We start from the raw sequence: 71,761 nt of genomic DNA on the forward strand, positions 1-71,761 counted from the left end.
GCGTCTACACGGAGCTGCAAACATCTTTATCTTTGCAAGCATGGGGAAAGCTCGATTCAGTGCGTGACATCCAGTGAAGTTGGTCACAAAACAATGACTTTAGTTAATAATGAATTCAAAAAAATAAAACTGACTTGCAGAGCACTTTCACTATTTTTAGTGAGTATGAGTTTTTAAACTATTAATTGAAGATGCTTTGAGAAAGTATCTATTTTAGGGGCGCCTGGGTGGCTCCGTCAGTTAAGCGTCTGACTTTGGCTCAGGTCATGATCTCGCGGTCTGTGAGTTCGAGTCCCGTGTCCAGCTCTGTGCTGACAGCTCAGATTCTCTGTCTCCCTCTCTCTCTGCCCTTCCCCACTCATTCTCTCTCTCTCTCTCTCTCTCTCTCTCTCTCTCTCTCTCTCTCAAAAATAAATATTTAACAAAAATTTTTTTAAAGAAAGTATCCATTTTAAAGCTCCAGACGAAGTTGCTGCTGTATTTGGGCCAATTCCTTCTTGGAATTTATAGTCTAGTGTCCATGTGTATGTCAGAGCCCAGTTAAGAGGCCATTATGCCTCTTGGAATCACTCGGAGAGCTTTAACAGCCATTGCTGCCTGGGTACCACCTCCAGGAATCTGAGACAATCCCCGAGAATCAGGGTTTTTTTCCAAGTTTCCCCAGTGCTTCTAACATACAGTTGACCTTTGACAATCTGGGCTTAAACTGTGTTATGTCCACTTATACACGATGTTTCACAGCCCAGGACTGTAAATGTCTTTTCTCTTCCTTATGACTCTCTTAATATTTTCTTTTCTGTGCTTATTGTAAGAATGCAGTATATAATACATACAACATACAAAGCATGTGTTAATCGAGTATTTATGTTATCGGCAAGGCTTCCTTCCAGTCAACAGTAGGCTATTAGTAGTTAAGGTTTGGGGGGAGTCAAAGCTATACACAGATTTTCAACTGCCCCAAAGGTTGGCACCCTTAATCCCCGAGTTGTTCAAGGATCACCTGTATAACCGAGTCTGAGAACCAATGCTATAAGATAACGAGCTTGGTATTTTTAAAACGAGCAGAGCTTCAAATTAGACATCCTTCTTGAAATTGGTCAACTACATCAAATGAGCCAAACCCGACTTCCTACATCACTTCACTAATCAAGTTGGTAATTGGACAAATATGCCTCATGCCTTCATGGACAAGTAAATTGCTTACATGATGAATTATCTTTACCCTCTTTAAAATCTGTGTGCAGGGGCGCCTGGGTGGCGCAGTCGGTTAAGCGTCCGACTTCAGCCAGGTCACGATCTCGCGGTCCGGGAGTTCGAGCCCCGCGTCAGGCTCTGGGCTGATGGCTCAGAGCCTGGAGCCTGTTTCCGATTCTGTGTCTCCCTCTCTCTGCCCCTCCCCCGTTCATGCTCTGTCTCTCTCTGTCCCAAAAAAAAATAAATGTTGAAAAAAAAATTAAAAAAAAAAAAAACCTGTGTGCAAATCAACAATTCTAGCTACGAGCCCTACTTTTGCACCATAGAGTGTTTCCAACTGGTCGGGCAGCTCACCTACATCAGTTTAACTTCATGCATCACTTGACAGGGATTCGTTGTGCCAAACAATTGTCACTTGTTTTCTGCTCCTTTTTTCTACTCACCACCTCTGCCCCTCACCCTTCACCCATCCACCCACCCACCCATCCTTCCATCCATTCAACCCTTCAATAGGCACTCATGTTACAATAATGAATGACACAATTCCTGTCTTCAAGGAGCTCACCATCCATTGTGCAAAGTAGACAAGTTAGCAGAAATCACCAGAAAGGGTGAGAAATGCTATAGGAGAGGTAAGTCAAGGGTGCCATGAGAACACAGAAGAGGGGCACCTGACACCATGCTGGGGGAGGGTGGATAGCTAGTCCAAATCACAGGAAATGCACTGTTATTTCTGTAAAGTCATATTTTGTATCGCTGAATTCTTAAATTCTTGGCTATCATGTGTAGGACACAGGCACAGAGAGAGGTGCGCAATTTGCAGGTGTAACTACATCTCTCTATATCCTCCTTCAGTCTTCCCTTGGAACTAAATAATATGTTCAACAATTAGGACAGTAGTGAAAATACGAAATATCAGAATTTACACATCTTCCAATATAGATATTCCTACTTGTTTGGGGAATAACATATGTACTAAATACGCTGTTTTGATCTTGCTGGTACCATGGTTTTGAAAAGTGCAAAACTTACATCCAAGGACAGATGTCCGCATGAAGAAGGCTGCATACTTAATGACTGTCACTGGGGTCAAGAATGCTGTGATCGTCCTGGGGCTCCCTTTTTAAACCTCGTCGACATTGGGGATTTCTTCACATTAGTAGGTCAGCACATGATTAAGCATGTGCCTATTTTAAGACCAAATGCAGGATACCAGAGAACCAAGGACCAGTGCAAACACCAAGAATTCCTAGGCAGCCACCTGGGAGAAAAGCCACACAACGAGAGGCTGCCTCAGAAGTAAGCACAAAATAGGGTAGAAATGAAAAGACTATGAGTTGGTTGATAATATGAGTAACGGGGGGAAAGGAAGTCCATGTGGTGTCTTCCTTTCCCCATCTGAAATGAATTTAATATCTGATTTTAATTTTATGATCTTATAAAATTGGGACTCCGAGGGATATCAGAGATAATTCACCCAACGTGAATTTATAAATAAAAAAATAGAGGGGTGCCTGGGTGGCTCAGTCCGTTAAGTGTCCAACTTCGGCTCAGGTCATGGTCTCATGGTTCATGAGTTCGAGCCCAACACTGGGCTCCGTGCTGTCAGCTCAGAGCCTGGAGACTGCTCCGAATTCTGTCTCCCTCTCTCTCTCTGCCCCCCTCTCTCTTTCACAAAAATAAATACAACACTTAAAAAAAAAATAAAGGTCCAGAATAATGAATCAATGGTCAAAGCCATGCTTTGAGTAAAGGTCAAGGTCAGAACCAAACACCAGGCTTTCAAACTCCCATGACCCTTCTCCTATGACCCTGCAGCACTGTCACTAAAGGTGTGTCTAAAACCGTACCGTGACCAAGAACTCTAATTACCAGCACCTCTATGAGAGCAAATTCGTCACTAGCCAATGCAAGCAATGGCTGCAAATCTTGGCTTTCAGATTTGAGTGCACAAGAAACAACAGTTTGTTTAGTTTTGTGATGCCTACAATTAACTTTAGGGTCTCATTTCCTCCTGTACCGGGTCACATCAAAGCCCTGAAGTGCCTCGTGCCCAGACAGTGAGGCGGGATGGAAACATTAGTGTGAGGATACGGCCCTTGGTCGCCGCCATCTATTAGCGGATACGTTTTTGGGGTTTACCAAAACGTTCCCTTCCATCTGGTTTCCCGGTGGCAGTTCATGACCTACATCTTCCTTGTCCCAGCTGTGGGCCCTCTGCAGGTACAGTGGCCCCTGGGCCTCTCTGGCCACAAAGTCAACATTCTGAGCTGTTGCCTGTTCTGCACGCAGGGAGAGTCAGCACAAGGTCAGGGAGCCCGTGCCGAGGCCCCTCAGACTTGTCTGCCTAAATCCCTGGGGAAAACATTCACCTTCCCGTCTAGGGTGACTCTGGGTTAAAGCTACTTTCCCGGATCCCCCAGGGAATTTCAGGGGCGACAGGAGAGCCGCGGGGCGTCTCCAGCATATCTGGAGTCTCTGTAGGGACCCTCCACGACCCCTCCCACCCGGGACTCGCAGCTGGACACCCACTCGGAGCCCTTCTTCCCTTCCCCAGTCTCTAGAACCTTTTTTTTAATCTCCGGGAGGCATGGAACAAAAACTTGCCCCAAGCTACTATTCTGCCAAGTGTATTGTTCACACCCTGAGTTCTTCGGAAACTCAAGCCTGAGTTCCCCCTCTTCCGTTGCACTACATCTGCCCTAAGGCAACAAGCGTGCAGCTTTCCAAACTGGGAGACGCGCATGGAACAGCAGCAAAGAGCAGTAAGTCTGCCTCCCCAACCGAGGTCAAGGTGGCGGACAGCTGGAGTCCTCACACGGTCCTCTGTCGGGCCTCGCTGCTCGTCCGCTGTCCCTCTCTCGCCCCACGCCCAGTCACGTTCAAAACGCCAGCCACAGAGGAGGCCACGTGGAACAAGAGGCGGTGGAGAATCAGCACATCGTCGCCCCTCCCAGGGGTAGAACACAACCCGCTGGCGATGTGTCAGCAGCCCTTCCTTTCGCTCTGAAATCCACCCTAAGATGAACAACGTCCTCGCTCAGCTTCACTGTCCTTATCTGTCCGACGCAGACGGCACGCTGCCTGTGAAGATTGCAGATGTGATCTGGGGGTGTAAGCCCTTAGCCAGCGCATGCATATAGCTGTTGCACAATAAACAGCAGCCAGTAGCTGGCCCTCTCTCTTCTGTATCGTCATTAATCTCTTTTTTAAGATGGTGACACTTCCACCTGGCATCCTCCTGAGTTTCCCAGCTGGCTCAGGGAGTGACGACTTCCCAGGTCATAATTCTGGTCACTCCGCAGGCCGCGTGGAGGAGGTGTGTTTGAGAAGAGCCTACGTGCATATAAGATTATCTAGGAAATGTGAACGATTGCTAACAAAAGCGATTTGGCCAGGGTGTGAATGACTCAGGGCAAGCCTGTTTCCATTTCTAGAAAAACAACTCAAACCACTTTGTCTTAGTGAGACTGAGTCTGTGGCACAATTGCTCTGAGTTATGGCCCATTCTGTACATGGTGCAAACCAGGGGTTTCCACTGTGCTCCCTGACTCAGTACTCAGTACTTGCTCCAGGGATTATCACCCGGGTGTCGCAAACCCAGGCTTCCGGGGGCGCCTGGGTGGCTCGCTCCATTAAGCCTCCGACTTCAGCTCAGGTCATGATCTCATGGTTGGCTGGTGAGTTCGAGCCCCATGTCAGGCTCCCCGCTGTCAGCACAGGATCTGCTTCGGATCTTCTACCCCTCTCTGTCCCTCCCCTGCTTGTACATGCTTTCTCTCTCTCTCTCTCTCTCTCTCTCTCTCTCTCTCTCTCTCTCAAAAATAAATAAACATAAAAATTTTTTTTAAATAAGAACAACAAATGCAGGCTCCCAAGCACACTCCCAGAGCTCTCCATTGGGAATCATTGCCATAAAGAGCTTCCCAGAAGAGGAAGAATTTCAGGACACAGAACCCATCGGCAGGCACTGCGCCCGAGAATTCTCCCGAAGGTGGGTGGACATTCCGAGCAACCACAGGCGCAGCCACACAAGGCTCTCGTGCACATCCTGCTCAATGTGTCCCAGCCTGACATGCTGCCCAGCCTCACACTGGTCAGAAATAGACAGCAAACCTCTGCCCAGCCCGCGGCTCCATCTGGGTTTTCCAGAGATTTCCCTCTGACGGGGCATGCCTGCGACCTTCAGATACTGGTGCCGAGTGACCAGACTGACACAATCACCATACTTTCTTCATTTTTCACATTCATAAGACTAGGGGCTGTTTTGACCAACAGCCTCCTAAAACGGCATTTTATATAAACTTGGAGCTAGCACTGACTCTGCCCAGACCTGCACCTCCTGGAATAGGTCCCCCTTCGTGGAGCCCTCGCCAGGGTAAACAGTGCATGGCACCAGTGTTCTTCCAGAACTCCACTCAAGCCTCACCACTCCAAACTGTCTGAAGACCTAGAAACTCACATGAAATTAACCCGGTTATTCCCACATGAATCTACTAAGTAAATGATAACCCCAGGATGTACGTTAGCACATTAGCAAATGGTTTCCATTAGGTCAAATAGTGAAATAGGTCAAATAGGTTTCTCTCTCTCTCTCTTTCTCTGTCACTCCCTCTCTCTCTAAACAAGAAAATTCGACGTCACACACCAAGACTAAAGATCAGTGGCTTAGCCAAATAACACAAGACTAAAGTAACAGCTCAGAGCCCTCGAGTCCATCATGCTGCATTCAGAAGCTTCGCCTACATTAACTCAGTCAACCCTGTGAAGTTCATACTGCTATTTTCCCCCAACTGACAAATGAGGACACTGAGGCACAAAGACACTTAGGCCACACAACTAATAATTGGCCACCAGATTCCAACCTGGATTCCAACGCAGGTGGTCTACCTCCTGAGTCTACACTTTGTGACACGGAGGTTTCAGAAGTGGAGCAGGGACGGCTCTGGATGCGGAGCTGAAGACAAAAAAGTTTTAAAGCAAAGGAAGAGGACTCCGGGAAGCACAAGAGTCGTTATAGAAATTTAAAACAACCCCTAAAGGCCACAACCCTTTCTAAGGCCGCAGCATCCAACCATCCCCTCACGTCACCCCAGCCACCCGGGTGTACTCATTAGATCTTTCCTCCATTCAATATGGCGCTTCACGTGCCCACACTCAAGACACCCAGTATGATAATGCATCATCACGGCGAGCAATCGGGGCTGACGGGGGAAGAAAGGTACTTCCTTTGTGGAGATCAGGGATGGCAATGGCTCCTGCGTCACTCTTGGGGCCATCTGGGGGCGAGGGCTCCCAGGAGTCCAGCGCCACCTTACGGGAGTTCCTCTGATGGCACCCCATCGAGCCCAGGCATCCTGTCTGTAGAGGCCATTCCTCATCAGGCCAGAGCATGAAAACACAGGCCAGTGGCTGGATTCCGGACCTAGCTGCTTAGTCCCTTCCCTCCACCACATTCCACGGAAACCATTACTAGAGAAAGCAGAGCCTCAGGCCCACACCCCCAGCCCCACCCCACTCCACCCTCAGGGAACCATGTTCACACAGGCCGGCAGGGGGGAGAAACATCAGGTGGGGAGAAGGCACAGCCCCTAAGCCCCCTCCAGGTTGGAATCACACAAAGACGGATTACCAGGACAGACCCAGAGACAGCACCACCCAAGACCAGAGCAGACACGGCCGTGACAAATGGGAGACCAGGGGACATCGTAAGCTCTGTGGGAATTTCCCCCAGATCTGGCCATCAGCACCCGTTTCACATGTTCCCTGAACACCAAGAAAGTATGTCCTCACAGATGACTCATAAGGAACCTTTGAACAGAAAACCAGTTTTTTTCCATCTTGACCCAGATACCAAATACGGCATCACTGACAGGTCAGTGGACGTTCTCTCGGCGCTGGCCGTGGCGGGGAGGTGCCTACTCACAAAGACGTGCTCAGATCTGAAAGTCAGAGGGCAACCGACCAAGAGAGGCATGTAGGCAACAGCACCTGTCTGATCTGAGGAGGGCACTTGGGCTATTTGTCCTGGGTTCCTTTAAACAAGGTCGGGTTCTCCCTGACAAGTACGATGGCGCAGGGAGGGGATCGTGATGTCCCACAGATGGCACGAGGCCTGAGACAGGCCTCCCATTTCACCCGCTCTCCGGCCCACAGTGGGGCAGAGATGCATCCACCCATCCACCTTCCCTCGGCCTGACAGGGCACCGGGCCACAGCACAGACTCAAAACCCATGCCTTCAGAGAGCACAACACACAATCAGCAAAAAATACATCTATATGGTTCAAAGGTTTCTGGGCAGGAAATGTCAAAGCATGAGGTATCTTGATGAAGGCCACCAAGGAAATGAAAGCTGTCTGGTCCCTGGAACTCAGCCTCCCTGCTCCCCAAAAACGCCCTTCAAAGGCTCTCAGTGCAGGCGGTCCCCCCTTAACGCAAAGCCCCATCTGCCAGCAGCCTTCCTCCGGCCCCCCTCCCCCCTCCCCCAGGTCTGCAGCCTCACTCACAGACAAAGCAAACGGGGGGGGGGGGGGGAGCAGGTAGGGAAGGCTGGCTTTGTGGGTAAAGTAGCAGATCTTTGAGATTCTGTGATGTCCCAAAGCCACCGACTCCGGCAGGTTGGGGGGGGGCGGGGGCTCCTCTGAGGAAGCCTCCACCAGGAGGTCCACGGACCCCACTGAGCGCTGTCAGCCGAGGCTGTATGTTGGGTGGGGGCTCTTCTGTTGCTCGTCTTGGGATGGGCAACGGGCAAGTTGGCTGTCCCGGCCAAGGGGCAATGGGGCCCCTAAAATCTTGCATCCCAGGAGGTGGCTTCGTGGCTTGGTTAGAGCCCCTCAGGGAGGATGCAGAGGGCAGGGCAGCCCGAGCACTGGGGCACCTGGGCGGGCACTGGGGGTGGGGGTGCAGGATCCCCAGCCGGGCCTCAGCTCGCAGCCTCATCCACCGGGAGTTGGGGGCGCTGTCCCCGCCACCCCCCCCACCCCACCCCCCCCCTCCCGGGATTGCACTGCCTCAGACACCTTCGGAGGGGAAACTGAGTCTCCGTGGCCGGAGAGGTGTTGGAGAACTCAGTTCCACCTGGCAGTCTTTTCTGACTCAGGACCGATAAGGATGCTTAGCCCCGAGCCGGCTGCATCACCTGCCAGGCTAGAGGCTGCTCCCCCTGCTCCCTGCTCGGGTCCCCAGGACAGCCCTGGGGGACGCACCTGCTCCCCACCCCCCCCCCCCGGAGGTCGCTGGTGGGAGCGGGGTGGGGGCGCGAGGGATGGAGGGGCGTGGGGGGGGCAGGAATGGAGGGGGAACGGGAAGCCAACGGTGGGGGAGTGCGGGGGAGGGGGTGCCGTGGCGGCGCCTGTCTCCAGGCTGCACCCACGCCCTGCCCCGGGTGACTGCACCTGCGAGGAAGCTGGGCGCGCTCGCTCCCCTGTCTCCCCTCCCCCCCTTGGAGCCTGTGGCACCGCGCTCCTGCCTACCCGCACCCTTGCACCCTTGAGCCGGGCGGGAAAGCTGGGTCTCTGAGCCCCACGCAGGGAGGGGCGGGGTGGAGTTACTCGGCCAGCTTTGCAGGTCTGTGCAACAGAGAGACGCTGTCAAGAAGCCCTTCTTTCTTTCTAACTTTACTGAGTATGGATGTATATACGCACACAGTTCTTGCAGAAAGAAGTGTGGAGAAATGACTCAGGGCTCATTTATGTATTTACGCGTATTCAATAAAAAAATGGAAAATAAGCAACCACGTATCCCAAGCCCGGGTTTCAAAGGCCTTCTTCCCCATGGCGGGTAAATCCATAAGACGAAATCATCGGAAAAGCCAGAGCCTTGTGGAAGGGGATGCACAGAAACCACTGCGAACAGAATCTTCCTACAGGAACAGTCTCCTTCCTCAGCTGGAGGTGTGGAAAAACGGGAAACCAGTGACAGCTTATCTTAAAAGATAAGAAAAACCAGGGCAGGCCACCTGGTATTTACCTTCTAGGCTTTTACCTGCTAGAAATATTTATCCTCTGTTACCTGCTGTACGATATTTAGGGTCTCACTGGATTCCTGGACCTTTTCTGGCTTGTTTTGTTTTTCTTGGTACCTTCCTTGTTTGATGTAAGCAAGCAGTTTTAATTCCACTTAAGGCCTGTGAACGTTCCCTTCCCCACCCCATCCTACAGTGTACCCTCTCTGAACAGTAAAGTCAATTTTCCAGATGTGAAATAACATTGAATCGTAACTATATAATCAGCATAAAAAACTAAGTGCTGGGTTACACCACAGGAAAATACCTTGCATTTTCTGCCTGGTTTCTGTATTATTTCTTCGAGCTCCCAGGGTAGCCCCCACTGTTGCCATATTTACTTACTGATGTTTAGTGCCTTACTAGAAAATCCTAATTTCCAACTGAGGGAGTGAATGCATTCTAAACGTGGCATGCAAGCAAGCTGATGGGATAGAGAGAAGACATGAGTGTTGTTGGGTTTTTTTTTTTTTTTCCTTTCTACAGATCCGTTACTCCAGGTGGGAACCGGGGGACCTGCCATGCTGTAGACTGACTTCATCTATCTGCCCGTCTGCTCCTCTGGTCTCATAGGTTAGTTTCGTGTCTGTGGCATATTTCATACTGAAATGAGAATTATTACCTTGCTCAAATCATAACTAAATTACACCGTGGAGCAGAGGAAGGACATAAACCTAGAATGCTCGTGTTCACACAAATGCCCAGCCGAAAGCAGGCAGCATGTCACCTGGGCACCACACCCTGCGTGACTCATCAGCCCCTACTCCAGTGTCAGTCCGTGACCAGACCTGCTTCCTCCCTAAGTTGGCATACTTGAGTTCTGACTCTGAAATGATGTCAGGAGTCCAACTCACGTCTCCAGGCGTTAAGTGTCTGGGCATTAAATCCCACCCACCTTACCACCTGAGCCACAACTGCTAACCATACTGACGTGACCAGGTACAAGTTTGCAGTGAGGTGCATAATATTTGGATCAGTGGCATAAACCACACCGGGCCTCCAAATGGCATTTTCAAAAACCAATGAGTCCCTGAACTTCTGGCTCTTGCATGGGTCCCTTCCACCCCAGAAACGTCATGCCCCCCCGTCCCAAGTCATGCAGGCATCTTTCCACTACACTCCATGCATGCACACCTATGCATCGACACACTAAATTCACCCCAGTGTTTTTCTCAACTACTGACTCCCTGAAACAATCAGAAGATACAGGGACTTCTGATCACTTTGTGATTTCGTTTGATCTTTTTTTTTTAATTATTTTTTAATATTTATTTATTTTTGAGAGAGACAGAGAGAGAAAGCAAGAGCTGGGGAGGGACAGAGAGAGAGGGAGACACAGAATCCAAAGCAGGCTCCAGGCTCTGAGCTGTCACCACAGAGCCCGACACGGGGCTCGAACCCACAAACCATGAGATCATGACCTGAGCCAAAGTTGGACGCTCAACCGACTGAGCCACGCAGGCGCCCCCCATTTCATCTTTAAAACCCTACTTAGGTTGGGGAAATCAACATCGTTATTCAGTAACCTAGGACTTATCTGGCACAACATGTGGCTTACGCTCAGTAAACATTCCTTGTTGGACCCACAATTGCTAGAAGAACCTGCCATGTTTACACTTTTTCAGTTTGAATTTTTTTTTCAACGTTTATCCATTTTTGGGACAGAGAGAGACAGAGCATGAACGGGGGAGGGGCAGAGAGAGAGGGAGACACAGAATCGGAAACAGGCTCCAGGCTCCGAGCCATCAGCCCAGAACCTGACGCGGGGCTCGAACTCACGGACCGCGAGATCGTGACCTGGCTGAAGCCGGACGCTTAACCGACTGCGCCACCCAGGCGCCCCAGTTTGAATGTCCCCTAAGGTACGTGTGTTTGGCTCCCTGATTTTCTTCAGCCCTTTACTCTTCCTGTACCCCCAAGGCGCCCTCCCCTGTGAGAGCTGGCCTGGTCACCTTAAATGAGTCTGCAGGGGGACCCCACAAAGCCAGCACGCATGCAGCACAGGACCGTTTTCCCCCCTCATCTCCTCAAAAGTCTGCAGTGGCTCAGATTAAACAAAAACCGTGGGCTCCAGGGCCAGTAATAAATATTCCCTGAGTGCATGAGCAAACAAATCAAAGGATTAAAAAGGCTACGACCAGTTGTCCTTCCTCACTGTCCCCTTCTCCCTGTGTTCTGAGATCAGCGGCTCCCGGACTTTCAGATTTCATTGATTTAAAAAATTATATTAATTTCAGCTTTTCATTTAACTTCGATTCACTGAATTTGCCATGGAATTAAAACACACACACACACACACACACACACACACACACACACAAAACCGACACAGCAAAAGAACCAACGCTTCAAATCTAGTCACTGTCCAAATGAGATTCCTCATACCTGATGTAATAGGCCAATGTATTTTAAAGTCTGAACAAATATCAAGTCACTTTTGGCAGTGGTGGAGGCTCCCTAGCATGAAGTCAGAGTGCCCAACACAAACAACACCACAGAGATGCTCTGTCTCTGAGACATGAAGGCAGTGTTTGGGGATATTTGTTGCCCTGGCCTAAAGTGCCCTCTGCCCTCCTCCAAATCCTGCTCGTCTTTCCGAACTGAAATGAGGTCCCACCTTCTCCACGAAGTCTTTCCAGGCTGCTCCAGCTCTCCCAAATCTCTCCCACCCCTGAATGCAGCATCACTTCCCGCCCTTCAAATGGGCATTTAATTATAAGGCTGTCCTGTCGTGTTCACCGTGGTTTCACGTGGGATGTTCTGGTCTCCCTATGTGTATCTTCGTGGGCAGGGCCCATGTCTTCGTCGTTTTCTTTTTCTGGGTCCTGCCCAAAAGGAGCAAGTGTAGTTTAGTCTAGAAGGAGCTCAAATATCCTTGCCAACCGGTTGATTAGTTCTTCCCACTGATGGAGTCTTCATGGCTGTCCCTTTGTGACCACACAGGAATCTGCCGTCGGTGCTGGGGAACAGATCCTACCCTGACCTCACACTCCAGTCACTGCACTACCTTCTCATAGGATTCTAGTTGAGGAGTTCAAGGCCGGCTTGGGGAAGGGCACCTGGGTGGCTCAGCCAGCTGAACATCGGACTCTTGACTTCCGCTCGGGTCATGATCTCATGATTCACGAGTTTGAGCCCCGCAGAGGGCTCCACACTTACAGTGCAAAGCCTGCTTGCGATTCTGTGTCCCTCCCTTTTTCTCTGCCCCTCCCCTGCTCACGCACGCTCCCTCTCTCAAAATAAATAAATAAACTTAAAAAAGGAATTCAAGGGGGAAAAAGTGAGCGGTGGTTCCTTGCAATACGTTGTACCTCCTACCCAAACAAGTAGAATACAATATGGAACACAGGCAAGTGCAAAAGAAAAGGCTGGTGGGACTCAGAGAAAAATGGAGTTTTCATCAAGGTGACGGGGCAGGGTTGACGGAAGGCACCCAGTTGTGGAATCCACCAGAGCGGGACTCCGCTGGTGTGTCGGTCATCTGCTAATTGTAGGACTTTAGGCACTGCCCTGCTTTCTACCCACCATGTGGTCAGCCTACACTGAGGTCTGTCCAGAAATCCACTTGGTTCACACATGCAGAGTCATATCCTCCGTCAGGAATAAAGATGCTTCCTTCGTTACTCACCGTCTCCGTTCTTAATATGCTCGGAAGCCAAGCAGGGAAGAGGGGTGCCCATTTTGGGGAGAATGACATCTGCAGTACCCAGGATAGACTGGAGAGGGCTGAGATGGAGGGGAGAGAACTGACTTTGAAGTCTCTGCAAAGGACGAGGGATGTGCTGCCGAGGGGCAAGTAGACAAACAGAAAGAAGGGGTAGATGAGAGAGGAAGTGGCAAGTCCTCCCCCCCACCCCCCACCGGGGACTGGCTCTTGTAAGATCCAGGCAGGATCCAGGGGCTGTGATACAGGGAAGGATGGGACTTGGGTTTCGGTTTTAGGACTGAGAACTTGTCTTGATGGGAAAAGCCAGTGGAAAATAGAAATGTGGGGCTGAGCCTCAGGAGATGGGAGAAGGGTATCGCATAGAAACAAAAACTGGCACGGAGTCGTGGATAAAACCCAGGGGGAGAAAACGTGGAGGGTGAAGGGAAGTCGGTTAAGGACGGAACCAAAGAGAAGGTGCGTGTCTAGGAGGCTGGAGTAGAGCAAGGGGGCGGCTAAGGACAGCAGACCCATGGTGAGAGAGGTCAGGCAATGAGGAACATAGAGACCATCGTGGGGGAGCAGTTTGAAGTAAGAGGAGCCCCTAAAAGTGTTCTAAATAAATTTTAAAAAGCTGCAGGTGAGGGTCAAGGGAGAAGGCACGGGTTGGCCCCTGAAGGCAGTTCAGAAGCCAGGTGGAAGAACCCAACCACCCAGCTGGCTCCCGGAGGCCCACCCACCACCCTCCCCAGCAGCCAGTGTGGACCCTGAGTAAGGATAGCCAGACAGAGCCCGGTCAAGGCCGTGGGCAGGACACGCTGTCAGATGGGGACATAGGAGCTCTGTCTCCATCCCAGCCTGGCCTGGATTCCTGCTTCCTTGCTGGATGTGGTTCCAAGGATCTGCTGGGACGGACCCTAGAGACATGACTATTTTCTCAAAGTCGTGCCTTGTAAAGCACTTAGTGAGGGAAAAGCAAAGGGGAAGAAAAAAAAAAAAGCTACATAAAAGGAACCACAGAGACTCAAAAAAAAAAAAAAATCCTCTGATAAGCTGCATTGAAATCACCTACTTAAGAAAGAAATTAATGTTAACTGCTAAGGTCAAAGAATGAAACTAAAGACATGGCTCTGAATTTTTAACCCCAATTTGTCATTCTGGTCACACGCTATGACTTCTCTGTGGATTTGACATTGATTCCACCGTTTAAAGCAGCCATGCGGTGTCCTGGCCCTCGGGCCCTCGGGCGGGCTGGCCGGCTGCCCACCCAAGTCAGGCTATGCCGGGGCCCCCCCGGTGCATGGATCCTGCCACTGACACAGGCCAGACACTGCCCCTTATTCTGTTGGTCCCCACCTACCGTTTGCCTCCTCTCTGCCAGGTGACATCCACAGAGGAAAATCCCTCTCGGGGGAATCAAGAGTCCAAATCCCACGAAACCATTTCTCCTAGGGCTGGGTTATTTTCTAAATGGGAGGTCGACAGACATGAAAGAAACATGTTACACAAAGTGCTTTAAAATAAAACTAAACGATACTCTTCTCTTCTGCCGTCCATCACTCCCCACTGGTTAGACTAAAGCAAAGATTTGTGGCGTTCTTTAATAAGGCTTTTGTAGCATTGAGAATATTGTCAAAGGCTCTGCAAGGCCAATTTAAGAAACTATTTTCCCAAAAGCATTTCAAGAGGAAGGAAGTGTTCTACCAATGTGATTTTTCTAATACGCTTGGGCTGAACACTTAGACATTCTAATTTCAATTGAGAACCAATCTTATTGTTCAGCCTGACAGACATAATGAAAAAAGGACTCAACTTTCAGTGAACGGAAAAGAAAGCCCCTAATGCATCCATATTGCCTTGTTATTCAGCTCACGTGCTGTTATTACTATGTGCTCAATAAATACACATTAAACCTTTCACCAGCCCTAATTACTCAGATGAAAGCAAATTTTTGCATAAAGCCCATATTATTAAAATATTATCACACTCTTCCACACTAAGCTAATTGGGCACTATTTTCAGATTTTCAGCATTAAATTGAATATATTCTCAGTCATTACTTGGAGGCCAAGCAAACACATTTCTGAAGCCGTCAACACTTGGAAATCTGCCGCCTGGATCTCAGCTGCTAAGGTAATGATTGTTAAACTCCTTCTTCTGCACAGAAATGAGGAGCAAGGGCTTTTATTAAAGGCACTGAGGGTTTTCCTGATGCTTCAGCGCTCGGTGGAGACGGTGTCCGGACTATTCTGCTGGACCAGAAGTGAGACAGTCGTGCGTTCACCGCCAGGGTGGTGGCCAGCATCTTGCTATGCTCATGAGGGCAAAATCAAATAATTTAGTTTAAAGAGGAAAACTACTGCTTTCTCTTCCCTTTGTGCACACACGCGTGCACACATGTACCTCTCCCAGCAACACTGTCTTGTCTCTTACGTCCTTAACAGTCAGCTCCCCCTTGCCCATGTCAGGAAAAGAATCACATCAACAAAAGAGAAGCTGCCATGCTTTCTTTCTTTCCGCCACTTACCATGAAAGCCCAACATCTCTGCTCAGCCTAGCAGGGGCACACACCCCAGCCTACTTTATCAAGTTGCCTGAAAGTAATAAAGTTGTTTTCATTTTTAAGAAAGGGGTATAGATAGCCTTGTGATGAGCATTACTTCATTTAATTAAAAATACTCACACTATTGAGAGAGGTTGTGGTTGCCCACATGGTTAAGAAGTATCTTCCAAGAATGAATGGATAAAGAAATCATGGTATATAAATATACACCTACAGATAGGTAGGTAGGTAGGTAGGTAGGTAGATAGATAGGTGATAGATAGATAGATAGATAGATAGATAATAGATGATTGATAGATAGATAGACAATAAAATATTATTCAGCCTAAAAAAAGAAGGAAATCCCGCCATTAGCAAAAACATGGCGGAACGTGGAGGACATTATAGTAAGTGAAATAAGGCAAACACAGAAAGAAGAAAACTGCATGAGCTTACTTATATGTGGAGTCTATAAAAACCAACTACAGAGAAGCAGCAAGTAGGACAGTGGTTACCAAGGGTGGAGACGTGGTAGAAAGGGGAGGTGTTGGTCAAAGGGGACAAAGTTGCAGTTATGTAGGACGAGGAAATCGAGAGATCTAAAGTACTGCAATGATGACTATAGTTAATAATATTGTATTGAGCACCAGAAAGTTGCTAAGAGAGTAGACTCCGGATTTGTCTCATCACAAGAGAAATATGGCAACTCTGAGGGGGGATGTTAATTAGCCTGACTCTCTGCATCGATTTCCTGTGCATCGAATCATCACGTTGTACACCTTCAATATAAATTATTTTTCTTTTTAAAAATTAAAAATAGAAGTGTCTTCCATAAGACCAAATGAGCCTACTAAGGTGGCCCCGTGGCATGTAGGTTTGCATTTCAATCTAGAAAAACAAGCAGAAGGTGACTATCTTTAGACATAGCTTTGTTATCGAGCTGGCAGAGCCATTGAGGTTTCGACACCTTCATCTCTGTAAAACCCCAATCAGTTCTTCAGGTTCAAGTCAGCATTTCCTATCTGAGTATGTCAAGGTAGCAGTTCACCCACTAGGCAATCACTTATGCCAGGTACTAGGGCAGGCACAAAAAAAGCTTAGTAGGACTCGGGACGTGCCCTCATGCTGCTCCCGCTGGGGGTGACTGAGAAGTGTTTGCTCTTTGACTCATGGCACAGAGTGAGTCTAGATCCTAAAAATGGCTTACTTACCCCCTGGTCTAGGAGACCTGCTGGTTAGGTTACCATTAAATGAAATGCGGGGAAGCCTCTACTTTCCAAAATAATGTACACGACTTCGATTATATAACAGTGTCTTTAAAATATTTTTTGAACTGTGTAATATTTCAAATACACAGAAAATTATGCAAATAATACAACACCCATAGAAATACATTTGGGATTTAATAATTCCTAACATTTTGACAAATTTCCTTCAGGGCTTTCATTTGAGAGGGGAACAGGTGATTTTTTAATGTTTATTTATTTTTGAGAAAGAGAGCGAGAGGGCACGCGTGAGCAGGGGAAGTGCAGAGTGGGAGGGGCGGGGGATCGGAAGCGGGCTCTGCACTGACAGCAGGGAGCCCGATGAGGGGCTCGTAGCCACGTGATCTCAGATGAGATCATGACTTGAGTCAAAGTCAGATGCTCGACCAGTTGGACCACCCGGGCACCCCAAAGGAAAAAGGTATTTTGAAAAAACAATACAGATAAGGAAGCTACCCATAGTGTTCATCTATAGACGAATGGATAAAGAAGCGATACGTATACGTGCAACGGATTATTACTCAGCCATAAAAAATGAAATCTTGCCATTTACAGCAGTGTGGATGGATCTAAATGGTACACTAAGTGAAATAAGTTAGAAAAAGACCAATACCATATGATTTCACTCATATGTGGAATTTAAGAAACAAACGAGCAAAGGGAAAAAAGAAAGGGACAAACCAAGGAAGAGACTCTTAACTATAGAGAACAAGTGGGTGGTCACCAGAGGGGATGGGGGGGGGGGTGGGTAAAGTAGGTGGAGGGGACTGAGAGAACACTTGGTGTCATTAGAACTGAGCAAAGGACAGAAGTGTCGAATCACTGCATTGCACACCTGAAACTAATAGAACACTGTACATTAATTGTACTGGAATTTAACATTTTTAATTAAAAATTAAAAAAATAAAAGAGAAAAGAACAACGCGGATGTCTTATAGCCCTTTTTATAAGTAATATGAATATTGTATTGCCGGTTTATAAACATTATATAAATGGCACGTGCTACTTATCTTTAATAGCTATTTTTTTTCACTTCATGCTTTGTTTGGAAACCTCATCGACATTAACACAGCCCACGTAGGGTACATTTTCCCTGCCGTATAGTATTCTACTGTTTGAACACATGACAATTTGTTCATCTCTTAGCTCGGGATACACATTCAGGTGTTTCCAAGTTCTCTGCCTTCAACACAGTGGCACGTGATGGTCCCCACTGTTTCACATCTTCCCCAACACCGGGCATTCTTAATGCCCAGTCTTTCAGACTTGAATTTTTGCTCATCTGAGAGTGTAAGACATAATCTCATTGTCGCTCTCACGGGCGTGTCTCTGGGGTTGAACTTGGCCTCATATATTTGCTGTCCTTTCAAGTCTCCTGAGAATTGTCTAATCACATTTTTTTTTTTTTTATTGCCCGCTTTGCTCCTTGTTGCTTGCCTTTACTTTAAAGGAGTTATTTGTATATTTTTTTTTTTTTTTACTTTTTTGGTGACATCTTCATTAAAAGATAATTCACATACCATACAGTTCACTCATTTGAAGTGCACAATCCAGTGGCTTCTAGGATACTCACAGAGTTGGGTGTCCATCACTAAATCAATCCTAGAAGCAATTTCTAGAATTCCAGAAAATTTTCATTAGTCCCCAGAAATACTCTGTGCACTTTAGCCCCTACCTCCAGTCTCCTCATTTCCCCAGGCAACCACGAATCTTTTTTCTATCCCCCTGGATTTGCCTATTCTGGACATTTCATACAAATGGAATCCTACAACGTATGGTCTTTTGTAACTGTCCTCTTTCATGTAGTATATTGTCAAGGTTTGTCCTTGTGACATGTAACCACACTTGATTTATTTTTTTATCGTAGTAAAGTGTACATAACATAAAAGGTACCATTGGAACCATCTTGAAGTGTACAAATTCTGTGCCATTAAGTACATCGTGATGCCACCATCACCAACATCCATCTCCAGAAAATTTCCATCTTCCCAAGCCAAAACTCTATATCCACTCAACAAAAACTCCCCACCATCCCTCTTCCCTCCAGCCCCTGGCAACTGCCACCCTACTTTCTGTCTCTATGAGTTTGGCTAACTCTAAGTACATCATATAAGTGAAATTAGCCAGTATCTGTCCATTTGTGGCTGGCTTACTTCTCTTAGCCTGATGTCTTCAAGGTCCCGTCCGTTGTTGTGACTTGTGCCAGAATTTCCTTATTTTTTAAGCCTAAATAAGATTCCATTGTGTGTATAGACCACATTTTGTTGATTCATTCATTCATTCATTCATTCATTCACGGACACTCAGGCTGTTTCCACCTTTTGGATATTATGCTGCTATGAACATTGGTGTGCAAATATATATTTAAGTCCTCACTATCAATTATTCTGGATATATATCCAGCAAGGGAATTACTGGATCATGTGACTATTCTATGTTTAATGCTTTGAGGAGCTGTCACACTGTTGTCACTTTTATATGTTCCTAATATTTATATTTTATTGATTATATTTGTGGCAATTATCTTCCCCCCCATGATTGTCTTCATCTTTATTGTACAAAATTTTCATTTGAATATAAAATTTATGAGTGTTTCATGATGACTTTTGTTTCTTGTATCTTATTTAAAATGCTTTCCCACCTGCAATGTTAGAAGATATTCTCCTCTATTTCCACATTTCCCATGTAAATCTTTAACTTACTGGAATTGGCCTCTTTGTATGTTATGAGGTAAAGATCTAATGTGACATTTTTTCCCCATATAGATGGTCAAATGTCTCAATCAGAGGTTCCCCCAGTAATTTGTAAATATACCTCTGTCCTAGATCAACTTTCCGTATGGCTCAATTTCTGGGTTTTCTGGCCTGCCCAGTTGATTGACTTCCTATTGTAACTTCAGTGTACTGTCTTAATTACAACAGCTTTTTATTTTTAATAAATCCTATTATTTAGAAAACAAGTCCCACATCACATTCTTTTCCTTTAAAATTAGCTTGGTTCTTGGGGCGCCTGGGTGGCGCAGTCGGTTAAGCGTCCGACTTCAGCCAGGTCACGATCTCGCGGTCCGTGAGTTCGAGCCCCGCGTCGGGCTCTGGGCTGATGGCTCGGAGCCTGGAGCCTGTTTCCGATTCTGTGTCTCCCTCTCTCTCTGCCCCTTCCCCGTTCATGCTCTGTCTCTCTCTGTCCCAAAAATAAATAAAAAAACGTTGAAAAAAAAATTAAAAAAAAAAAAAAAAAAAATTAGCTTGGTTCTTTACTTTTGCACATGAACTTTAGAATTCTCTATTCAAGTTTCATGAATTGCATGGAATTTGTAGATTAGTATTAAGTCTGTACTGAAGCCTTTGTGATGTTGTCCCTTCCCACCCATGATACCGAGGTCCCAACTCCAACGACTTTGTTTTACCAATAAGGACCCCATTGACATTCCCACAACGGTGCAGAGAACCAAAGGAAGAACCAGCCTAGAGCCCCAGTCCCCATGTCTAAAGCTCCCACCACTAACTTCAAATAGGGACGCCCTCCAAATGACAGAGTTTTGCCTTCCATCATCTTTCTGCATAAATCCAAGCATTCATTCCTTCGTTAGCATTTTTGAGTGTTGCCAGGCCTTTCGGCTCAGGTTGTGGGCACAGATCCTCCTACAATAGGATGGGGTTATGGGGGCTGAGCGACAGCCCACAGCCCTCCCTTGGAATTAAAATTGGCTCAGAACGCTTGGTGGTCAGCGAAGAGGGACAGCGGCAGCGGCCGGGAGGAAAGAGAATGACACGTTGTTGTGGAAGGACACAGCACTGGGGTCCGAGGCTGTGCATGTGGGCCATGCTGACTCCTGTTCACCAACCCACAGGGGAACAGAGTGCAGACACCAGAGTGGGTCAACGTATTAAAACAAAGTATGACCACCGAGGGCACAGCACTCACTTCCTATGGCCAAACATTTGCTCCGTGGAGGCAAATTACACGGAAACCAAATTACAATCAGAAGTTTGTTCAGTAACCTCAGAGCGAGAGCGTGGAGAACTGGCTATGATTTGAATGTGTCCTGATGTCAAGTGAGCCTGTTTTCATAGCAGGGCCCTGTTAGCACTGGAGGTGGGCGGTCCCAGGCTGGGCACCGTCCCAGGGTCTGCCCCCTGAGTGTTCCCCTCCAGGACTGTCGCTCCCCTTTGCAAATACACACTCTTTCCTTGGGCGTGCTCATATTGTGACCTGATTGGAGCCAGGTTCTTTTTCTCCTCTCATTTGAATTAGAGTTTAAATCTTAAAGTGGGTTGTTTCCAATTACTTGTCCGGAAGAAGCCCCATTAGGCCAGCAGGGAAACCGAGGATGGAAGAAAGTAAGAGATTCACTTATTCAAGGCTGCCCAGTCAGTGATGGCCTGCACTGCATTTCAAGCCAGGTTTGTTTTTTGTTTTTTTTTTAAAACGTTTATTTATTTTTGAGACAGAGAGAGACAGAGCATGAACGGGGGAGGGGCAGAGAGAGAGGGAGACACAGAATCAGAAGCAGGCTCCAGGCTCTGAGCCATCAGCCCAGAGCCTGACGCAGGGCTCGAACTCACGGACCGCGAGATCATGACCCGGGCCGAAGTCGGACGCTTAACCGACTGAGCCACCCAGGCGCCCCTCAAGCCAGGTTTTAATCCAACAGGGGAAATGTCTGAAAATACGAAATCCCAAAGGTTAAGGGGCTAATTTGGCACCTAATCACATCAGCCTCTGAGGTTAGGAAACTTGGAAGGGAGACCCCCCAACTCCCACCCTGTATGACTTCCCATGGCGCCTCCAAAATGTGCTCACGCAAGTGCCTCACACTTGCCAGTAGCCGGGCTCTGCCCCCACCCCAGATGGTCCCAAACACACAAGAGGCATAAGACACCAAGCCACATTGTTTCACTTTTGCTGTCAAGTCACCTGTCAATCTACACAGGGTCTACTTCAGGGAGCACTGAGAGTCCTCTCCTCTAGGACCCACAGCCCTCCTGTCCCTGCCCCACATGCCAGAACTTTCTGGCCCCTTAGGACATCACCCCACCCCAGAGCTGCCACCCACAGTCCTTGGGCTGGTGATGACCATTATTTCTGGCCCCATCCCCAGGGCAGAGGTAGGTCTTACCTATATATCCTGGACCAGCACACCTTTCTCTGACCGTGGCCATGGCCCTCATCAGGAGCATGGAGTCTCTTGGCTAGCAAAGCCTCTGTGCCTTCCCTCTGTGACCAAAGATGCCCTCCTTTCCAGAACACTGGAGCAGAAGGAAGGAGGGAGTAAGGCCAGAAGAAAATTCCATCTGGCCAAACATTTAACAGGTAGGCACTGAATGCCTGGAGGACAGACATGTTGCAAGGAAATGAGCCCTAAAAGAAGTCGGGACACTAGGGCCCTCGTCCCTCCTCTACGAACTCAACCAGTAGCCTGAAGATTGTCAGTGTAACCTCTCTTTGCCTCAATTTCCCCTTCTGCAAAGGAGGAAGATTTGGGCTGGATGATCTCTGAGCTCCCTTTCGTCTTTGGTAGCTCATGAGTCTCTGGCATGAGCATTTTCAAGTATTGTCTAAAAGTGACATAAAATAAACAAGTTTAATAAAACATATGCAAATAACTATATTCCAATGAGATGCAAGTCCTCTTAAGATTACTTCAAGATCAGCAGGGGCGCCTGGGTGGCTTCGTCAGCTAAGCGTCCGACTTGGGCTCAGGTCATGATCTCTCGGTTCGTGGGTTTGAGCCCCGCGTCGGGCTCTGTGCAGACAGCTTTGGAACCGGCTTTGGATTCTGTGTCTCCCTCTCTCTGCCCCTCCCCCTGCTCACATTCCCTCTCTCTCTCTCTCTCTCTCTCTCTCTCTCTCTGTCTCAAAAATAAACATTAAAAAAATTACTTCAACAATATTGCAAGACGATTCTGGATAACTTCATGGAAGTCACCCCTACATGACTTGTAAGAATGGATGGTCACCCAAAGCAGAAAATATTTGTGTAGGAAGGGAAAAGGAAATGGATCCTATGGTGTAGGCATCCCACTGTAGTGTTTTAAGTTATTTTAGGTTTTGGCCCCACGGCGGGAGAAAAGAGCTACCTGTACCATGTTCAAATGGGTTGTCCATTTTCCCATGTACATTGCACACATGAAGGACATTTATCCTGTGAGGTAATACAACCATGTTTATTTAGATGGTTAAGTGCCAGGCAACAAATTCAGAATGTATACGTTGTATTGACAATTCAATTTTTAAATCTGTTTCTGTTGAAGTTTCTTTCTTTTCTAACTTCTCCGGGCTACCTTCTCCTTACCTCAGGAGTTCCTGAACTGGGTCCGTGGACAGTAAGAGGCTTATGGATCACTTCAGAGAGTCCTTGACCCCTAAAGTTGTAGAGGATGTTTACTTTCGCATATTAGCTTTCATCTGATTTTCAAAGGGGTCCTTGACCCAAAATATGGCCTCTGATGATGCTCCCTGTTCTTATACACGGGAGAAAATGTTTCAGGCAAGATCTGTATGTGAACAGGCGGCTTGGCAGAAAGAGTCTCGATTCTGGCATCAGAGAGACCTGGTTGAAATCGCGTTGCCAGCTGAACTCTACTTTTGGACAAGATACCCAGGTACTGTGACTCTCAGCTGCCTCATCTCTGTAAAATGTGGGTAATAGCATTTGCCCACTCCGTGGTGTTATTGTGCGGATAAAATTCTTCAATATCTGTAAACCCTCAGCACCTGGTTGGTGCTCAGCGGGCGGTACACCTTATGAAGTCCCTCATTGTCAAGGCAAACCAGAGCTGCCTCCCGAGAGGAACCAGCATGCCCCACAGGACCTCACGTTGCCTCGGAACTAAAACACCAGCACAGGCCAGTCAACCAAACCTCTTTGAGCTCAGTGTTTCTTTGCCTTCAGGAGTGAAATTTCTCCTCCAGTGACTTCCATGAGGGCTGACGGAGGATTTCCGTTGACCAAATGTCTAACCCCGGGCTTCCAACGCCAGCCCTCGCGCACACATTATAAGAGGAGAAAATGGCTTCCACACCCACCTCCACGCTCAGCCTAGATACTGTTTTCTCCTTCCACCTTTGCCAACAAAGCCACTTCCTTGTCCTCGAGGCACCTACGGATCCTACTTCTACTTCCTCCTTGACTTTCATTTCTCATACCTTGTCTGCGCTAGAAACAGCTCCCACTTCCTGCTAGCCCCGCACTCTCTGAGCACTTCCTCCACGGCTGTCCTCTTTATCAGGAGCTTCCGCCCGTATCTCTAGGGGTGCTTCTAAGCCATGCCGCCTGCCTTGACTGGAAAGCCAGCAAGTTGGTAAGCTCCTACCAAATACGCTGTGTGCCAGAGGCCCAGTTGGGGACAGCGGAGACCTGCTAGTCCCCACCTCTATGCAAAATCAATAGAAATTGAGTTTCAAGAGCTTGCTGCCTCATGCTCCCTATCCCCCTGGAATGAGGACCAGGATGAGTGTTCATACTCAGCTCCACCACCAACTGTGAGCTTCAATCTAAGAGTCAGATGAGACACAGCCTGTATTTGAATGTAATGACAAGCTGGTCACTCAACAGATCTCTCGGCCAGACCAGCCAAGAACTGCAGGAGGGAGAGAACGGTGGGATCCTTTCTGGGAACAATGTTGCTAAGCCCCTCCAACTCCCATGAGCGTAGAAAGACCTTGAAAACTTGAGGTTCGTATGATAAGATTGTTATATGATGACAACAACAACAACCTGTTATGGTTGTTACCAGGTGCTTAACCTGCATTATTTTTTATCCTTGCAATGGGGACATTATTCTTCTCATTTTTGCAGGTATGGAGTGTGAGGTTCAGAGATAAATGACCTCCCCCTCATGGTCCCGGTAGAGCCAGGTCTGTCTGGTGCCACTGCCACCGCCACACCCCCTCTCCCAGTGTTGTTGCTTACGGCTCTAGAAGAGTTCCCACAAGCCACAGGGGTCGTTAGATATTGTAATATGATGATGAACCAGGAAGACTTCGACTTTTCCTTTCCTGTTCTTCTAAGGCAGTCCTTCTTTAGGGACATGGTCGAAGAGGCATAAACAGACACCATAGCCAGGGAAAGGGTTACCCGGACCCCAGCTAGTCCCACCTGTCCATAGAGTCTGGAGTCTTCCCCATGAGAAAAGGAGCCCATGTCAAGAAACCCAAGTCTAACGAGGAAGTGACAGCATCATGGTGGTCTAAGTCACTTCCCCAGGAGAGCCGTCCATACCCCAAGTCATCACAGAACCCTCACCCTCAGTCAGTAGCAGTGCTTGAGTTTCTAGACTGACAAATCTGTTGAGTGTCCACGAGAACAACCAAAGTGCAGTTCCTTTCACGGGGGGTTCTGTTGGAAGCCATTTTGCAAAGTTGGAAACCCACGTTCAGTTGATCAGACTGACGGACTTGGCCCTCGGCAGGACCCAGGGTGGCCAATGGCTGAGGCCCCCCCTTAACCCCACCAAGTGTTAGCAGGTGACAGTCCTGACTGGCCCCTCTCAAGGAAGGGCGTGCATCAAACTGATGAACGCTGCAGAGAACTGAAACAAGGCCATCCCTAGGGGCCGTTGGATTTGCTGATGAAGCAGTTCCCCCGAGTGACTGCCTGTTAGCAATGCCACAGAGGGCGTGCCTTCATCAAATCCCCCGAGACAACACCGCAGTGGACGAACACGAAGTTCACCGTCAGCGGGTGTGAAGGCTCTGTTCTGGCAGTTATTAGCTCGTGGCCTCAAAGAGGTTATTTCCACCTTTTGGACCTCTGCTTCCTCCTCTGCAAAAGACAGTTAACAAGACCTCCTTGCAAAGTTTTTGTAAGAACTAATGGGACGGTGTGGGCAATGCCTTGGCACCCGGGAGGTCCTCGATACGGGACAGCTGACCTTACCGCCCCTTAGCTGAACACCCGACACTGGAGCGACCAATTACTAGGCTTCCGAACAGAAAACTCGAGAAGAGGATTCCTCTTTGTAGCCAGGGAATTCTACAGCCGCCAAGTTGTGCACAGGCCCCAAGAGGGGACTTACGGTAAAGAGCACCCCCCACCCCGCATGCACACACATACAACAAAATTAGCATCAGGCTCTGAGGGCCTCAAAAGAATCACAAGGCCCCGGATGCACAAATCAGATGCATTTCTTAAGAGAAGTTAAGAGGTATCTTAACTTCTCCTAATTTCCAGAAGCAGGTGCCCCAAATAACGCTCCCCCTGCGAAGGCTTGAGTCTGAGAGCTACATTAGGTGCTAACAAATTGCCGAAAGGCAGATGATTGTCTCGTAGTTTCTCACCCCCACCCCCTCCCAGCAGGTTTCGGCAACCGATTGATAGTCTCCATGGCAACTGCCAAAGCCCCGCTCAGCTGAAATCCCTGCCCCCTGCCCAGCTAGTAGGATGGTCCTCACTGCTGAGTTACTGGGCTCTTTCAGATCCCTGAACAAAGGTTATTTTGAAATGGCTTACCCGGCTGGGAGCTGAGCACTTTGTCCCTGAAACCAGGTGCCCAGATGACGAGGACTTCCCTTGAACGGTTGGAGCCTTACCAAACAGGGAATCATGGGTCTGATGATTAGAATAATCAGACGGATTGAAACAAGGAAGAACCGTAACCGGGCCATCAACCCGTGAGCACTTTTGGAGACATGTGAGCCCGACAAGTTCTACTGGGCTCCACAAGCAGCCATTGTTTAGAAGGTTTATACAATAGCACCACCTGGGAAAACCCACTTGCTGTCAGGGCTTCACAAAAGCACTTTGCTGAAATCAGCCCAGCACCGCCAGCATAAGGGCAGACCCCTGCCCGCTGCTGGGACTATGCGGCCGCCCCTTGCCATATTCAAGAAGGTTATTTCAAGTACATTTAAGCAGGACAAAAACAACAACAACAACAAAGAGAGGAAAATCACAAACTATGTCTGGCTACAGGGAGTTCGGGGAAGCAGAGAAACCAGGCTTCCCCAACCTGCATAGTTCCCTGCCAGACCGATGACAATGACGGGGATTAAAATTAAAAGAGAAGGGACACAATGACCTTTTTCATTTAACTTCAAGGGCAAGCTCTTTTGGTTTGCAGCCACAGCGGCCAGCCCCTCACCTAAGAGTCTCCCCGGGGATCCAGGAGACATTTCAAGCCTCTCAAAAGAGCCCACCAAATGGCTTTAGAAATAGGACTAACCTTTTGCAAGGTGAGAAGTCTGGCTTCATTATTTATCTTCAGGAGAAAGGGGACAAGGACAAGAAGCAAGATGAGAAATATACCACGAAGAACACCACCAACAAAGTGAGGTAATAGCTTTGAACGCCAAAGAATAATAAATCTGCTCTTCATGCATTCAACAGGGTTTGTTAACTATTACCTCCCAGACACCGTGGGAGTGACCAGGATGTCAAGGAAAATAATCTAGGCCTGTGTCCTTGAGGCGCCCACATGGGAAACACAGACACTAAGCAAACAACGATATTAACGGGGACCGCGGACCAGTACCATACCAGGGGTAGGAGCAGGTGATATGGCAACCAACCCCTCCACTCTGAGGTTTAAGGACAGGGTGATTTTGCTGGAAGGACACGTGTGGAGATAGGATGAGAAAGAATGGTGTTGGAAGCCCAGAAACTGTTGAGTTCCAGCCACATCTTGGGACATAACTTCTACTTCCTTAGTACATTTTCTGAATGCCTGCCACCTGATAGGACAGAACAGTGCAAAGATTAAAAGAAGATGTGAGAGGGGCACCTGGGCGGCTCAGTCAGTTAAGTCTCTGACTCCGGCTCAGGTCAAGATCTCACAATTTGTGGGTTCGAGCCCCGGTGTCGGGCTCTGTGCTGACAGCTCGGAGCCTGGCGCCTGCTTCGGATTCTGTGTTTCCCCCTCTCTCTGTGTCTCTCCCCTCTTTGTGCTCTCTAATGTTTAATAAATAAACATTAAAAAAAAAAAACTTTTTTAATTAAAAAAAAACGATGTTGGAAACCATCCTAAGAATTTTTAGAGGAGATCCTAAAATCCTAACACTTGAGAGCTATTTTATAATGGGCAGACTTGATGTCCTACTTCATCTGGCCACCATTTTTTGTTACCGATTAAAATTAACTGCTATTTTTTTTTAGGTCTACCTGCTTCCTTAAAGATTTTCAAATGTATCTCTGTGTTGTAATCAATTGAGGAGTATTCACCGAACACCTCCCATGTGCCATATCCTGTTTGACATCTATAAATAAGTCTTAAAAAGTGCAACTAAGCAAGAGTATATCAGTGGTATAAATCTCCTGGTTTCCCCGTTCATTTCTATTCATTTGGTACTCACCAAGTAAGTGCAACTTTTTTTCTCTTCAAGAAAAGATTTAGCCACTCATGCTTCACTGCGTTTTTATTTTCTGTGCAAAGAGACTAACTTACAGTAGAAAGAAGGACAATGGCATTTGGCCAGAGGAGTAAATGTTGTATGTGGGGGCTGGGGTTTTACCATCCTCTGAACATGGATTTCCAAGGTAAAACCCAAAAGTTGACATTTCTGGTATTTCCACCAGGGACAGATTTGAGAGAACCAGTTGGTCAGAAGAACCAATGAAAAGAAAGCAATTCACTGGGTGGCCCAGGCTCAAACATACAACAGAAAGTGCACCTTCCTCTACGCATGCGTCCATCACTGGCCCTCCCGCGAACCTTCGCAGAAGGGGTAAGTGGCCTTCCGAGGGACTCCATGACAATGCACTGACTCAATTTCCTCCCCCTCTCTTGTCTGGGTTATATCTGGGCACTGTTTTTTTTTTTTTTTCTTCAAGGGGACAGAAAAGAATGCCAAGATTACTGGTGCATGAAATGATTGAGAAATGTTTGCCATTTAAAGCCATTTCACTTCCTGCCTGATACCACAAAGAAGCTTTTTAATAAAGTTAGCCTTTCCTTTTCTTAATGTCACTATGCATGTGGCTTGTTTTGCCCTTTTTTTTTTGTTTTGTTTTCAAAACTGGGTATGATAAGGAAACACTTGTTTCCACTGCTTAAAACAACCATATTTCAAGACAGTCAATTTCGACAAAACACGTCAGTGGGCATCGTGAGGAGGGCAAGGAGGAGGGGTAAGGCATGTGAGGTTGGCCCGGTGGGAGCAGAAGACGGCAGGCATAGGGACCCGGGTCCTCACCCCGCTCTGAAAGGGCCTGACTACCACCAAGTTCCCAGGGGAAGCTGAACCCTCAGGCCGTGGACAGACAATGAACAGTTAGCAGCTCCCAGGGCAAGGGCCACCCCCCTTTGGCATTTGCCCATACTTATCAAGCCCCATGGATGGCATGTGACTTTTGGCAGCTCCGGCCAAAAAGAAAAACAATTAGAAGAATCGCTTTAAGATTTCCCCAGGATAATTCCTAAAGCAGGGAGAAACCACACCTTACATCGGCACTGCTCCGGCCAAGCCACACTGCTGCCACGAAAACCCGAGCTGTCCATGTGACTCGCAGAACATCTAGTTTAAAATAACTACAGCTACTGCCTCTCCCGTCTTTCCTATGTACCAAGTACTACATACACATTTTGTGTACATCTTCCCATTTGATCTTCTTCACAGCTCGCAAGATAGATGTGGCTGACTCTCTACAGATGAGGAAACGCGGCCATAAAGAGGCTGAATGGGTTGATCTGGCCCACCTGATTATAACGCCACACCTAGGGCTGGGTATGCGAGTCCGTGGTCTTGACTGCCACCCACACTGCTCCAAGACTTCCTGGTCTACCTCTCCAATATCAATGTTTGAGCGAGACCCATTCCCAACAGTGTGGCCACACGTGTTCTTTGAGCACTTACTAAGGGCCTACTGTTGAGATGAAGAGAACTGTGCGTGTCCTCTATGACTGCACTCTAACACGGTAGCTACTAGCCACGTGCAGCTACTGATCACTTGAAACGTGGCTAGTCTGCACCGACACGTGTAAAGTGTGAGCTACAAACCAGACTTCAAAGACGTGGGCTGGAAGAGAGTGAGACATAGCACACTAACAATTTTTCTATGATTGGGTATTGAACCAACATTTGTATTATACGGGGCCCACTAAAATACAGTCTGTAATTTATTTCCACGGGTTTCTTTTTTACTTTTTGAAACACAGCTTCTAGACAGTTTGAAGTTAGGGGTGCGGCTCACCTGGGACTTCTGTTGGGCGGCGCTGCTCCCCAGGCTCAGACCTGGTGAGGACGGCGAGGGGACAGAGCTCCACAGAGCTCCTGTGACCCAGGGAGGCAGAGACAGTGAAGCAAGGCCCACAAGGAAGGCCACGGGGATGCCCGTGAAATGCTACACTCGGGCCTAAAGAGTTCAAATATGAAGGTCAAGCCCTGCTCACCAGCAGTCTAGCTGACTGGACAGGCCATCTGCCACGCTCACGGCCTGTCCTAGAGAGACTCGATGACACCCGAGAAAGATAACAGGGATGGGGTTAACAGTAGGACAAACGCTAACAGCAAGAATGTTAGATTCCGTGCTGGACATCAGCATCAGCTCAGATTCCAGCTGTGCTCCAGTTTTCACCTTGATCTCGGCTTTGCTTGTATCAAGAAGTATTCCAGACCTAGACCCTCCCACCCCCTGGGCAGGCGATGTTTTTTTTAAACCTCACTTGCCTTGTTTTTATAAACCTCTCCCCGGACGTCTTTGCAGACCGTGACATACACGATTTGCTGCCTAGTCGATGTCCATTGCTTCCTCGTTTCTTGCTAGAAGGATCCCACTTCGGTTCAGAGCAGCTGTAGGGTAGGCCTGGGTGACGGCCGTGATTGGTCTAAGCCAGTCTTAACCACATGCTCCTCGCTCTCCGGCCTCCCTGGTAGCAGGGAGCAGGGGGTGTCACCCCGTTCTGGCCAGGGGACCAAAGCAGAGAGTCATTCGTCCGACGGCTTAGGCAACTCCACAGGAACTCAATCACCGCGACCCCACCCTGGGCCCAGTGGCCTATTTTAACTAACTCCCAGGGAGCTCTGTGCAGTCTTTGTCCCTGTGTGGCACTGTGACCATTCGAGGTGGGAAAATGGAGGGCTTACGCTAAAAGTTATTGTTGGAGAGCCACACGGAACGTTCTTGTTTTCAGAGAAATGTCACGGTCATGGGGCAGGTTTCTCTTCCCCAGTGCAACATGTATCATTTTTTCACCTCCCTCCCCCAGTTCATGAGAACTTACACAGGATGATTTGTTACTCAAAAAAATAAATAGGGGCACCTGGGGGGCTCAGCTGGTTAAGTGTCTGACTCTTGATTTCGGCTCAGGTCATGATCTCATGGTTTGTGAGTTTGAGCCCCGTGTAGGGCTGTGTGCTGACATTGTGGAGCCTGCTTGAGATTCTCCCTCTCTGTCTCTCTCTCTCTCCTCCCCTCCCCACTGTTTGTGCTCTGTCTCTCAAAAATAAATAAATAAACCTCAAAATAAATAAATAAATAAATAAATAAAATGGTCACTCTCTCACCTAAGAAGATCAAAACTGAATATTTGTTGTTTCCTAAAAAAAAAAAAAAAAAAAAAAGCACATAGACTTGAAAGTTGCTAAGAGAGTACGTCTTTAATGTTCTCACCACACAAAACAAATGTGATTATGTGAGGTGATGGATGTATTCACTAACCTTATTGTGGTAACTGTTTCCTGATACATACGTGGATCAGATCATCACCTTGTGCACTTGAAGCTTATGCGATGTTATAAGTCGATTTTATCTCCATAAAGCTGGGAAAAAGAAAACCCACAGCCTTCCTTTTCCTGCCCTGTGGCAAATACCGTTTGGCTGCTCTCCCACTGGCAAGGGTCTCTCATTGCCCGCTGTTCAAAGCCCAGTTGTGCTGAGCTGTACAGAGCCACGGGCCTTCCAGGAGCAAGTCCTGATTATCCAAGCGGATGGTGGCAGGGCCCGTGCCCCGGACGGGGATCGGTGTAGGGACGGCCACGGGCTGAATTCCAAACAACTATCCAAGGGGAGGGAGTTGCGGGGAGAATTCTGAGAAAGACTTCCTTCCTCTGAAAAGAAGCATCGCGGCAGGTGGGGCTACAGAAAACACAGAACTGAGTCTGGAGTCTCTTGACGAGAGACATTTATTTTTTGCTCCGGTGAGAGTCCTGAGCAGCTCTGAGTGCCCGGGACAGGGAAGGGGCCTCCTGCTCCGCACAGTTATCCGGATGCCCAGACACAGGCCAGCAGCAGCTACGCCAGCCTCAGCGCGGGCTTCCACAGCCCCCTGGGGGACACAGCCCAGTGAGCCACAGAGGGGGAAGCCTGGTCTACTTTCCTTGACAGCAGCTTCTAGAAGCACAACCCAATGACCCCGTGAGCAGCTGCATCGTGGCTGGCTGGCGGCTATGAAAGTGCACAAGTAACTCTCCGCTGAGCTCCAGAACTCTCTGGCACCCCCCTGAACCAAGCTCGTGTTGGGGGAGGGCCAGGCGCGCAAACGGTACTCACATTCCTTTGGCTAAACCTGGTCACGTGGCCATTCCTGGCTGCAAGAGACGGTGAGCGATGGGGTCGACCTGTGTGTCCAGAAAGAAAAGCAAACGGCTTTGGCACAAAATGCAAATACACAGCTCCAGGCTCCTGGTGACCAAGTGTTTCAAAAGGGTGACACGGAGCATTCGATCACGGGCAGGACCCTTCTAAGTACAGACGTGATGCACCCTGGCGTGACCCCCTCTCTACAGCTACGCGGGTCGTACACTGTGAATTCAGCTCGGGATGGAGCAGGTGTTGCTTACACGGTGGGTGACCCCAGCCGTTCGTTCCCTGGCCCCTGGTGGGACCTACGGCCCGTGCCACGTTTTCCCATGAACACCCTGCTATTCGAGGCTGTCTTTCTGTAAGTCCTTGGGATCAGGAACCACACCACACACCTGACAGGCCTCACCTGAGGGCACTCGGGCACTTTGAGTGGCTCAAGTTGAGCGTCGCTCACTCAAATGATTCTAAACGGTCCGAGTAACCATTTCGCAGAGAAAAAGAAAGCTCGCGGATTTGAAGGGCTGACGGCGCTTTGAAGAAAGCAACCAAACTCAGTGCGGCAAATTGGGTTAAATTTGTGGCCTTTCCTTGACAGCGTCTCCTAAAACCGCAACCCAATGTCTCCGCGAGCAGTTGCATTTTTATTGGATGAGAGCAGTAAACGTGCACAAAATCACCCTCCGCTGAAATTGAGAATTCTCTGGCACCACCTGAACCAAGTTCGCTCGTGCGTTTTAAAACAATTTGCGTTTGGCCCCGTGCCGTGTCGTTCTCGCCGGCATCACCCCCGTGGTGCGAGCGTGGGATCGCCGTAAACTGCACGCGCGCCCGTTGCCAGGATGGCCCGGAAGCTCCATCACGGCCTCCGCGGCTGGCATCACAGCCGGGCCCAGAACACCCTGCCTTCCCGCCAGCTCACCTAACAGCCGCAGCAGTACTTTCCAGAAAGGGGTATGGTCAGGTCCGCGAGCGGCTGCTTCTGAGTGGGGCGAGTCCAGAGGAGGGAACCGGCGGCAAAGGGAGGGCAGGGGCCACGGCAGGGCCACGGCAGGCTCCGAGCTTCCAGGAAAACACCTGGACCTCATCCACTCCTTACACGGCTTCCTTTCAAGCGCATCATTTCCTTGTTGGGGGGAGGGAAATGGCATTCGCAACTGTTTTGGGCTCTTCTGCCTAGCAGAGTGTGTCTGGCCCAGGGCAGCCGTGGTCCAAGCACATGGCTGGGAGGAGAGTGGGTACGGAGGGTGGACAGGTAGCCCTCCTCCACTCCACTGTGGAGAGAAGAGGGTGACAACAGTCTGTCCGCATGCGGATGGCGAGCACCCTTCCCTGACCCCCTTCTTTTCCTCAGCACAAAGAGACCCCCACCTGCCCCACCTGGCATGGGCCCAGGGGGTCACACAACACAGCTCTTACATAAATTCATGCAAAGCTCGAAGAAGAGAGTGGTGAAAATGACTGTGGATCTATTTATCAGGTGAAAACACACACCCAGCCACACAGGTGCACACACACACATACACACATACTTGCACACACACACACATACACACACAGCAGTTACAGGGCATCTATTGCGTGGCAGGGACAATGCTAAGCCCCTGTTATGTATCATCTCCCTTACGATCCCGCAGGTGCTATGGTTATCCCCATTTGACAGGTGAGGAAACTAAGGTTTTTAGAGGTGAGGAGACCCATCCAAGGCCGAAGGTATTTAAGCAGCAGAGCTGGGAAGCCAGCACGGACTTAGCTGAACCTATAGCCCATGCCTTTACCTGCTACTGTCTGCCAGCCGCAGGACCCCACAGGGACCATGGCTCTCCCGGGCTTAGGGCTCAGACTCACACAGGTCCCAGGCAAAGTCTGCAGCATCTGAGATGGGGGTCATACATGTTCTGTAGAGAAAATTAGGGGAAAACAGAGTACTTTTTTTTTAATGTTTATTTAGCTTTGAGAGAGAGAGAGGGAAAGACAGAGGGGGAGAGGGGGAGGGGCAAAGAAAGAGGGAGACACAGAATCGGAAGCAGGCTCCAGGATCGGAGCTGTCAGCACAGAGCCCGACGCAGGGCTTAAACCCACGACCTTCGAGATCATGACCTGAGCAGAAGTCAGGCACCTAACCGACTGAGCCGCCCAGGTGCCCCGAAAACAGACTACTTATAAAAGAGAAAAAAAATTCTAAGTTGTCTCATTGCGCAGGTATAGCCACTCTCCCGTGTCTTGGTGGTATTCTTTCTAGTCTTTTTATGATGATACACACACACACATACACACACACATAAAAAATATATGCTATTTATACATGCTTCTACATGATTGGGCTCACACTATACTGATAATTCTATATGCAATAGCTTAAATGTAACATTCCAGAATAAACATCTTCCTATATCCTGAACTACTCTTCAATATGATTTTAATGGCTTCAAAATATTTTAAAATATGTATGTACATACCAGAATATATTTAGCTATTCCTCTACTTTGGACATTAAGGTTGTTAGTTTCCAATTTTATACCTATGTCAGTGAGATTAAATTTTAGAATGAAATCCTCAAACCTAGATCTTTACGAACACATCGAAAGAGTTCCTGGGAAGAAATTGCTAGGAGTTAAAATGCTGAGTAAAAGGCTGTGAACATTTTTAAGACTCTTGATCAATATTGCCAAGTTGCTCTCTAGGAAGGCATCACCACGTCATGCTACCTTTGTCGGTTGTTCCATGAGATCGGTTTGGATTTTACTTATGTACCTGGGAAATTTCAGCTGGCGAAGTGAGGACCTCACCTATTACTCCCTCCTCTGAACTCACACATCTGTACCCGTTTGCATCCGTGCACACGCAGGGACTGTGCTCTGTAACGAGGTGTCCAGTGTGGGGAGGACCGCAAGTACCTTCCCCGACCAGCCTGGGGGGCCACCCCAAGGAAGGGGACCCCAGAACTACTCCCTAGATGCATGGGGAGACACCGGGCAGCACATGTGCCTTGTTCATCCATCTCTGCCGGACACTCAGCACCTGCTGTCCCCCTGAGGCCCGGAGATTTGGGGAGACCCCCGGAGGTAGCACTGTGCCCTGGACAGCGGCCTTCTGGAAGCTGACAATGACAGCAATAAGACGCCAGCTTATTTGTTCGCAAGCGGCAGCCCTCGATGGCAGAGACGTCGGTGACCCCAAGTGACCTGGTTTGTGGGGGGACTTTGGGGAAATGCCAGAAATACTTGGGGGGCACTCTGGGAGGAGCCTCACAGTCTCACTCAGGTAGCAGCTTTTGAGCCAGTTTGATATCCATCATTTTTCTGAATTAATATTCATAATTTTCCTCCATAATTTGGAAGCATTTCCCTGGTTTTTCATGGCTGGGATGCATTCGCCCATTCATCCGCATATTAGAAGGCTGAGTTGCTGACCTTTGGATCATGGTGTCCTTACCTCCAGTAACCCTGGTAGGGAATGAAGGGCCGGGGGGCTGCCAGGGGCTCAGTTGCCAGCTTGTAAACTCTGCCTCCCAGTCCACAGGCCTCAGTCCCAAACAGAATCTCTATCACAATGCTCTAACAGCTAGGACCCAGGGCTAGCTGTGAGCGGCATAATTCAGCAACTACAAGAACACTGAGATCGTCAGAGCAAATTACAGTCAGAGGGAGGACAAGTTTAGCAAAATTAAGAATAGTGCTTTAATTTACACTTCCCTAAAAATATAATTGTTTATTTAAGAAAGCTTGTTGCCTTGTTAACAGAAATTAGCAGATGAAAATGTATTTCCACTCCAGAAATGTATTGGAAGGTTCACAAACCCAGCATTATATAATAGAGACAAAGTCTAATCGATATTCTGACCTACGAAGGTGAGAAATCAAAGCACACAGCTTTTCCTTAAAGTTCAAGGCTTAAAGAGGGATGTTTAGAAGGGAGGTCCGAATTAACACAATTTGTATGGCATTATCTGCCTGTGTTTTCTTCCGTAAACTCAATCAGCACTCACCCTATGTTCTTCCCCTGCGTATCCAATGACCTAATAATAACAATGATAAATAGCTACCGAGCAAACATTATTACTAGAATGTCTTAGCTCATTTCATCCTTACGCCTCCGTGATTCGGGCAATATTATTATCCCCATTTCACACAGAAACAACTGAGACTCAGAGAAGTCAAATGGCCCACCCAGATTCAGATATTTGGTAACTTGCTCAAACCAGGCCTTGCCTAACTCCAAGGCTCATAGGCCTACACCCAAGCGTGCCAAGCATTTCCGCCTACAAGGTTAAAGGTCACTGGGTGCCTAGTCTCTTCGAGGTACTTTAGAACCCAGCAACCTCACCCCACAGGCCTCCCCATTATAACTGAGAAAACCACAGTCGGGAGAGAAGCCAGGGACAGGCCCAGGCAGTCAGGCCCCCAAGCCTGGCTTCCGCCATTTTGAGTTAGCCTCACAGCAGAAACCCCCTCGGGGACTTTTTAAATGCTGATGCCCAGGCCTCGGCACCAGGGATTTTGATTCCATTGGCCCAGGGTAGGGCCTGGGCTTCTGCGTGATTTTTTCAATCCTTGGAAGATTCTAATAGCCCACCGGGCAGAGGGCTAATTACTATCACACGCTTTTCTCATTCCTTACAAATGTGTGCTGAGTGGTCCCTGTTGCTGTGCCCCGGTCAGTGGTCAGGGACCCACTTGCTGCCCTCCAGGAGTTGCCAACGGGTGGCAGGCTGATTGAGCCACACCCAATGTGAGGAGTTTCCCCGCTGGGGAGATCCAGGGCACCAGGGAGGTCACAGGGGTGAGATCTGGGCCACGTACTTTGGGGAGGAGTGGGGATCGTCAGGGAAGGATACATGGTGGGGGGGGGGGCACTTTAAGGTGGTAAGAGCCGACGGAACAAGGGAGAAAAAGAAACCTATCTCCCCTGCTGCGTACCGCTAAGCAGGCAGAGAGAACACGGACGGCTTCTGCCCCGCTCTGGGTCCCGCTGGGCGTGGGGAGGAAGGAACCTCTGCCCAGCGGCCCAGAGGACCTCCACGCACCGGCCCGATTGCCTCATAGATGAACGCCACCAGGCAAGACTCACAGAGTTCAATTTTCACTTCAGCTCTACGAAGCAAAACGAGGATCTGGGTGGCAACAGAATTGCTAGAGATTTTTCATTCTAATTGGGAAACTCACCCAGAGAGGCTACGAGAGCCCAGACTATCCGTCTCTTGCTCGGTAAGACCCGGCAGCCTTCCCACCCCGCTCGCCCCGTGGGGACAGATTAGACCCGGGAGGCCTAGTAGGGGTCACGGGAAGCCTCCGTTACACAGAGCAGCTCCCACAGTCGGAAAGAACGGGATGACTTCCTATCAGCGGCTCAAGGTCCAAATCAATCACCTCCATTTCAATTCCCTTTTCTCATCAAACACCGGCGGCGAAACGGCCCCGCCTCATCAGATTCCTGCGGCAATGGATGTTGAGACTACAGAAATTGAGAAATAGGTCACCCCGTGGGGTGGGAAGGTTGCTATGTGGTTTCATCTAACTAGGTTGCTGGAAAGCCCCCGTGCCCACAATTAGCCCCTGAGTCACCAGATCGCCGTGGAGCGGTAGATTTTCAGTACCCGAAACTCATTCTTGTGGATAAAGAGCATCGTGCAGGACGAGACAGACTCTGTTGTTAAAACATCCACTCAGTGAAGATTTCCCGAGAGCCTTCTAGACACTAGGGAAACGAGGCTCAGTAACGCTCAGCCCCGGCCCCGGAGAAACTCACCTCCCAGTGGCTCTGACAGGAGCAAGCAGCAGGTCCTGCCCGCCATGGGGGAGGTCCCCGGGCCGCGTGAAGCTGGTGGCAGAGGTGGGCCTGCAGGCAGCCGGGACCTCAGAGCCATGACCCATGAGCAGAGCCGAGGTCTGTAGAGCGATTTGACCTTGCCGGGATCCCACCCCCCGATGAGGTAAGAAAACAAAGACTCAGGTGATTGCACGCACCCTGAGGTCAGGCTCTAGAGCCTGCGTGCTTGGCCCCCGCCCAAGACCTCTGCCTGGCTGTTTGGGGGCCACAAGGTATAGTGGGCTCACGAGAGGGCACAAGGTCCCCAGGCAGTCTTTGGAATGAAAGGAAAAGGTGCTAAGGATGGGCTCCCGGTGAGAAGGAAACGGCTCTAAGGGACCTCAGAGGAAATACCCAGAAAAAGAGGAGGAAACCATCCACCTATTCGTTTTTTTCTGAATGGAAAAGGTAGGCTGGTCCTCAACAAGTTCATATTCCCAGGGGGCTGGTCTGCAGGGCAGGTCTGAAACCACCGCCCGGGACGGAGGCCAAACCAGGGCTGACCAGGGACAAACTTGAGAGCTGATCAGACCGGGGGGCTTCCTGGAGGAGGAAAACAGGAATACTTAGGAGCCGATGTCCCAAGCACAGGAGAACTCATGGCGTGGAGTGGGATTATTCCCTCGAAATAACTTCGGGGCATCCCAGATGTGGCACAAATCCAATGTATATGTCAGCTTTGGGGAGGTAGTCTCAGAAAGATAAAAATGCCTTAGGATATGAAAAGGTACCTAGAAGGGGTTTTCATGAGGTCACATTTTAACCGGATCATGAAATATTGAGAAGTTCTGTTTTTATTTTTTTAAAAAAAGCAAAACTCAGGAGGTGACATAGAAACATATCAAGTGACGTTTGCTTGTCAGTTCCATTAAAATGTCACCTGCCAGAGGAACGCATGCTCTGTAATCACATCCGTGCTCTGTGTATGCTCAATATCATCCACGTGCAGCCGATGGTCTCTTCTCCCTCAAGTCCTCAACCATCTCAGAGAAGTAAGCTTTAGCAAGTCAAATCAGAGCTTAAAGAAACGAGACTTGGGCTCGGAGATAAATAGTATCATTGCCACCGATTTCATTGTTTCAAATACAAGATTTTATTTTGAGAAGAAAGTTTAATTAACCAGAGGTGGATCACTAAATTCTTTGACTTTAAAACCGCACTTTCTGCAAGACTTCACCTGCGAAATTCACAGCCTTTAATTACTGCCTCGCGTCTTAAAAGGGAGACTCTTCTGAATGGCTAATAACGTTATTATAGGAGGTAATTATAGATCAGGTGTCTGGTCAATAACACCAAAATGCATGGACTGCATCGTCCTGATTTTTGAGCTTGGAAAGCAATTTGCTAAAGAAACATTTTCTCCCCCAAAACAGTGTTGATGTTTTGGGTTTTTGTTTTTGTGTTTTTTTTTTTCCTGCTCTTTTTTCTTTTTAAGGGGCGGGGGGGGGGGGAGGTGGTGGGGAAGGGGGAGAAACATTTAGAAATCAGACCTTTACTGGATGAATTTCTTCACTTCCCAGAAAGCAAGAAAACAATTGTTTCCTGTAATTGGACAGTTTGATTGGAGGCAGGTGGTGCTGAGCCGAGGCAACCAGAGCCACAAAGCCAATTTTGGCTTCAAGCACATTTCCTTTCCTTCTCAGCTCCAGCAGTACAACATGTAAATTGGCTCTACAGAAGCTGACTATGAATTTAGTTCCCATTTTCTGTAACAAGCACCTTATCAGCCATGAAGAGTTTCAGCAATCGGGGACAGCGTGCAGATCTGACATGATTATAAAGCTGCCTCGAGATACCCCAGCATTAATTTCTCAAACGTGTTCTTGCTGCCACAAACCAGGAATTTATGAGCAGTTCTGGAAACGTCGTGTGCCATCCTTTTAAAATACGGTTGATATTTTTCTTTTTCCAGGTTCACTGGCCTTCACATGGCTCAAGTTACGTTATCTAGAGTTAATGTTGGCTTTCAGTGTTTTTCAGTCACAGACCATATCAACATGGCACCACAGATAATGAGGCACCAACCAGTCCTGAGAAGGGGCCAGAATCAGAGGCATGGGAATGGGGGGGCGGGGGGTTGGTGGGGTACCATTTGTTCTTCCCCTTGCTGCTTTTCATCCAAAGGTCTCTGAGCCTTTTTCTTATTTGTCTTCCCAAGTGCTGGCTCATTTGTCTTACCCCTTTGTATGGCAGCTGACACTCAATATTCCTCTTTCACGGATGGAGAAGCTGAGACCCGAAGAAGTTAATCGCTTCAGCCACGGTCACTCAGTAAGTCAAGAGCAGAGAAGAGCGGCCCAAACACTAACTTCCCAGCCCCCTGCCCCAAGTACACGTGCCTCTATTAATTTCCTACCGTAAGTCCATAATACAAAACATTTTTAGGACACTTGCGAGAGAGTAAGGAAAGGCACGTGGAAATGTATCTGATAATTCTATCAAATTATTGTCCTTTGTACACGCTGAGTATCAAATCAGTTGCTTCAAAGGTCCAGCATATTTTATTACTAATTTTGGTCCATGCTGCATTTGTTTTAATGTTAACCGAAGGTTTGCTTACGTTTTGAGCTCCTTATTTATTTTCAGAACTTGAAAACAATCTTTTCTAATCCCATGTGGATTAATGGCTAAAATAACCTCACTCTCAGAGAAATTCTACCTGTCAACCTCCGTACCTGTATAAAATTATTTTACCAAAAACAGATTGTGGAGTTTGCTGAGAGCCTCGGAATTGCAACGGTCCATCTTCCAAGGTGATTGCATCAAAGGAAATACCACCAAGTTTTCCCTTCCAGGCCAGTAGATACCTGTGGTTCAAAATCCTCCTTAATGACGGTCTCAGCATCTACATGCCAAAGGTTCCAGCACCAACACCGGGTCTCCTCCACTGTTGGGAGGAGATGGGACACTTTTCCTTTAAATCTTTGGCTGAAGGTCTTCTCTAAAGACACATCCGTACGACATCTCTGGGAGACGACATCTCTCCCAGCCCGTCCAAGCAAGAGCTCTCCTGCCCTTTTCTGTTTGCCTTTTCTGATCGCCCACTTCTGCCCCCAAGTTCACAGCGTCACATCACCCCTACCCCAGGGGCTGCCGGTGGCAAGCAGGGCACAGAGCAAGTGTGCGCACAAATACTGTGTGCAGTTTCTTAAAGGGATTGCACGCTGATTAAACCTGTCAGAAGGCAGATTGGGTTTGCCCAAGGAGAGCTGGTTGATAGCTAACTCAGAAATCTTGGCAACACTACAGAGCCAATATTTTTACAGAGGTGGCACCGTCTTGAACAATGTCCTCAGTGTGTAGGACACAGGCAGCCAGTCTATCAGTATCCAGTAAGGGTGACTTTTTCTTTCACCTTTTCTGAACAAACAGGCTGATGAAGGAGCTGGGCGGGGGGGCGGTGTTGGCAGTGAGAAGAGCTGCACAGGACACAGTGGGCGACGGGAAAGCCATGTCAACGCTCTCTCAGTAGATGCAGCTACCGCCCTGGACTCACGAAAAGCCAGCCAAGCCAGGTTCAAACAGGTTGCAGCCATCAGCTGAAGCCAGCCCCACAGCCCTGTTTGCTTTTCCTAGCGTGTGCAGAAACAGCCACACAGACGATAGTTTAACCAGGTAAAGCCAGAAGCACACGGCATTTCTCCCCAACCAGACCCACGCGGGCCATGGCATCCTCGGTCCCTGCACCTGACTGACAGGTGCCTCCCCCTTCCCTTCCTCCCTGGCCTCAGCACCCATTCCCCCCATAGGGACTTTAGCACTCTGCCCCTAAATTCTCTTCTTTGTATGATATCGTTTTCTTCCCAAAGCCCGTATCTTTTCCCCGAAAACAACACCAACAAATATATTCAAGCTTTTGACCACCGACCCATAATGTCATCAGAACTGGGTGGTTCAGCTGGGCTTGGGTGGAAACAGTGAACAGCACCCCCACACGCATACACACACACACACACACACACACACACACACACACAACTCTGGAGGTCAGGAGTGAGCTGAGGAGCAACCCATGCCCAGGGGGCCCTGGGCTAAGACAGCAAGGCCAAACAGGCCATAGTGCCACCAACAGACTCCCCCTACCACCAACTGGGAGCATAAGACGACACAAATTTATTCTTTCACAGTTCTGAGGGAAAGAAGTCCAGAATGAAGGTCAACAGTGCCACGACCCCCTGAAACGTGCAGCAGAGGATCCTTCCTTGCCTCTTCAGGCTTCCGGGGGTTGGCCATCCATCCCCAGTGCTGTGGACTGAGCCCTGACGTCCCCCTCAAATCCACACATTGAACCCCTAGCCCGAGTGTGATGGTATTTGGAGGCAGGGCCTTGGGGGGTACCGCCCTCATGAACAGGATCGGTGTCCTTAGGGGACAAGGCTAGCCAGCTAGCTCACTCTCTCTCTGCCCTGCAAGGATGCACGAGGAGACAGGGCCAGCCAGAAGAGGGCTCTCACCGGCACCCGAGCACGCTGGCACCCCGGTCTTGGACCTCCAGCCCCAGAACCGTGGGAAATCAACCTCTGTTGTGGACAAGCCACACAGTTTATGGTGTTTCATGAGAGCAGCCTGAGCGAGCTAAGACACTGGCTTGGCGTTCCTTGGCCAGAAACTGAAACACTGGAGTCTCCTTCTCCATGGTCACATGGCCACCTCCCCTCATGTCCGTGTTTTCTCTTCTTATAAGGACACCAGTCATACTGGGTCAGGGGCCCACCGGGTTCCGTGTGACCTCATCGTAACTAATTACACCTACAAAGACCGTATTTCCAAATCAGGGTCACATTCTGGGGTACTGAGGGGCTAGGACTTCAACATATCTTTTGGGGGCATGCGAGGCAACGCATAACGGTCACCAAAACCTTTCAGTTCCTGCTCTTTGCTCAGAGAATGAAGTCCACACCCCAGTCTTGCTTCCAGGCCCCCCATGAGCTGTCCCCACACTGTCGTAATGCACCAGCCCAAGGGTCCCCCACACCCCCGGCCCATGTCCACCTCTGCACTTTGCTCATGCTGTTCCTTCCTCCAGGAGAGCCCTTCCCATTCTCACAGCATCCAGCTTAAATGCCCCCCCCCCCAGCTTCTTTGTGTGGCCTCCATTGCAAAGAAACCGAGATCCACGTCCCTAACCTTTATTCCTCGTAAGGGACTCAACTGCCTTCTACTTTATGTCAGAATAATGAATAATTTTATTTCTCTTAGTGTTTTGCAAGCTCTTCAGAGTTTTTCCTTTCCCCCATGGCCCCTGTCAAGTAGCAGACACTCCATAAATGTTCAACAAAGTGGAGGGACCTCACACATACTTAACCTAACCTATCAGCAGACATTAACACTTCCTGCTCCTTAGATGAAAGAAGATGCAGACAGGACATTGTAGAGATGGGAAGACCTGAAGAATCAGGGACAGTCTCGCTTGGCCAACACCCACGCTTACTGTGTAGAACCTTCGGCTCGACAGCGACTGGCCGTCATAACTGAACCCAGGAGAGATAACCCTGAGCACAGGCAGCCGACGCTGGGCCCTGTGAGCCCTCTGAGATTCACAAATCACCTGGAGGATTTCTGCAAAAGTCACTCACTCGGCATCCACTGCCCACTTCCTGCAAGGAACCCACTGGGCACGGAAACAGCTGATCGTGCTGTTGACACACAGGAGCCCGAGACAGTGCCTTGGACAGGTTGGGAGCGCTGAAAACTGTGGACTGACCATGACCACGGGGGCGGGGGGGGGGGGGGGGGTGTGGAATGAGACAGTCCTCCAAACGATTGGCACTTACTGGGGACCAGCTTCTGGCCAATGGCTCCAAGTCCGCCACTCAGGGAAGGGCAAATGCTGAGCCACAGAAGGAATGGCTGACCCCCCACGGGGAGGTTGCTCCCCAGACCTAGAAAACGTGAGGATGTCTCTACCACGTGGCAGCCGGAGGGGGGCTGGAGAACGGGGAGTTGTGCTTCTGTCCCAGAACCCCTTGCTGGCCCGCTGCACCGAGCCATCCGCTTCTTCGTCTTGTGTCCATTTCCTCAGGGAAATGGCTGAGCGTGTGTGTCAAGCCCCTAGCACAGCTCATGCTGCGTGGCTGGTGTTCAGCAGGTGACAGCAGGAGGACCGTCACCCCTTCCAGTGGCCGCGGTCAAGCCAAAGTTTTCAGCGCTCCCAACCTGTCCGACATGCTGTCTTGGGCTCCTGTGGCATCAACAGAAGCGGGAAGCACACATAGCGGGCGTTGGCGGCCCCATCCCTGTACCCGCCCCCAGAGCCCCCCACCCCCGGCACCAGTAACCTCACCACTCAGACTTCTTACCTGATGCTGCTCAATCATAAGTCGTCCCCTACTGCTATTGACTTTTGATGGGAATAGATCTTCCTCCCCAAATAGAAAGCAGGACTTTGGCATCAGGGCAGGACCTGGTTCGCATGCTTTGCTATCGGCTGTGATGCAAGGTCAGGGAAGGTCCCCCATGTCTGCCCCTCCCCTGACCAGGATCCTAACCACAGGAAACATGCCCCACTCCAACCACCGCGCCCACCATCCCTCTGTTTAGTGTGGCGGATTTCAAGCCGAGTCCTCAACACAGCGAACATCCTTATCAGGCAGGAGGCAGATGACAAGAGAGCTGCAGAAGCCCCCCTGCTGCCCGCGAGAGCCCGGAGTGATCCCCCAGCCCTTGGGCAGGGATTCTCCCCTGCACTGTCCTTGTGCCATTGCACTGGGGGGAGGGGCCGTATCACAGTATCCTTCTCATGCCTTAGCCCACCACGAGGCTATCTGAGGCCCCAGTGGGGTGTTTCCCACCCACGGAGGCAGATTATTCCATTTTTAGTTCTCACTGTTGGAAAGGAAATACGACTTACTGAGCCCCTAGTGTGTGCCAGTGAGCCTAGGTGCCTCCAAGTATATTTCCTCCTTAATCTGTACAAGTACCTTGTGAGTTACACATTGCCTTACCCTCTCCAACTGAAGATAAAGGGAGACTCGGAAGAATTAAGGCAGCCCCAGGCTCCCACGAATGCCTGATGCCGTTAGAACGCGAGCTGGCCCGAGCACATTTCTCGGCTCTACTCCACATTTACCATTGATCTCATTATTAATAGGGCCCCTCATTTCTATTGGGCTAAATTTCTCCGTGAGCTATTTTCCACCCTCTAACCTCCGTTCCACATCTTAGCCCACCAATCACCGTTTTAATCCCTTTCTGTATCGGTCTTCCTTCAGACGTTCGGAAGTCGTCGGCCTGTGCCTCTGACCCAGACCTGCTTCCAGGGCCTGGCCCAGATGAACGTTATTTGGAGGCTTCCAGACCGGGGCCCGACAACTCCAGCTCCCTAATGCAGAACTCCCTGAAAGCCATGCATACCATACACGCTGCCGTGCCCTTTCTTCCGCCGCAGGTGCACAGAGGAGTGGTTAGGACCGTGCATCCCAGCATCGATGGCCTGCTATCTGCCTTTTACCAGCTGTGTGATCTGGAGCAAGCCACTTGGCATCTCTCAGCTTCGGATCCTCACCTGTAAAACGGCGACGTGTGGTCCCTAACCCGCGGGCTTCTTTAGAGCACAGGGTTTCAGCGCGCAAGCCCAGGGCCTGGCACATGGAGTGCCCTCCATACATGCATTTATTGATATTTTTCTTTAACGCTGGGGCAAGCCACAGCACCTGTGCGTTTTTACAGACGGCCAAGTGTAATCCCAGAAGGACAGGAGAAAGAAACACCTAGTTGGTTCCCCATCCTCGATAGCGCAGACCCAAAAGGGGAAGCCCTCTTCCCCCTGATGGTCAGCGCACGCTCGGACTTGAGAAAGCCCCGCTCCCGGCACGGGAGTCCGCCGAGATGGGAAGATGTGTTCGAGCAGCGAAGCACCTTCCTTCTGGATACGGAGAGTGCCGCACGTTCTCAGCACAGCTGCAGCAGGAGAATTTACCACCCCCTTTGGATCTGGGAGAGAGGTTTTCCTGGGCCCCAGGAGTCCTGGCTGCCCCCCCCCCCGGCCCCGCCCCGCCTTGGACCAGGCAGCATCTCTGTCCCCTGAGGCACCCAGCCCCAGTGCCCAGCCCCCGCCCCGTCCCCCAGAGCCCACCTGCCTGCCAAGTGGCAGCCTTGAGAGCCAGAGCCCCTAAGAGCCAGGGCTGAGCCTTTGAGTCCTCACGTCCCCACCACAAATGCACACTGCATAAAGGAGCACACAGGAAAGAAGGGAAGCTGAAGAGGGATGAGGGTGGGAAACGAACTCGTTCCCCAGGTGTATATTCCCTTTGTGCTGTGACCCTCTGCTGGCCTCGTCCCTTCCTATGACCTGTCCCTCACCAACCGGGGGCTGCAATTCAGCATGTGTTTCTTCGAGTTCTTCCTTTGCCTCTGCAGCTTTGGGAAGAGACTTCTGGGGATAGTTCTGATGTTGATATATCTAACCAGAAAAAAGAAGTTACACTGCTCACTTCCGAGTGCTTCTGGACGTGATCCTTTGGCAAACAGAGCGTTGGAAGCCACGAGTAACAGAACAGTGAGGCTGTGTACTCAGGCCAGGGAGCAAACCGCAAACTGAGTCATAGAACTGGAACACACGAGAAGCTGGGGCTCAGATTCCACCCAGGCGGAGGAGGTGGACAGGAAAATACAGCATTCTTAGGACTAACCTCCTAAGCCCCAAGTATTACACCTGAGCCCCGGGTGCTGCACACTATCATGTCCACTTTACAAATGGGGAAACTGAGGCCAGGAGAGGTTAAGTGATTGACCACAGTCCCCTGCAAGTAAGTAGCAAAGCCAGGATCCAACCCCCCTGCCCCTGCATTTCCCCTCCTGCGGGGTAAGCGGCCCTGCAGAAGCTGTGTAGACCTCAGACCTCCCAGGCTTTCTGCCTGAGCCTCTTGCCCTACTGCTGGGAGCCCACGCGGCCACAGTGCTCTGAAAAATTGTTAGTGGCCATCTGTATCAAAGGCTCTGAAAAAGATACGCTCGTATGCTTTGGTCCGTTAAGTACCTTCTGGGAATCCATCCAAATGAAATACCCCAGAATATGGAAATAAAGCTTTATGTACAAAGATGTTCATTGCTTTGTTATTTATTAAGAATACACTGTATTCTGAAAAACCGGAAAACACCTAAATGTCCAACGGTAGGGAAACAGCGATGTACATTAAATTATGTTTTATATGCATTTATCTAAAAGATGCTAGTTGGAAAAAGACCGTGAAAATGTGGGAAAACACATTTAATTTTAAATGAGAGCAAGAGGCTACAAAACTGGATATATATTCTTTTTCTACAACTGTTTTTAAAACCACTTGTAGGGGCGCCTGGGTGGCTCAGTCAGTTAAGCGTCCGACTCTTGATTTTGGCTCAGGTCATGATCTCTAGGTTTTTGAGTTCGAGCCTTGCATCATGCTCTACACTGACAGCAGGGAGCCTGCTTGGGATTCTCTCTCTCCTTCTCTCTCTGCCCCTACCCCCCCCCCAAAATAAATAAATGAACTTAAAAAAAAAATAAATAAAAATAAAACCGCTTGTTGTTGAGCACTAAAAAGTCAGAGGAACAAAATGGAAAACGAGAGAAATTTGGATCCTGCCTACCAAGGCCTACAGCCAGGAGACAATTGCAACCAGGTAAGAAAATTACTGTGTAGGAGAAACCAGACCAGAACAGGATGTACCAAAGCATAAAGTAGCGAACTTCGGGTTGGGGAAATACAAGCAATTTCTTTTTCTCCTCTCCTCTTCACTCTTTTTGCATTTTAAAATTTGCAGCGGTGAGTACGACTTGTTTAATTAGACACGCACGTCATTGTTCAAAGACCTGTGCTCCCTGTTCTACCTCCCGCCAGCCCCACGCCCGTGCCTCTCTGGATGAACGCTGATGCTCCGCTGTGACGGTCCCAAGTCAGGGACCAAGCCCCCCAGGTCACGGGCATTGGGTCGAATGAAGGGGTTCAGCTCTGCCACAAACAGGTGAATTCCAGCTCTGCCCATTCTCTGGCTGTGTGACTCTGGCCGCGTGGGTCCCCAAACCCCTGTGCCCCTCCACGTCCTCTCTGCAATATGACAAGCCCCGCAGAGCTGTGTAGGCCCCACAGACAAGCATGCACAGTGGGCTCCCAATTATCGGAGGCTACAGTTTGCAGAACCTAGTTGAACCCAGGTCATGGTCGGCAGCTGCCTTCGTCCGATTCCACTGGTCTTGCTTCCTTCTGACACCGGTCACGAAGCCCGTTCTTTAGAAAGTCCGGGCTGGGGCGCCTGGGTGGCGCAGTCGGTTGGGCGTCCGACTTCAGCCAGGTCACGATCTCGCGGCCCGTGAGTTCGAGCCCCACGTCAGGCTCTGGGCTGATGGCTCAGAGCCTGGAGCCTGTTTCCGATTCTGTGTCTCCCTCTCTCTCTGCCCCTCGCCCGTTCATGCTGTGTCTCTCTCTGTCCCAAAAATAAATAAATGTTGAAAAAAAAAAAAAATTAAAAAAAAAAAGAAAGTCCGGGCTGAGGCCAGGCTGGTCTGGGAGGCATTCGGCAGCCACAGAGTCACCCGGCACCTTCCGTGGGAGGCAGCAGAGAGCATCCTGCCCGGCCCCCGCCTCTGCGGCCCTCACCTGGGCGCACCTGGAGAGAGCCCCGTGAGACTGGCGCCCGGGCTTCTGCGGGACACAGACAATGCCAGTGATGAGGGTCATTTTCAGATGAGTCGAGATAAGCGTGTGTTTTTCTCTGACCTTGGTTGTCATTCTCTCACAATGGGCGGATGATAACGTCTGTTTCTAAAAACGCTGCAGACAGCCAAGAATGAGCCTTACAAACAAGCAATTGCTTTCAGAGGAGACTTCTGGAGCTCCCCCGGGTCGTTGTCTCTGCTTCGGGCATTTTTGAAACTGAAGAGAAGTTTTATTCCTTTTCTGCTCCCCACACGGAGTACGATCTGGGGTAAAAATCGCGAGAGGCGCTTAAGGGATGGGTGGTCCAGGAGCAGCCCCGCCTGGGCACCCCACGCTTCCCCCGGCCCGAGGGTCCCACCTGCGGGGTGCGGGGCCCGGACAGGTGATGCCGCGTGTGCTCCGGGCCCACCGACGGGACCAGGAGGGCCGCTCATCCCACCAAGGCCGACCGGCCTTGGCCGTGGAAGACCGTTTCCGACCTTTCTCCCTGCTCCTTCGACACCACTTACTGGGTCGCTGTGCTTTGTGTGTCTCACATCTGGACAAAACTGGCTAAGACGAAGCCGGAGGGCAGCGTGCTGGCGTTGAGGAGGGAGGGCGCGGAGGGTGTCCCCTGAACACACACACGTCCGCTCAAGACCGCAGTCTCGTTTGCTCAGCGCCCAGCTAACCGCAACCACGGATCGTGCGAGGGTCCGCCGTAACCCGCAGCAGGGAACGAGGTTTCCCTACACGGCCGTTTCCATCTGGACGTACGGCGTCCTCTCGTCTGGCTAGCCAGCCAGAGCCGCCGCAGCTCAGCACCACACCCCGGGCCCTTTCAACCACAGAGGTCCAGCTCTCACAGGTCTGGGGGCTGGAAGTCCACGATCGACGTGTGGGGAGGGATGGTTTCTCCCAAGGCCCACTTCGTGGCTTGCAGATGGCCACATTCTCACGGTGTCCTCACAGGGTCGGCCCTCTGTGTGTGCCTGTGTCCCCATCGCCTCTTCTGACGTGGTCACCGGTCCTACCGGATAAGGGCCCATTCAGAGGGCTTCATTTTACCTTCATCTCCTCTTTAAAAACTCAGTCTCCGGGGCGCCTGGGTGGCGCAGTCGGTTAAGCGTCCGACTTTAGCCAGGTCACGATCTCGCGGTCCGTGAGTTCGAGCCCCGCGTTGGGCTCTGGGCTGATGGCTCGGAGCCTGGAGCCTGTTTCCGATTCTGTGTCTCCCTCTCTCTCTGCCCCTCCCCCGTTCATGCTCTGTCTCTCTCTGTCCCAAAAATAAATAAACGTTGAAAAAAAAAAATTTTTTTAAAAATAAAATAAAATAAAATAAAAAATAAAAACTCAGTCTCCAAATACAGTCACATTCTGAGGTACTGGGAGTGAGGACCTCAGCATATGAACGTGGGGTACACAAATCAGACCATAATATCACCCCAACTGTTATTTTACAGACGCGAAAGCCCAGGCTTTTCCTAGATCTCACAGCAAATTGGTGTTAGAGGCCAGAGTCCAGTGCTCGCCCTGAGCCTGTAGCCTCTGCGCCTCCCACCACCTTTTTAGACGTGCTCTCTCTCCTCTCCACGGCCCTGTAAATTGAACTGTAGCCTGAAGAAAGTTCCCACTCGTTTGCAGAAGAGCTTTGGGTTGGAAGACAAAAGGCTCATGGGTCAGACTCCCTGCCCAGCTCCAGTCTCTGGCAAGTCACATGCTTAAAGCTCGCCAAGCCTCAATATCCTCATCTGTAAAATGGGGAAGTTAATACTAAATCCCTAAGTCGCGAAGTCTGCACCAGTAAGCACCTTGGGACGAGGACAAGGAGCAAACAGAAACGGCCCTGCCACATGGAAGCTACCTGAGGACACACACTGTACGTGCCTCGGAAGTTTCATTTTACAGCCATAATTTAATTCAAATCACAGGTATAAGTCCTCTGCCTAAGACCACCTCCACACCAAACTCCGCCAGCCTCTTTGATGTCTATGAGTTTGTGAAGGAAAACAGATCGCAGTTCTTCTAGAGGGTTCTAGACCACAGAGGCACCCCTGACGCAGACAGACACGCCGCTCGATAGGTCCGGCCAGCCAGCCGGCTTTCACTGTCCTCTGCAGGAGTGTCCTCCTGAGTGTGGCACTCGCCACGGACGGGTGCACGTGAGGCCACCCTGCATTCCAGAAGAAAGAGAGAGAAGCCCCAAGGTTCCAGATCCCGGCGCCATTTTTGTTCATGATGTAAACATTCCACCTCTGGACTCCCAGCGGCTCACCCATAAAATCAGAAAAGAGGGGGCGCCTGGATGGCGCAGTCGGTTAAGCGTCCGACTTCAGCCAGGTCACGATCTCGCGGTCCGTGAGTTCGAGCCCCGCGTCGGGCTCTGGGCTGATGGCTCAGAGCCTGGAGCCTGTTTCCGATTCTGTGTCTCCCTCTCTCTCTGCCCCTCCCCCGTTCATGCTCTGTCTCTCTCTGTCCCAAAAATAAAATAAACTTTGAAAAAAAAAATTTTTAAAAAAATCAGAAAAGAGAAGGCAAACGTGTGCCACTCCTCAAGCTGGTAGGGCAAGGAAGAAAGGACGTTGCCTTCTGGACAGGGAGACCCCACTCGGAAGCATCTCTGCATCTTGACTGACTGACTGGGGGCAAGTGCCATAGCCACTCCTGGGATTACTTTCTCCAGGTGCAAAGGAAGTTCATCAGGCACTTGACCGTGGGATCGTTTCTAACAACTCCTTACGTAAGTGAACATTATGCAGAGTCGTTGTGAGCCTCTACGTATCATGTTAGCTTCCTCCGTGTGTCCTGACAAGCAGGTCACATAGGCAAGGTCTTCTCCGCTCTAGCTCCCGCAAATATTCCAAGGCCGCCTTAGGTGTGCGAAGTGCCTCACGGCGCCCATCGTTTAATAGGCGGCCAACACGCGTCCCTGGGACAGCACGTTGCCTCCCTGAATACTCAGACCCGGAGAGGTTAAGTGACCTGCCACAGGGACTCTTCACCTAGGTCTGCTGACCAGATCAGCCCTGTCTCCACGGCACACAGACAAAGCTTTGTTCCCCCTGTGGAAAGTTCAGGGACCTGCACTGCACGAGAGCCGCCCTGAAATGTCCCCGCCAGGCATTGAACTTGGAGTTCACGTTTGCCTTCAGACTCCTTGGCTAACCAAGGCTTCCGAAGTTCTCCCGGAAGGGCGTTTGATGTGATCCCTTGCGTTCTGCTGGCTCGGCTCTCATTTCCTTCTTTGAACCTAAATGCTTCCAACCATTGAAATTTTAAAAAGGAAGGAAGGAAGGTGGTCATATTTTTAAATCCTCCGTTTGTACCTTGAGGTTCTATTTTCCCATTTCATTAATGAGATGGGAGGACGAACTGCTGGTTTCAAGACTTGAGCGCTCCCTTCAGCCTGGAGCCAGTCAGAGAAATCCGCCTGCCCCAAAAGGTCCCACGGCCCGCTCTCACCCTCCTTGTGAGCATCAGGAGGCCAGGCAGGTGGGGTCTGCCCTGCAGAGAGGGCAGGGAGCCGGCGGAAGTCCCTTCCGGTCTGCATTCCACTAGGTGTGTCAGGCCGAGCCCCACTCTTGCCTCTGCCGTCACAGGAATGGGTACGCGGTGCGATATTTATAGTTCCTTTTCCTCTCTTTGGTGAGGCTTCTGAGAAAGGTGGCTCTACCTCTGGCAGGTGCGATCCTTCGCACGGGCTCACCTGCTGCTGTGGGGGTCGGGTCCCGGGACCGTGCACATACCAGCCGACCCCGGCTCTCCCCCGCCTATGAGGACAGACACATCCGACTCCTCTGGGGCCAGGAACGCAGCAGCCGGGCACTGCTGGTGTTTCCTCAAAGGTTTGGTATTTGAGACTCGTGGCTAAATTCAGTAATAACACCACAATTTCACCAAAAAGCATTACAGTGATTACTGGGTTATATTAGGAGCTTATTTAAGATAACATCTTATTTGCACAATGTAGTTCAAATAGATGGTTAGTGCAGTCAGTGCGATTGTTAAACTCCTTATGTACATTAGCATAATCACTCTGGAAGTGCGTGCCACTTTTAAACATATGAACAGTTAAAACCGAAAGCATAAATATATGTCTTTTAAGGTGGTGGCACAGTTAGAATAAGAGCGTTTAGGTTTATATGTAAACAGGAATTTAGTTGTCTCTTTAGCAGTACAGTAGGTTGTAAAACTCTCCCCAAGACAGCTCCCTTAAAGAAGCCAAATCTGCTGTCCCAAACTGCTGTGTTTTATTAATAATAGTTTCTGCTTATCAAATACCTTCTGTATGCCAGGCGCTGTGCTGGGCACGTTCCGTAAATATCTCATGTGGTTTACCTCTCTCTGCACTGAGAGCCGTAAATATTTTTATCCCCATTGGAAAGAAGATAAAATTGAGGCTCTAAGAGTTTAAACGGCCTGTCTGAGGCCACACAGCCAGAATTTTCCGGGCACTCTCCACGCCTCACTGCTCCTCCGTCACCTGTCACCACACGTGGAGTGTCCGGTGGGTTCCAGACAACGAGTAGAACGTAAGGATGGGCCTCGGGGCCTTGACTGGTCCCCCCAGGGGCTCTGAGTGGCTAGAGAGCACAGAAGGAAACCAAAGCCGAGGCCTGAGCCAGCAAGGGGCCTCCCGCACCACCTCGGCCTCTTTTCCTAAGAGCCCGGCAGCTGGGCAGGGGCTGGGGGACCTCAGACACTGCAAACCCACTGGGGCCTCCGCGCACATTAGAACTTCCGCAAACCCTCCAGATGCCTCAGCCCTGGCGTCACCCACAATCACGGCACCCTGGGAGTGCGCGGGGGCTCTTTCCCAGCTGAGAACCATCACTCTTTCGTGGCCCTCGTCATCGCCCCGGCACATGGCTTTCTGTGCTGGTGTTTTTGTTCTTTCTTAACAGGGGAACGTGATTTTTCCTCACTTCACACACGAGACACTGAGCTGCTCCGAGGGATGCAGGTCAACACCTCAGGGGCCCTCCTCCCCAGCACCCCAGCCTCCCAAACCCCAGGTGCAATGCTTCAACTTCATTCAGACTATCACACCTGGGCTTTCCAGGTCATTCGAGAATAATCCAAATGCCCGTTCCCCAGTGTCAAGACTCACCTATGATCCTTCCAACCACAGCTCCCACAGGCCCCCTCTCTGAACTTATGGAAAATGCTAACCAGTAGCCACACTGACTAATTTCAGTTCAACTCTGACCCTCTGGCAAGAAAGCCGCAGGGCTGGGAATTAACTAAGACGGCAATCATGTAATATATAATATAGCTAATTGTGTATTCTATTTCCCGCATAATATAAACGCGTGTGATGTGACACACTGAGTTACATCGTGCAGGAGAGCAGCAATTCTGCTGAAGTTCTTTAACCAGGATTTTTGTGAAGCACGCTGGGCATCCCATGGCGAGGCTAATCCCACGCTCTCGGCACACACTGCCCAGGTGAGCCTCACGCCGGCCCTTCACCCAGCGGCTGAGGCCTCCTCTGTTCAAATCCCACCTCGCCCTCTCTCCGCTGTAAAAAGTTTAGCATGTGTCTGGGCCCCATCTGTAAACTGGAGATGGTTATGGTCCTGACGCCACGGAGCTGCTTTGAAGACAGAAACCCCTGCAGAGCCCTGAGCACAGTGTCCAGCCCTCGACGAACACTAACCGGACAGTAACTGGTACTTATATTAGACACATAGATGCGTTTGTCTTGGAAGGTAGCATATCCCACGCGTCTTGTTCTGAGAGAACGTGTCTGGGGGCGCCTGGGTGGCTCAGTCAGTTAAGCGTCCGACTTCGGCGTGGGTCCTGATCTCACGGTTCACGAGTTCGAGCCCCGCGTCGGGCTCCGCGCTGACAACTCAGAGCCTGGAGCCTGATTCGGATTCTGTGTCTCCCTCTCTCTCTGCCTCCCCCCACCCGCTTGCACTCTGTCTTTCTCTCTCTGACTCTCTCTCTCTCTCTCAAAAATAAACATTAAAAAAAAAAAATTAGAGAATGTGTCTGCCCTGAGCATACCTGTAGAAACTCCTTGATCAGCTGCCCCAGCCTTTCTCATGCTGCTGCACCCCAGGGTACCCTCGGACTTTCTGTAGAGAAGCCATTCCCCAAGTCCCCAGGCTGAGCTGGCTGCCTCCACACCCACCTCTCCCTCAACACCGCCACTGTAATCATTCCTGTGTCTGTCTCCACCCCAGACAGAGTCCCCGGCCCCGGCCGTGTTGCCTCTGTCTCCAGTGGCCTTCCCAGGGCGAGCACAGAGGGGCTTGGCAAATGCTCGTTTACTCAACAAACTCGCCAAGTTTCCCCCGGTTGATGATCTAAGTATAAGTTTTGGTTTGGTTCCTCCAGTAGCTAACCAAAGACAGACTGGAAACTCGTAAACACACCTGCACAAAACACATGGGGAACTCAGCCGGGCCCCACGCGGGTCCTGGAACAGTCAGCCTTACCCCAGCAGCAACAAGAGGCACTTCGCCCCGGGGGCGGGGGCCCGGGGAGGACACGCACGCAAGGTCATCGCGTCCTTTGCCCTCTGAGGTAGGTGCTATTAACCCCATTTTACAGATGAGCAAACCGGCGCTCAGCGAGTCTAATTAGCCAAAGGTCATGCAGCTGCTAAGTGTTTGTCTACACTCGAAGGCAGAAAGGCAATTGGTTAGGAACGTTGGTGCTAAGAACACTTAAAAATAGCCCTGTGCATTTTCCCATTCTTGAAACAGGTTTACTAATCAGGGACTCAGCTGAAAAAAATCCAGCAAAATGACTCAGTTCCTAGCAATTTCTCCCCGTCACCTTGGGACAACCCCAGCCAGCCGAGAGACAGAGCGAGAGAGGGAGGAGAAAAAGGGAAGAAAAAAAAAGGATGCATTAGCATGAAGGCCCTAGCCATTTCCTCTCACTCGGCTCTGTGGCCTCCTTCAACGCCGCCCGCCGCTGTGCTCACAGGGCGAGAAACGCCTGTGGTAACATCAGGGCAGGCTGGAGGGCTTATTTCCTGTCTTCTAAATATACCCTTGTTCCGATGGTATCTCGTCCCCCCTGCGTCATGGAGGGACGGCCGCCCTTTACATTGCAAATGTCTCAGAACTCCTCAGCCCAAAAGGAAGGTCCCGTGGAGAAAACGCCACTCTCTAAACACCTTCAGGAGCAGTGTGCTCAGGCTCCCGCGCCTCCTCCTCCTGCCCCTCCCCCTCCTCCCCAGCCGGGGCCCCGGACAGCCCTCAGGGCGGGAAGAAAATGTCCAGCAGGGCAGGCCCTCCGTGAATGTTATCAGAGGAAAAACTCAAGAACCAAGAAGCAAACAGAAACCACTGTGCATCTCCTGTCGCCGTGCCACCTCCGGATGCCCCAGCCTCCATCCAGGTGTCCTTCTGGAAGAAAGGGCCCATTCAGGACCGTGGCCGCTGCTTCTCGAGCCGAGTTCCTCAAACACGGCAAAAGGAGGAAAGACAGGAAGGAGGGGGCAGGGCCTCCTGGGTGGCCTGAGGGCTTACGGTGAGGCGAGCACCCACCCGGCTGTGGCCTGGCTCTGTGGCCTCTGGGCAGGTGGCAAGGCCCTCGGCCTCCATCAGATCATCTGGAGGCTGGGTTACTAAGAACTATGACTCCTCACAGGGTTTGGGGAGGAGTGCCCTAAGGGAGGAGTGCTCGGCACTAGGGTTTGAGAGACCGTGCTCCCACCCTGGGTCGGCTACATTTCGATGAGCTCACTCAGCATTCACAAAGGTGCCTCCTTCCTCCTCACAATCAATGTCAGTAGAAATGGCAACAGTTTGCTTCCTGGCTAAGGGTAGGAAAACAAGGCTCAGAGAGGTGGAGGAAAAGGCTCCTTGTCATACAGCTCAGAAGCGCCAGCTGCACTGCGGGCCCGTCTGAGTTCTTCTGATCCTGGGCATCTTCCCCCAGACAGCGGATGCACCTGCGGTGGGAGGTGGGGTCCCAGAGGCGATATTCCCAAGGATGCAGTGTTGCCTGAGGCTTAGAAACAGAGACGGGGGGGAGGGGGGGTGAGAGACCCTTCCTGTTGGAGTCCTTCAGGAAAAGCCACGGGGGCATCTGTGATCTGTGCCCCGTGCCAGCCCAGCTCAGGCCCACTGCTGGAAGGGGTCTCCACAGGGCTTCTCCAACAACTCCAGGGGCAACCCTTGGACGTCCTCTGCACGCCCTGGGACTCCAGCTCCTTCCTGGGTCTGGAAGAGGGGAAGGGAGGAGGAACAAGCCACGGGTGAGAGAGAGTGCGGTTCCGGTAGGGCTGGGGGCGTGGGGAAGTGACCACGCAGGCCTCGGGTCAGCACTTTCCCCTCTGGCCCACTGCGCAAGGAAGCATCACTCCCTCCGAGGCGTCCAATCAACGAGCTTATCTACAGAGCTGAGGCAAGAGCTTTGGAGAAGGCCACTTACTTACTATGTGACCTTGGACAAGTCCCTGATGTGACGTCACTGGCACCGGACAGGAAATGGTTAGGGTGGGGCCCTGAAACCATTCCTTCCGGAGAACAGTCACCGCATGTGACATTAGACCGTCTTCCACCTCAGGGCGAGCTCTGCCTCCTCAGGGCAAGACCCCTTGGGCTCGGCAACCTGTGCTCCCCCGTCTCCTTGAGTCTCAGGCTAGTTGCTCTTCGCCCCTCCATGAATACCGGGGGATTTCACCGACGGGTATGAATGAGGGGGACCACGGAAGTCGGTGGCACGCTAAGGCCAGCCCTCACCAGATCGCTAAGCCAAGCGTGACCATCGCTTCCCAAATGTGCGTTCTCGCTGGCCGGCCTGAGATGCTACAGGACGACAGTATTGACACCACAAAAATGGTCAAACGTGGGCTTTTTCCTTCTTCTTTGGGTCAGTTGTTAAACAGCTTCTGGCGTATCACTGGAGCCCCGCGGTAGACAGGTAGGAGGGATCCCATCCGAAGCTTTGATTCCCACCCCCCCTTCCCTCCTTTGGATACCAAGGAGTTGGCTGGGAACTGACACACTTCCAAATGCCCTTTACCCTTGTTGGTTGAGTGGACGTATCACAGGACCAAAGCAGCTCTCCTCTCCACTGCCGTGTGCCCCTACGGCCTCACCCCAACGTCACAAGCCTGGCCAAGCCACGGGTCCTCGTCTGCGAAAAGAGGCTAGAGCATGGAAGCAGCAAATGAGACAGAGCCCTGGAGGTTACGAAGCCTAGCATTTAACAGCAGACACGGTTGCTTGGGCAACAGTCCACTTTTGCCTGGGCTTTGCCAAGCTTTCCACAAGTTCTCTTCCTCCTAATTTGCTTTGATCTCCATGAGCTCTCAGAAAACCCCCCAGTGAAGTGCCCTTGAGGTCTGGAAAACCCAGGAACAAAGAGTCACTCTTCACAGAAGTGTTTTATAAGACTTGCTCAGCTCAAGACCCAAAGTGTGAGCTCAAGAGATACCGTGCGGGATCGCCTCAGAGCTCAAAGCCGCCCTCGAGTTTGTCACACACCTTCATTTGACAACTGGGGCAGCTGGGGTTTGCTCAAGGCCACGTGTGAAATTACAGTGAGAGCTAAGACCTAAAGCATCTAGCATCACAGGTGGAAACTGGGAGACATGGTTGCTTTTCATAACGTACCCACCCAAAGCATGAGGTCTGTCTGAGCCGAACTCTTCCTAGAGAATCAATGTTGCACACATCCACGCTAGCCATCTGACACCTGTTGGCCTTGCCCCGGGAGCCAGACTCTCTGGAATGGCCCACTCGGCCTTTCCTTCCGCCCCAGGCAAGAACTGGAAGGCATCTCGCAGGCCTCCTCACAGCTAGGTTCTGGATGCAAACTGGCTCGCACCAAAGGACACCATCAGCAGGCAGAGTGAGGTGGATATGATATTCCTGTAAGAGCTTCACCGCTGCTGTCAAAGAAGCAGTAGAGATATCAGCAGCAACTTTACAGTATCCGTCCTCCAGTTCCTGGGTGTTCTGATCTGGCTTCCTGAGCCCTGGACTTCAGCCTTCAGTGTGTGTGTGTGGTGGGGGGGGGGGGGGGGGGGGGTGATTCTCCAGTGGAATCAGATGCCGCAGTACATCGTGCTTTCAGCACTGCTCAGAGGCAGCCGCTCTCCCGATGGCCAGCTCTGTGTTCTTCTAGGATCCTGTCAGTAGCCCAGCCTAGAACCTGCTCCTTCGGCCCTTTCTAAAGACCAAATCCCCTATATTAAGACCCTTTCCACTTAACTTGTCTGGAGCGGTTTCTGTTTCCCGCAATGAGTTCTGACTGACACACTTGCCCTTGTGTCCTCAGATCCAGGCAGTTCGTGTGCTTTGTAGTTTAAGGAACGGCTACCAGAAAAGTCTTGGAGTCTCTATAAAACCCTTCCTGGACTCTACGGTCGGTCCTGATACATTGCCGGGAAGGTGCCGGAGCACCGCTTACTCTCCACTGGTTTTTCAGCTCACGAGCATCGAGATTCATGCGATGCTGAGCGTTCTCTTGGCACGCAAGCAAAGCAAATACCCACTGGTACAGACAGATCCTTTGCTAAAGGGACATTTCAAGGGCTCAAACGAAGTATATCCCACCTTAGACTTTGATGGGGAAGCCCCTCCTATAGATAGATTGATGGAGAGCTGGGGGACCATTCTCCTGCAAAACTCTGCAACTTGATTTTAAAACCAGGTCAAGGTCAGAGTGTTCCATTCTCTGGTCCACACAGAAGTCCTGTCCCGAGTCTACACGACATGTAGGGCCATGACAGATCACTCACCAGGTGGGAAAAGACAGAGCTGACCCTTACTGGGGCCGCTGGCCTCCCCTTCCCTCTGGCCCTCCCCCACAGGTGCAGTGCCACAAATGCCCCCCTATGCCCACCAGAAGTGAGATCACCCTCAGGAAAAGCAAAACCACATGGTCCTTCACTCTCTCCCAATTTCACCTTGGTCATTGGGTTCAAGGACTGATTCGGATCATCTTCCCATTTCCACTTGGTATTGTGTCATCAAAGACATGTGTCCAGCTGGTGAGCAGAATTAGAAACATACATCAGTCTCGATGGCAAGACAGGGAGGGACTTTCCTCAGAAGTTAGTTTCAACACTGCCCTCTAGAAGAAGAGGCAGCAAGAAAGCCATGAATGCCCACCCAGTCAATGCTCAGAAGATGAGGGGATCCGGCTCTCCCAGCCCCCCTGCCCCTGCCTCCCTTCTCTCCTCACTGCTGGTGCTGACCTGGGTGAGACCCACCCCCGTGCTCCACACCCAGATGCCCAGCAAAGGGGTCTGCGGCCACCACCGCCACCCCACCCCCCCATCAGCGGCCTGCTCACCCAGGCCTGGGCCGCGCCCCCAAGCCCCCCACAAGCAGGAGCCTCAGGGCTCACCCCGACTGTCTCCTGAATCAACTGTCTCAGTTGGGCATATTCATCCCCCACATTTCACTATGCTTTAGTTTGATTTTAATTAACTATGCTTTTATAATTGAAAAATCCATATATACACATGGCAACAAACAAGTCGGAGCGTGAGAAGATATACAATGAAAAGACAGGCTGCTTCTCCCCTCTCTGAGCCCACAGCCCATGCCCCAGTGGCTGTTACTATCAAGACCCCCCCACCCCTGGGGACCCTTCCAACAAGCCTTTTACATGCACAGGGCTAACACTATGGGCTGGCCAACTTAACTGCTTTTTCGGACTCTCTCTTCTTGTTGGAGTGGCTACAAAGCCAGACATTTGCTCGCCCATCCTTCCCTGCAACTGAGCAAGGGCATGTGGCCCTGTCCCGAACAAGATATGGGACAGAATTGGCCCATGGCAGGGGAAGGAGGGGCCAGGCGGCATCTGGAAAGCTCTCGATGACCAGATTATTAAAAAAAAAAAAAAAAAAAAAAAAAAGACAACTGCGTCTGGCACTGACCAGTCCCCTTCCTCATTCCGTGAACTTGGATGTGAACTTGGCAGCTATACCAGCCACTTTAGGACCATGAGGAAATAAGTGGAAGGATTTAAAAGCCAACGTGTTTCATGCAGGTGGCCCAGGAAAGAAAGAACCCGGATCCCTGAAAACCTAGGTAAGACGCAATTACTTCCCTCCAGATGTGGGATTACAGGAGAAACATAAACCCTTATTTTTTTTTAACCAGTATGAGTCGTGTCTTTTGTTCCTTGCAGGAAAACCCATCCTAACTGATATGATATACAAGCACTATTTGTAGATTCACTTATTGGAATAAGATACTCTGTGCTCTGCACTTGGTTTCTCCCCTCCGCAATGCGTCTCTTCAATGTTTTCCATATCAATTCCTACGGGCCTGTTTTATTCTTTGCAATATGCCCAGAGTATCCCACGGTATAGATACATATTTCAGATAAACCCTGATCCCCTGCTGATGGACACTCTCATTGTCTCAGTTTTACCCTATTACAAACACTGCCTCCTCAAACATCCTAGTAGATGCATCCTTATACACATGTGGGAAGACATCTTCCCAGTAACGTACAGTAATCTGTGCAATCGTTTGTTTAGAAGGGAGGCCAGTAGACCTGTTCCCTTGGATCCTGTCCTTGTTCCCACTCACCCCCTTGACTGGAAATTCTGAGGCCTCCTTCGCTCTCCCTGGGTCCACCAACACCGAGGCTCACACTTAGATTCCCCTTCCCCTTCACTCACCCCCCTGCCAGCCCTGAACCATGGAACACCCACCACCTTGGCCAAAGCCCTGGGCTCCTGCTAACCAGAGACCCAGCTTGGGTGAGTGTCTTTGGCCTTCTTCCTCTGGGGCCGAGACTCAGGCTCGCTCTAAGCAGCCCTCTCTGCAGCCCACCCCCATCCGCTCGCAGCCAAATAAGCCGTGGCCACCTGCTCCGCTCCCCCCGGCACTGCCCGGCACCCCCGGGCGCCATTTCCAGGGCCTGCCCTCCCAATCTGCCCCTTTTCTGCTCTGATGAACAGGCCCACATCACTACTGAGACCCAGTTCCCACAGGATGCTCGGTGGGCGGCCACACCCCACCGACAGCCAGGCCCCCGAGCCTGGTTTCAGCACCTGTAACCTCGGAAATTCACACCAGAAACCCAACCTCATACCCCAACCCAAATCCCACTTTCCGACAGAAGCTGACAAATACCACTGTGGGGAGAGAAGGACACAGCAAGCTGAAAAGACCCGATATCTAAGAACGAATGACACAGATGTGCGTATCTGTACACGAGTGAGAGCAAACGTGCCTCACGTTCTGGCAGACCGGACTGGCTTATGATCTCCAGCTGGTGCCCAGCCAGCCAAGGTACGCTAAGTGCTGAATCACATGGGGGGCTCCGCCCAGACGTGCAGGGTACGTTTTCAGTGTAAAATTTAGTGCAAAATGCCATCTTCTCTGCTTGGTAGTTTGCAAAGCTCATTCTGATCTGGGGCTGGAGCTGGGGCCGGCCGCGGGACGAGCTGCCTCTGTCCTGTTCTCTCTCCCCTCCCACCCCTCGCCTCCCCCCACCGACCAACTGCACCTGAGCCCACAGGCAACGTCAGGAAGGGAATCTTGGAGACCATCTGGTCCAGTCCCGATATTACAGATAAGAAAACTGAGCTTCAAAGCATTGAGAAGATCACACAGTCATTAGTGACAGAGCCAGGGACAGGAAAGGCAAAGCTATGTCTGTGAGGACCTCCCATGCGCCAGGCACGGTCTGCACGGGTCCCAGGCACACACAGCCCTCCTCTGAGCTGCACGGTAGTGTCTCCATCTCATAGACCAGAGGCTGGAGGCTGGGGTTCGAGGTCACACAGCTGGTGAGGAGTGAAACTGGGATAAACTTGACCGCCTGCCTCTCCATCCGTGTTCCTTTCACTACCCCGTGACGCCACTCTTAGGACAAGAGTGAAAACTGAAGGTCGGAGAGGAAGAGAGAGAGAGCGTGCTAAGGAAAGAAATGAGTGGTTATTATTAAACAGTGAAAATGCAAATAAAGCGCCCAAAACAGAAGCCAGCAGGTGTCGAGCGAAACAGTTCCTTTCTTCTTAAGGGAGCCCCTGAAAACCAAATGGATGGGAGCGTGCCCCGAACACAGGAGCCAACCCGAAGGAGCCTCAGCTGGACTGTCCCAGGTGAGCAACAAAATAGGTAATGTGGCACAAAGCTGGAAATAAGTATCAACGGCACCCCCATAAATAAACGATTGAGTAGATACACAATGTGGAGAAGAAAGGATTCACCCTGCAGGAGAACACTAAATCATTTCTGTAAGTACTGCCCCTGGAGAGGAACCAGCCCCCCGCTTTGGGTGTGGACTGCTCTCTGCGACTTGCCTCTGAGGAGGACGACGTGGAAGGGGCACAGGGGGACTTGAGAGCGGAGACCCCTGGCAGAGGCATTCAAAGGCCACAGCGAGAGGCTCAGGCACCTGATGGGACGCTCCCTTCACGTGATATCATGAAATGACACTTCACCTCTGTGGTCTTCTCTCCAAACCCTTCACCCAAGGCAAACCGTGAAAAGAAAGACGTCAGGCAAGCCCAACCTGAGCGGCGTTCTACAAAACAGCTGACCTCAAAACCATCAAGGTCATCCAAAACGGGGAGAGTCTGAGAAACTGTCACGGGGCCGAAGAGATCCCGGAGACATGAAACCGAATGTCATGAGGGATCCCGGGGGGAAATCCTGGGGCAGAAAAAGGACCCAGGGAAAACTAGCGAAATCCCAACAACCTGCGGAGTTCAGCTCGCAGTGACGGGTGGACGCTGGGGCCTGCTGGAGACAAACACGCCGTGGCTTTGTCAGCTGTTGGGGGGGGGGGGGGGGTGTAAATGCACAGCTTTTCTAGATGAAAGGTTTATAGTGAATAAACGCGCAGAGGCGTCTGGCTCTCCCACCAGGGTAACCGTTCTTAACCGCCCCCACATCACGCTGATGCAGAGATTTTCATGTGGAGTCCGGCCCGAGCACCAGGCATCCAAAGACGGTGAGGCTCCCGTGCACGAGGGCGGAGACCTCTCTCCAGGCTGAGACAGGAGTTCGTCCAAGGGCTTCCCTGGAATCCAATGGGATTCTAGCCAAAATCTAGAGCTCTTACAGACCCGTCTGCACGGAACCGGCTTCCTCTCCTGCCGTCCACTCGCTCTTGGTCCTTGGTGACTCCCACTCCCGCGTCCTGGGTCGGGGCTGTAATCAGGTGCTTGCTGGGTTCAAATTTCCTCTCCGTGTGAAAATGCAAAGCGACCTGGGAGCAGGTGTCCTCTTTTATCCAGCTGGGGTCACTGTCCCCTAATGGGCCCCAAGTCTGTCTCAGTATGCACGCTCCCTCGTCGGGACTTGGCTGAGCTCCAGGCGGTCGCCCCAGGAGCGGGGGCGCCACAACAGGCCGCGGGAAGGCCCGGCCTCAGAGCCGCGCGTTGCCAGGCAGGCTGGCCCCCAGCCAGTGGGTCCCCAGATGCCATGCAACCCACACCTGAGCGGGTAAGAGAATAGGTGTGTGTAAACAGTATTTGAAAAAGAAAAGAGCTGTACAAATACAGCACTTGTTAACACAGGTGTTTATAGGTAGAATTATTTTTCCAGGGCTGCTATCTCCCGACCTTCTTTGTAAGTCCCAGCTCACACCTGCAGGGACTTTCCTCCTAGGTGAAGGCTCAGAAAGGAAATGGATAGTCGGTATCGACTTCACAAAGCAGGAGGTCAGTGATCGGCTTCAGGCCGGGCTGGTTTTCACCCAGTCTCTTCCTGCTGGAGTTACTTTCATTTTTTTAACCTGCTCTAACAGGATCCGGCCTGTTCAGCACTTCCTGCTTGGCAAAGACACTGCTCGTGACCACCCGAGGGCGGCCTCAGTGAGATGTGCCTCTCACTGCCACCAGCCGGCACTGGCTGCTCTCTGGGCATTATTCTCTTACTCATTCTCTCTCTCCGGGGAAGTCTCACTGTTTAGATTTTACGGACAAGAAAACCAAAGACACCCGTCCAAAGCCACAGAGCTAATAAGTAGAGGATTCTGGGCCGACATCGAATCTGGGCAGAATCCAAAACTTCGGCTGGGAAGGGCTCCAGACGTGTCCCCAAGACGGGTGCCCCCTGTCACCCGAGGGCACAGGGACATTCGACTTCAAATGTTATTCTGTCCCACCTCATAGAAGACAGTAGAACTGTCAGGTGGTAACCAGTAACAGCTATTAAAAATTATGGCAGAGAAACTTAATTCCACTGACCTGCACACCTTAAAAATAGTTAAGATGGTGAATTTTGCTATTTTGAGTATTTTGCCACAATTTAAAATCTTTATGAAAGAGAAACTTCAACAGGATGTCCTGGTCTGTGTGAGAAGACCTGACACAAAGGAGGCGACTGGGTTTCCAGGCAGTCTGTCCGTTCTGGTGACTGCATCCGTTTGATGTTCAGAAAGAACCCTGACTTTCTCTTAGATTGGCCTTTCATTCATGCAGATGCGAAGTGAGTGTTTCCCCGTTATTTGGGGGAAGCCCTAAACGGTAAAATACCCCAAATGCAGATTCTTCAGAGCGCGGTGTTAAGGCCCATCTTCGAGTCTCAAAGGCAGGGGCAGGAGGAGGAGCAAGAGGGGAGGGGACACTCGGTCTGGAGGAAGGAGACCTGCCCCAGCCACACGAGCGAGGAGGAAGAGGGGGTGAGGAGACCAAAGGCCGGCCTCAGACCAGATGTGAGCAGAAGCAGAGCCGGGTTCTGGCCTCGCCCTCTCGTCAGCGTCGGTGAGGTCAGGTGAACATGGCAGCTTGGTGGACACGGGGAGGGCTCTGTCACTGTTGGAGCGGGGCAGAAAGGGTGGGGCCGATGCATGCTGTGACCAGCTGGTCCGAGGGCCCAGGGGGAAAGGCCCAACGTGGCAACCTGGCTGGAGGTGAGCAGGCGTGAGCAGAGTACTCAGAGATGCCTGAGACGGGCCGAGTCTCCTGCAAGTCCATGAGATGGGGTCCCAACGCTGCCGCTGGGCGCTGTGTCACTCCATCTACGACCCGGGGGGAGATATTACTATTAGGTTTTAGCAGCAAAACCCTCCCCTCCATCTTGAAAATTGAGATTCCTAGAAACTCTGTTTAAGAACCATTGTGCTGGGGCGCCTGGGTGGCGCAGTCGGTTAAGCGTCCGACTTCAGCCAGGTCACGATCTCGCGGTCCGTGAGTTCGAGCCCCGCGTCGGGCTCTGGGCTGATGGCTCAGAGCCTGGAGCCTGTTTCCGATTCTGTGTCTCCCTCTCTCTCTGCCCCTCCCCCGTTCATGCTGTGTCTCTCTCTGTCCCAAAAATAAATAAACGTTGAAAAAAAAAAAAAAAAAAAAAAGAACCATTGTGCTATTTACCCTCCCTCTTTGACCTCCGCTCAAAAACCAGCTCCATTTCGCAGATGAAGAAACCAAGGGTCAGAAAGACACGGGGCATTCACAGGGGAGCCTGGCGAGGGAAGTCGGGCCAAGGCAGGAAGTCAGGTGTCCCGGAGCCTACTGTGAGCCTTCCATCCTCAATGACACTGTCTCCTGGAAGAGGAGGGTCCCCATGGGCAAAAGGGGCAGTGTGGCCCTCTCCAAACCCTTCCCGTCTCCCCCTGGGCTCCCTCCCTCTGCCTCTTCCTCTATATGGCAGATGGGCCAAGGCAGGCCAGCACACAGGCTGAGCATATGTGGAAGGTGAGCAGGTGGTCTGCCCTGTCACTTGCTAGGAGGGACAGAGAGAGAGAGAGAGAGAGAGAGAGAGAGATGGAACACTAATGGAGAATTTTAAGGCTCACCACAGAGAAGCTGAAAGGTTTCCCATCTGAATCTATGACAAGTCTCGAAAAGGTGGGATGGTGCCTAACTAGACATTATTTATATACCATTCTAATTAAGACAACCTCATGACCTCTGTCACTAGGAGATGATCAGAATGTTCTGATGCATTCTCCACCCTCCATGCTGGGGGCTCTGGGCTGTATGCTGGCAACCTCCACACCAGTGGCCTTCGGAGGGACCGCACGCCCAGAGTTGAGGGCTGGGGCGGGACCCGGGCCGGCTGTGTCTCAGTTGATGCGCGGACGTGTGGTGAACTCCACGTGCCGAGAAGGCGTGTCATACAAAGAAATGGATCTTTCGTCACAGCTCACCATTCCCCTTACTCCCCGTCACCCCGGTGTGCCAAATGTTCCCCCACACACACACGCCAGTATACCCAGATTCACACCCCCCGGGGCTGGTTCCTGCCATGTGTCCGGTTTTAGACTTAGCACGCATGCTAAGTGGGCCGTATCTTCTCCTCCAGGGCCGGCGTGTTACCAGCAGTGTCCTGGGTGCCCCGTGGGTGGTTTTCACCTGTTAGCTCCTGAACCATACAGGGCCCTTCCAGGTGACATCTGTCTCCGGCCCCGGTTCTAACGGAGCCCCTCCCCCCCCGCCCCCACCCCCCACTTCCTGCCTGGGCAAACTGTGTCTCTTCCCTGGGGCCCTGAAATCCCACCCGAGACGGCGGCCCGTGCATCAGGCATGGCTCCGAGGCCGCCCGGTAACAAACAGGCCCAGGATCCCCAGGCAACAAACCATCTCTGATGCGTTCCAAGACTGCTGGGCAGTTCACTACGACACACGACTTTTTCACCTCTCCCGGTGCTGCCTTCTCACTCGGTCACGGGGTGACGCTGGCGCCCATGAATAATCACGAAATAAAGCGAGATAATTAATATTTAGCTTTGCCAGAGCTTGGGGGGAAACCGCCATTTAGTCAGAGGGGCTGAGAGCTGTCAGCTGGAGGGCAGGACGAATTAGATGCACCAGCGGCAGCCACGGAACGTGGAGAAGCACAACTCTCCACGCACACCCGAGGCCCCGAGGACCATGACCAAGGTCAGGGCCATGCGCCACTTGCTGGCTCTTTCCCCCTTCTCTGAGCCACCAGGGGCTCAGGCTGAGCAGGGCCGCAGCGTGGTGAGCCAGAGGGACCAGGCGGGCTGATCGACTGCCACAGGCTGAGCTGTGTCCCCTGGAGTTCACACGCGGAAGCCCTCACCTCCAGGGCGACTGTATTTGAGAGAGGCAATTTGGGTGGCCTTAGGAAAAGAGACCGGAGCACTCTCTTTGTCACCTTCTCACCAGAACCTGACCCTGCCAGACCTTGATCTGGACTCCCAGCCTCTAGAACTGTGAGAATTTCTGCTGTCACACCCCACGGTCTTCAGCAATTTGTGCTCTGGAGGGTGGTCCAAGCTGACTAAGACATCCTCCGCCTGCCCTCCCAGACCTTCAGGAAGGCCCTCTGAACAACCCCCACCAAGAGGCCATCTGACTAGGCTTGAATACCTCCAGGGATGGGTTGCTCACTCCCATTCCTCTAGATTTGGGACAGTAGAATGGAGAGAATTAGGGACTCTGGTCCTCAAAGTCTTGCATTCAAAGCCCCTTTGCCCCCAAGCCCACTTCTCCTCCCTCTATACCATCCCTTCCATCCTGGGGAAGGGTCTCAGTGCACACACATTCATGCCCGCCAGACCGGAGCCCTGTGTGCACTCGCCCAGCCCATTCGCTGGTCCTGGAAATTCGGCCTCCTTTGTCCTGAGTAGCCGTGTCCCCCCCTATGGCCACCTGCCCCCACCAAGCGTCACTGGCTTTCTCCAGGCATTGTGCTCTGGCCTCCTCACCTCCCCTCTCTCTACTGCCCCCAAGTCCACCCTCCAAACTGCTCTCGGGGTGAGCCTTCCAAAACACACTCCTGACCACACACTTTCCCACTGAAAGCTGTGTCTCCCCAGGTCCTGCAGGACAGCGGTCAGACTCAGCACCGTGTCCTTGGCGCTCCGTACTTGGTCCCAGTACTGGCTCCTGCAACATCGCCAGCCACCATGTGGCTCACTGCGACCCAGGCCAGCCCCAGGCACCGCAGGCACAGGCACCCGCACCCTGGCGCGTTAGAGGTACGCACACGTGTGTTCCCGTGCATGCACGCACGCACTGCACACACGTGTGCACGTCCACGCACGTACACACATCCCCCCAGCCCTTCTGTCTGCCGCCAGCTGCTCCGACCTCCCACGATCGTGCGTGGACCCCGGCCGCCCTGCCCTGACCGCAAGACCCGCAACGAGTCACTGGGTAGCTAGCTCCTCAAGTCTCCTTTCGGTCATCTGTGAAATGGGAACAAGCAAAGCCTATCTATCTCCCTGGGGAGTTATGAGCTCTCCGTGGAAGGAACGTGGATAAAGTCCTGTCACGAGGTCTGGCCTGTGCAGACTTTAATGGATGTTGCTGCCTTCTGGCAAAAAAAAAAAAAAAAAAAAAAAGCAAGCCAGCAAGCCAGGGCTATGTCCTCTTGAGATCAGGGAAGTGGAAAAAGGGAAAGAAAACCAGAGGCGGCAGAGGGAGGGGGAAGCGCGGCTTCGGAAGGCGACCTGAAAGGTGCGGGCACCCGCCACCGGAGACAGAACAGAGCCGTCCTTCAGAGCCCCGCTGACACAGGCTGTGATTATTCTTCTGATAATTTGGGTTAAAATATTCAGCACAGCTGAAACTCAAACAATTTTTTAGACTAATTTGTTCCACACGAGAACAAAATCCAAGTTGCTTCAAAATGAAAAGGAAGGAGGATATCTGTTCCCCTTCCGCCACTAAAAGACTTAAAGACAGAACCGCGTTGTGGGAGAGGGCATGCGTCCGGTGCCCAGCGGGCCACGGGCTTCTCTGAGATGCTGGGCCGAATCCTGGCGGCCGGGCCTGTAGGGGACAAGGATTTCTCCAGAGGGCTCCCGCTGTCCTTCATCCGTGGGACGGAAACAGCTCTCACAGCGTCCCCTCCCTCGTGGTGGAAGGCACCCACTCAGGGTCCCACACAGATCTCTGCACCCGAGGACAGGGTGGAGAAGAGGAACACGGATATGGCTTGGGAGCACAGAAGACACATGCACGGAAGACGCCAGGCAGTGAGAGAGACTGAGGGACATAGAGAAACAGAGACAGATAGAGGCTGAAAGAATGGGCTAAAAATAAAAAAATAAAAAGAGGCACAGACAGCTACGGAGAGGAAAGAAGGGGGAGGGGGATGGGAGAGGCTAGGGAGGGGCCCAGTTGGGCCTAATTTACCCCTCCTGCGGGGTGTGCCCACCCTCCTCGTCCAAGGGAAACTGCCCTCCGCTTTGGCTCCGGCAGCTCCAAGTGACAGGGTCAGGTCAGCCCTAGCAGTTCCGAAAAGGATGTCGTACGTCTGGCCAAGACGATGGAGAGACCAAAGTGCACTTCAGCCCCTGGCCCCTGACCATGATCTCCTTGGTGGACCGGTGGCTCCCCTCCCCCACAAAGCAGCAGTCTCTGAGGAATGCTCTGGATGCCTCCGGGAGGAATCCCCGCACTGAACACACACCAGCCCTGGACATCCATCCACCGTCCTTCCCAGGTACTAAATGCAACTCAGGATGGCAGTAAGATTAGCAGCCGGGCCGCAGAGACAAATTCCAAGAGGCACGCAAACTGGGCGACACATTCGGGGTTTTTTTTCATTCAAAAGAGAGCGGAGGAAAAGAAGCCCCCCGTCAGTCCCTGCCTGGTCCCTAAGGCTCAGCAAGAAGAACACTCTTCCTTGGGAATCCGGGTCCGGCTGCGGTGGGGCAGGGAGGATGCAGAACCGGGCGGGAGCGGCAGGACTCCGTCCCGCAGCCTGAGAATCGGCATCTGGCTTTGGGGCTGGAGCTTAGTCAGCACCAAGGAAGGGCTGGCAGCCAACAGGGGGAGGCAGGCGCAGGGCCCTTAGCGGCTGTGAGGGGACATGGAAAGGCCTTGGAGGAGAGCCTGGCACACAAGAGCTCAGCAGACCCCCAGCAGCCAGGGGAGAGCGCCTCCCTCCCAGCCGCCGAAGAAACGGAGCGTGCTGACACCTTGATAGTGACTTCCAGCCTCCAGAAGCCGGAGATCACGGGTCTCTGCCGGCTACGCCACTCTGAGCTATGTCGTCACGGCTGCCCCGGCGACCAACACAAGTGCCCGGGAGCTATAATGGCACCTGGTTTACAGGTGAGGACACGGGAGGTCTGGATCACTGAGACCTTTTCGCCAAGGTTCCTCGACCCGAGCGGGGCCGAGTTCCGGGCACCAACCCGCACGCCGGGTGCACCGCTGACCCTGTGAACTTCAGCAGGGCACTCGTCCCTTGACCTCCCTGAATATGAGGCATCCAGTCCAGGCCAGCTGGGAAATGCACTTGACCCCTGGCCATGGTCACCCCCTGAAGAAGGAGCTGAGTCAGTGGCCCCCTGCTCTCCGCAGGGTGGAAGGGGAGCCGGAGGCACTATCTCAACAAGCAATCAGGAACTAGATGCCCGGCTCGGCTCGCAGAGCTCTGGGAGGTTTCTTCAACTTCTGCCACTTCCCCACTTTTTCCCCTTTTGTACCCACCCTTCTGCCCTGCGTGGTTGCTAATTAACCCCTAACACTAGCAAAGCCTGGGCTTGGGGGTCAGCGGAGCCGCCTAAGGCCAGCTGCGCCCAGCCCAGAGGGAGGGGCCCCGGCAGAGGGATTTGGGGGCAGCAGGGACAGCCCAGGCCTGGAGCCGCCAGGGGTATGTGAAACCTCCCTTCCTGGGATGGGGGTGGGGGGCGGCTGCTCCACAAGAGTCGTCCTGAGTCAGCATCCTGGAGGGAGCGAACCCAGACGGGACCTTGCTCTGCTGGATTCCTTCCCCTCACCTCCCAGAGAAAGGTCAGAAGAGGGGGTAAGATAACCGAGGGGGTCTCACCTAGTTACTCACGCAGACGGGTGCCGTCTGCTGCGCCTCGGGAAGGTGCCGGGGAAGTGGGTGAGTGCCAAAGAGCAGCAGGGCGCTCCCCGAAACACGCTCAATTCATCCCGACCCAGGGCACTTGCTGGCAGACTCGTGTGTCACTGGGGCAGCAGCGGGCACGTGGTCTTTCGGAACCAAAAACCCACGTGTTACATGTGTCATTCCCTCCAATCTTCGCGGCAACCCCACGAGGTGGAAGCTGTCGTGTTCAGGGGCGCCTGGGTGGCTCGGTCGGTTGGGCGTCCGACGTCAGCTCAGGTCATCATCTCACGGTTCGTGGGTTCGAGTCCCACGTCGGGCTCTGAGCTGGCAGCTCGGAGCCTGGAGACTGCTTCGGGTTCTGGGTCTCCCTCTCTCTCTGCCCCTCCCCCACTCACTCTCTCCCCCCCTCTCTCTCTCAAAAACAAATAAACGTTAAAAATTAAAAAAAAAAAAACAAAGCTGTCGTGTTAATACACAGATGGGGAAACTGAGACTGGGGCTGGTTGGGTAGCTGGGCTGGAATTCAAGCCTGAGGGACTCCCAGAAGCACGATGCACCTGTCA

General features: G+C 51.2%; 1 long non-coding RNA gene across 1 annotated transcript; it reads right to left on the reverse strand.

Annotated features, from left to right (window-relative positions):
* Window positions 1–31,903: 31,903 nt before the first annotated feature.
* Window positions 31,904–33,988, reverse strand: LOC125158350 (uncharacterized). Its single transcript, XR_007149361.1, has 3 exons — window positions 33,886–33,988; window positions 33,030–33,381; window positions 31,904–32,145 (listed from the first exon to the last, which is right to left on the reverse strand). It is a non-coding gene; the product is annotated as an uncharacterized LOC125158350 (long non-coding RNA).
* Between the last annotated feature and the right edge of the window lie 37,773 nt (window positions 33,989–71,761).

The sequence above is a fragment of the Prionailurus viverrinus genome, unplaced genomic scaffold (assembly GCF_022837055.1).
Source record: "Prionailurus viverrinus isolate Anna unplaced genomic scaffold, UM_Priviv_1.0 scaffold_33, whole genome shotgun sequence".
NCBI classification, from domain to species: Eukaryota; Metazoa; Chordata; class Mammalia; order Carnivora; family Felidae; genus Prionailurus; species Prionailurus viverrinus.